This window comes from Gastrolobium bilobum, unplaced genomic scaffold (genome assembly GCF_033153095.1).
Source record: "Gastrolobium bilobum isolate Gb01-03AN ecotype WA unplaced genomic scaffold, APGP_CSIRO_Gbil_v1 utg90846, whole genome shotgun sequence".
Classification (NCBI taxonomy): Eukaryota; Viridiplantae; Streptophyta; class Magnoliopsida; order Fabales; family Fabaceae; genus Gastrolobium; species Gastrolobium bilobum.
In genome coordinates this window covers 80,001-142,604 of record NW_026895146.1, presented here as the reverse complement: position 1 = coordinate 142,604, position 62,604 = coordinate 80,001, and the positions used below count along the sequence as shown (strand labels likewise).

General features: G+C 32.3%; 4 protein-coding genes and 1 pseudogene across 7 annotated transcripts; 4 read left to right on the top strand and 1 right to left on the bottom strand.

The window, feature by feature from the left end:
• The first annotated feature begins 11,279 nt into the window (after nucleotides 1-11,279).
• On the top strand, nucleotides 11,280-16,087 carry LOC133295670 (uncharacterized). 4 transcript variants are annotated; one of them, XM_061494530.1, is made up of 12 exons: nucleotides 11,280-11,516; nucleotides 12,040-12,190; nucleotides 12,285-12,390; nucleotides 12,833-12,975; nucleotides 13,296-13,349; nucleotides 13,440-13,489; nucleotides 13,992-14,078; nucleotides 14,876-14,967; nucleotides 15,300-15,374; nucleotides 15,526-15,618; nucleotides 15,709-15,851; nucleotides 15,950-16,087. In XM_061494530.1, the coding sequence occupies exons 6-11, from the start codon at nucleotides 13,465-13,467 to the stop codon at nucleotides 15,799-15,801; spliced, it is 465 nt and encodes a 154-aa protein (XP_061350514.1). In that variant the 5' UTR covers nucleotides 11,280-11,516; nucleotides 12,040-12,190; nucleotides 12,285-12,390; nucleotides 12,833-12,975; nucleotides 13,296-13,349; nucleotides 13,440-13,464; the 3' UTR covers nucleotides 15,802-15,851; nucleotides 15,950-16,087. The 4 variants fall into 4 exon arrangements, with proteins under 4 accessions (XP_061350514.1, XP_061350500.1, XP_061350506.1 ...); XM_061494516.1 differs by lacking the exon at nucleotides 12,285-12,390; XM_061494522.1 differs by lacking the exon at nucleotides 12,285-12,390 and having other exon boundaries at nucleotides 11,280-11,545.
• Nucleotides 16,088-20,308: 4,221 nt separating this feature from the next.
• LOC133295693 (F-box protein At1g61340-like) lies at nucleotides 20,309-21,588 on the top strand. The gene is made up of 3 exons (XM_061494546.1): nucleotides 20,309-20,807; nucleotides 20,921-20,995; nucleotides 21,089-21,588. The coding sequence occupies exons 1-3, from the start codon at nucleotides 20,613-20,615 to the stop codon at nucleotides 21,314-21,316; spliced, it is 498 nt and encodes a 165-aa protein (XP_061350530.1). The 5' UTR covers nucleotides 20,309-20,612; the 3' UTR covers nucleotides 21,317-21,588.
• A 15,997-nt stretch (nucleotides 21,589-37,585) lies between these two features.
• On the top strand, nucleotides 37,586-44,167 carry LOC133295662 (berberine bridge enzyme-like 4). The gene is made up of 2 exons (XM_061494505.1): nucleotides 37,586-39,174; nucleotides 44,113-44,167. The coding sequence occupies exons 1-2, from the start codon at nucleotides 37,586-37,588 to the stop codon at nucleotides 44,165-44,167; spliced, it is 1,644 nt and encodes a 547-aa protein (XP_061350489.1).
• Nucleotides 44,168-46,318: 2,151 nt separating this feature from the next.
• Nucleotides 46,319-47,911, bottom strand: LOC133295653 (berberine bridge enzyme-like 17). The gene has a single exon (XM_061494498.1). The coding sequence runs from the start codon at nucleotides 47,909-47,911 to the stop codon at nucleotides 46,319-46,321; it is 1,593 nt and encodes a 530-aa protein (XP_061350482.1).
• Nucleotides 47,912-61,969: 14,058 nt separating this feature from the next.
• The window catches only part of LOC133295639 (F-box protein At1g61340-like), a 670-nt pseudogene continuing 35 nt past the window's right edge, over nucleotides 61,970-62,604 (top strand).

The following is a 62,604-nucleotide window of genomic DNA, read 5'->3' as shown; positions in this document are numbered from 1 at the left end:
TGGTTTTGTTTATTTTTGGAATTTCTGTGTATTTTTCAATATTTTGTAAAAGTTCAAGATCGAGAAATAGCGAGGAAGATGCGCAGTCAGCAATGTCGGAGACTTTTCGAGGACTTACCGATCTTAGAATGGGGCGATCTATATATGGTTGGAAAGAGAAGGAAATACGAACGCAACGGTGGGTGGCTCACCGCCATCTGAGTTTACACGCGCCTCCACGCAGAGTGAGAGAGCGTCCGGCCACCTTTTTGGGTGGTTCCGGCGGCGGTGCACTCGTCTCTACGTGGCGGCACTTCCCCTGGAGTTTCAGCCTGATTTGACTTCGGGTGACGGCGCGGCAGACCTGACGGCTAGGGTTCCTCTTTCGCGTCCTAGGGTTTCTCGCCAAAGGATTGGGTCTTTGGGCTTTTGGGCCCATGAAACCCTAAAGGGGCTTGAGACAGATACTATGGGCTAGGCGAAAGTTGAATTCCAAAGTTGTATTATTTAATTTAATTTTATTTTATTTTCTTTAAAATAGGAAGGCCATGGATTAAAGTAATTATGATTTATTATTTAATGCTTTTATTGATTGGTATAAATTATATGATTGATAACATGCTTTATTGCAACAACATGCCATATAGAATAGGTGGTGCCATATTGTTGCATAACTTGTATGATTGCATGAGCATAATAGCTATTATGTCTTCTGCGACTAGTATGATAGTTATTATGGGATTATTTTGATTTTAAATCATCCTAAGAAATTAATTAATAATTATTATGATTTTTATTAAAAATCTAGATTAATAATTGAATTAATTAATTTTGGATAATTAACATCAAGACAAATAATCGTTATGGAAATTATTTTGATTTCAAATTATCCTCATAAATGATAATTATTATGATTGTTGCAATCTAGATTAATAATTAAGTCAGCTATTTGGATGATTTAAATCTAGAAAAATAATTAGAGAAAATTTCCTAAGAGAGTTCTTTTATTTTGCGAGTAATTTGTGGGTTTTTCTGAAATGGTCATGGAATAACACACGCTGCATACAACATTCATGTATCATGATTGTTTGGAGCACACGCTGACGTAAAGTGACCGAATTTCAGGACCTTAATGCTTTCAAAATTATGTTAAGCTTAGTGCACGTTTATCGGTGCTCTTACTTATATAGTTTTTGAAATCGAACAAAGGATACTCTCAATTAAATAATTCTTGGAAATTAGAAAATGTTGCTTATGTTGAATGGAAGGAGATTTAAATTAAGAGATTAATTTAACCTTCAAGCGTATTATAGGACCATTAATAAAATAATCATGTGAAGTCCCATCGAATAAGCATGATTGGATTTTATTAGATTGGACTTAAATATCTATGGGAGGAGATTTAAATTAAGAAATTAATTTAACCTCCAGGCGCATTGTGGGCCTATCAATAAAATAATCATGTGAGGCCCCAACGGATAAGCATGAATGGATTTTATTGGGCCTTAATAATTTCAAAATTTTAATAAAGTATTGTACGACCCATCGTCGATAATACTAAGTTATTAAAGATAATTTTGAAATTAAACAATGAATTCGACTGACCTTATGAAAATTCTCAAACAAAAATGTTGAATGGGTGAAGGTTTTAAAATTTAATTAATTTTAAAACCTGCGGGCTCCATTTGTGGGTTTATTAGTGAAATGATTATCGCTGAAGCCCCATCGGATAAGGATAATCAGATTTCACTAGATTAAATCTTAATAATTTCAAAATTTTAGTAAAGTATTGTACGGCCCATCGTCGGCAATGCTTAGACACTAAGGATAATTTTGAAATTAAACAATGGTTAATTACATTCAACTTTGGTAAAATTGTTAACCCTCCCATCGAGGCTCTGGCAATGGCACTGAAGGCCCAAATAACAATTTTGGTTTTTACAAGTGACTTGCCCATCGTAAGCCTTGTAAAGATAAACTGAAGGATTGTTAACAATAAACAAGAGTAGTTATGAGAATCTACTTGCACTTCGTTTGTTTATTGCATTATTTGTTTGTAATTGTGTGCTTTATATGTTTTTCAGAAAATATCTTAGAAATGATTTTGAGTCGAAAACCTCTAGATGGTACCAACTATGAATAAGTGAAATGCAAATTTTTTGATATTGTTCTAAAACATGGAAGCTAAAATTTGTTCTGACAATGCGAGGGCCATAGCAACCTGCAGAGGATGCGTCTTAGGAAACTAAGATGCATTTCTCAGATTGGGAAATGGCAGATATGGTAGTTCGCTGCTATGTTCTTGTAAGTCTTTTCAAATACTTGCAGAAGCAAGTCTACATGATTAAGAGTGGAGTAGAAATGCTTCAGGCTCTTAATGACATGTTTGCTGCGTCTAGCAGTTCTGCTAGACAGAATGCAGTCGGTGCAGGCTTTGCTAAGAGTCTTGTTAAATCCAAAGGGAAACCCAAGGGTGGTAACAAGAACAAAATAACTTGGTTATCAGTTGTCAAACCAGTTGCTATGAAGAAGCCGCAAGGCAAGTTCTTCAAGTGCAGACTGAAGGGACACTGAAAGAAAAATTGCCCAGAGGTGATGAAAAGAACCAGACATGGGTATATTGAGGCCTGATCAGTGAATGAATCATTGATTCAGGAATCACTGATTATGTTTGTTACTCTTTGTAGTAGTTCAAACATGGCATACATGTCAGCAATGGACATAGATATTTTAAGCTTGAAAATGGGAACTTGTGTCTGCATTTGCAGTAGGACAAGTTATTTATAAGACTATGGTTTTGGGTGACTGTTTATTTGTTCCAGATTTCAAGAGAAATTCAATTTTTGTTAGTTGTTTTGGTTAAAACATGGGTTGACAATGCAATTGATTTCTCAGTTACATTTCGAAGTTCATCTTCGTCTTGTTTTTTCTGGTACATTGTTTGAATAGTCTTTATTACATATGTCCTATACCCTTTATTACATATGTCCTATCACCAAAGAAATAAAAGTTTCAAATGAAACATAACTTTGGCCTTTGTGACTGAGTCACATTATCTCAAGTAGGAAACATGTTTTAGTTAAAAGAGGGACTGAAAGTTCAAGAATCTTTTAACTAACAGCTACATGTTAGTCCTATTTGGAAGGTAAAATGGCCAAGCAATCCTACAAGGGCCAAAAAGGTTTGCGCAACTATTCAACTGGAACTGGTACATACTAATGTATGTGGACCAATTAGTGTTCAGACCAGAAGAGGTGATGAGTACTTCATTATATGAATGTTTACTCTGGATTTGGACAGATGAACCAAGTGCGCCATAAGTCTAAAGCTTTTGGAAATTCCAAGAGGTTTAGTCTGAGGCAGAAAAGCATGTAGGTGTTCAAATCAAAAACACTTTGGTCTGACTAAAGTGTTGGCTACCTGTCTGGTAAGTTCAGGTCTTACCTGATTTAAGAGGGGATAGTTTTTGTAACTGTCAACTCTAAGAATGCGTTAGTTGAATGAAGTTGCAGTATGTGAAAATCAAACATTTCTAGACTTGGTAAAGATCATGTTCAGTTATTCATCTTTGTCAATGTTGTTCAAGGGAGATGCATAAGAGAAGGAAATGTACCTTCTTAACTTGATTCCGTCAAAATTTGTTGTAAAGACACCTAAAGAATTATGGAAAGGGTGTAAGCCCAGATCAAACCATATTCGGATTTAGGGTGCTACGGCACACGTCCTACAACAGCAGTCAAATGAGATGGAATCTTGTATGGAAGAGTGCATATGTTTTGGCTACCCTAAGAGAACTAGAGATGATTTCTTATTTATTCTTAAGGACAAGATAATCTAAGTGAGCACTCACATGATTTTCTTAAAGGAGGACTAGATAAGAAATTATAAGCTCTTAAGTTAGGTTATTCTTGATGAGATTTATCTCAGATCAAGAATTTCCAGAATCTCTAGAAGCTTCATCCACTGTTCCCTTGATTGTTCAAGAGGGGATAGATATATCTCTAAGTGAACAAACAAGAGAACCATGATTAGAAATTCAACATGATAATATATAAGTGAAACTAGTAGAAATATTAGTATCACATGTAAATGAACAATATCAAGGATAAGCGGATCCTCAAGAAATTGAAGATCCATCATTTGACCCACTCTTTGTTTTACCTATAAATACACAAGGTCTAGTGCAATACATTCGTAGTGGGAGAGAACCTTGTTAACTCTCAAATTGTTTCTTGTTGAGTGATATTGATCCTACTAGTTACGATAATGCACTAGAAGATGTTGTTGATCAAGTGTTGCTCAAGCTATGAACAATGAGATGAAATACTTGTATTTCAACTCTGTTTGGTCCTAGTAAAGACACCAAGAGGGGTAAAACCCACAAGGTGCATGTGGACATAAAAGGCAAAGAGAGGATGGACAGAAAGGTGAAAACCTTCAAAGCTAGCTTGGAGGCAATTTTTGCCAGACGCCATGCTTGAGTCTATCCAGATTCTCTTAGTTGCTATAAGTCTCAATTATGAGATTTCATTTTGGGAGTTGGATGTCAGGATATCTACATACAACAACCAAAAGGGTTTATAGCAAATGGGTAGAAACACATGGTATGCAAGTTGTGAAAGTCTATTTCATAGACTTAAACAAGCATCCAGGTCTTGGAACATCAGTTTTGATCAGGTTATCAAAATTTTGATTTTGAGAGAACCTTGATGAATGATGTGTATTTGTATGTAAAGGATCCAACGGAAGACAGTAGTTTTTCTAGTACTTTATGTAGATGATATGCTCCTTATTAGAAACAATGTGGAGGTAATATCAAGCATAAAGAGTTGGCTAAGTTAGTGTTTTGGTATGAAAGCACTGGGGAAGCCAATTATATTCTTGGTATAAAACTCTTATGAGACCGGAAGAATAAGTTGTTGGCATCACCTCAGGCTACTTACATTGACAAAACCCAAAATTCAACATGAGAATTCTAAGAAAAGAATTATAATTCTCAGATGTGGAATTCATCTTCCTAAGGAGTGACCAAAGACTTCTAAGAAGGATGAATGCATGAGCAAGATATCTTATGCTTTGGCAAAGGTAGACTCACGCATATCATGTTGGGCGTTAAACCAGACATCTGTCACGCAGTGGGAGTAGTGAGATAGTACCATTTTGAACCTAGAGGAATACTAGATTATTGTTAAGCATGTACTCAAGTATCTTTGGAGAACGAGAGATTATATGCTGGTATATTCTAGTGGGAGTCTTGAAAAGCTGAGTTTTCAAATATTCAGTTATTTCAAGTCGATATTGACTCAAGAAAATCAACCTCGAGCTATGAGTTTTTCACTAAACTCAGATAGCATTAGAGGTGGATCTTGCAGACCCAGTTACTAAGAGTTTGCCTGAACTTGTGTTCGAGAGGCATGTTACTTCTTTGGGTCTTAAGAGGATCCCAGACTTGCATTAAGCAAGTGGGAGTTATTGGTTTCATTGTTCTCTTGGAGTAAGACCATGAAACAATAAAATAATTTTCTGAATTTCATAAATAAGGTTTTATTTATTTATTTTGCGCACTATTTACAAACATAAAGGTCCGGATCAAATTGTGGAGTATATGATCATATGGATACGTTCATGGAGGACATGATCATAGGTTCTCACAATTGATGAATGGATTCACAGCTGTTAAATAAAGTTGGGCACTTTATTTAGGCTGCAATATTTTATGAAATGGTTTTGTCCGAATCATTGGAAAATATTGGTGTGAATTAACATTCACATTGAAAGGATCAAGGAGAGATTTGATTAAGGTTGTTTTTCTGTCATAAGGTATCAAATCTCCAGTTAACTATAGTTATGTGATTGCTCTTAATCCTGAGTTTATTATAAATAGGTAATCAAATAGTTTTCATTCTTTGATTTACCAACGGGTGAGGTTCGATCTATTGACGGCCAATAACTCGGTATTTTGGGAGTGAGATTATTTGATTATCGGTATTTATGAGATAAACAACATGGAATTTGTAGGATATGTCCCCTTGATATGTTTCGGTACTTGGATATTAAAGACACTGGCCAGTGCATGTAATCCATTAAAGAAACTATCATAGTCAAGGGAATAAATAATTGATTGAGTTACAGAAAACTTGTCAATCAATTATAGACATTCTACAAAGGGGCGATGCATATTCATGTTATAAGTGTTGTTAATCTTGGAGTTCAAGTTCGGGCTTTTAGTGGAGTAGCACCGAATTAGATAATCATTCGTTGATTATCAGGAGCCTTGATTAATAACAGATGGTAGATCCCCAAGCTAGCTTGAGACAAGGGATGGGGTATTTTTCGGATAGATGATGACTTATGGGTTACATGATCTTGGGTTTTACGACTCAAGTTTGTATCCAAAAGAGCAAGTGGGAGATTGTTGGGTTTGCTCTTTTACTAAAGCCCAAATGAGTTATTAGTATGAGAAGAGCCCAAGGAACCTAGAGCCCAATGAGCTAGGGTTTCTTGGAACCCATATAAATAGTACCTCTTAAGTCATCAGCCTCCAAGGTCTTTTTTGTGAGAAAGAGGCAAGCTCTGAATCTAATCAGTGCCCACACACTTCCCCTTCCTCCTCGAGAGATAGTTTGGAAGATCTGCCACAGTCCAACTTCAAGGAGGTTGTTCGTGCTGCGGCGCTGAGGTGAGCTGTTCGAAGAGGAATCCTACAAGGGAAGATTCTACACGAGACCTGCGCACCGAGAGGTAATTGTGAAACAAGGATGATTCGGTAAGCATACCAATGTACTAGGTCCTAAACGCTTCCGCATAAATCTAAGATTTCCTACAATAATTTCACTTCCGCTAAAGCAAATTGACTCAATTGGTTTAAAAACTTGGGATAAATCTTTACACTTCTAAATCCTATTATTCAAATTGATATTTGGAGAAGAATCTTTGCTAGTCATATCTTTTAGGAGGTTGTTATGTTTACTACCAACTAACAACTAAATTTATCATTCTTAGTATCAATTTAACTACTGTTCAATCAGTTTTAATTCAATGACTATCAATTAATTCCAGTTATATATATTCTCTCTTTACTCTCAACTGTCCTATCTCCATTGCCTCACTCTCATCAATATTTTCTCATGGAATCTCAAAAACTATTTTGTTCTGGGCTCAACAATATTCCTCACACGCACATCCTTTGTTCATATTGACAGTTTCGCGATTCGGATCCTATTCATATAAAAAAACACCGCTAATCGAGTTGGACATTTTTCCTCGTCGTAGACACACTTAATAGGTTAGAACAATTAGTTTCTATCTAAGAAAATTCATTTAGTTCTTTTCGTATCATCAAGCTTATCACTAATTAAAAATACTAGAGTAACCTATTTTCAATATATATGTAATCACTCAATTTTGTCCTAACACATTAAAAAATAATAGGGTCTATTCAATAATGTTCCTAACTTTATGAGCTTTCGTAATCTATTTTCTTTTTTTATTTTTAGTTGTAAAAAAAATAATAAAATAAAAAGATACCATCTTTCTACCTATTTTAGCCGCCTATCCCACGTGAGTTTTTCATGAGTGGCCATATCTTTAACCCATACCCCAAACCGCCTTCCCTCGTAACCGCCTTTGTCAATCAAGCTTCCCTCATTAACCGCCTTTGTTAAGTGGTTTAGTTTCAAGCAATCCCACATGAAATATTCAGAAGAAGACAGGGTAAAAGGATAAGAAAGCAGAGGAACCGTGTTTAGGAAGCGAAAGAAAAGATAAGAATAGAAAAGCAGGTGATGGTTATTCTATAAAAAGGGCAGAACAAATATTCACCGGGGGGACAAAAAAAAAAGAAAGCTATGAAAGAGTATTCTGTGAGTTAGAAAACAAAGAAAAAAGAGATGGGGAGAGGACGAAATCCCAAATTTTCCATGGTCATTGATCTAGAGGCATGGAACCAGATACAAATTTGATCTTCAGCTCTAATCTTCAACTCTCACCATAACCTTAATTGCCAACCCAAGAAACTACCTATAGTTTTATCTACTGCAAAGTTTCGGTAGCAAAGGGAGGGTCTCTTTTGCCGCTGCATAGGCTTCATTTAGCTCTGCAAGCTAGAACCAGAAGATCATCCCCTACTGCACCTCATCGCTCAAAACTCACAGACCATTTTGTCATCACCATCGTGAAGGCCTCACGTGCGTGGAGACTGGTATGTTGCTTTGGTTCAAATCATTATTTATTGATTCAAAAAGTCTCAAAAATAATAACGGATTAGTGTTATGCTTACTTTTGATTGTGGACCGTAAGCATATATCTGGTTTGTGTTTTTAACGTTAGAGAAACGAGTTGCACAACTCGATTTCAATTATATGTGATGTGGGTGCATATTTTATTTATTCCATTTGATTTCGTTTGTGGCATGAAGATATCATGTGATCAATAAAGATGCATGAGTTTGTCTGTTTCGTTTCTTACCGTCTTTGTGATATGAAAGAATTAATTAGTATGCAATTCTTTTCATGAAGTTATGGTAGACATCAATTAATGTTCCAGGCATGATTAAAATATTATAGCTAAATAATATCACATGCAAAATTCTCTTTTGATGACTCTTGCGGGTGTACAACTACCTTTTTACAAAGAGTTTAATATTCTAAAATATTAATATTGATGTGTTATTATCCATCTTTTGGATTCAAGGAATATATTAATATCTTGTACATTAGCAAACTTCAGTTTTTTTTGGCTTAGATATACCATACATGTTTCATGTTTCAAATATTTAATACTTTAATAATGCATTGTTGATTGGTATCGTATGATCCTTGTGATAATGATGATAGCATGGTACTTTGTCTTATTATAACATGATTGGAATATTTTAATATATACGTTGGTCTGCACATTCATGAAACAACATTGCAAATTTTTTAATTCATCTCTTCTTTACATTATACTAATAATGACATAAAACCCATTTAGATTTTATCAATATTGCTAACTAAAAATTATCATATTAGATTTACATGAATAATTTAACCGTGACGGTTTGTTAATCCCATAGATTTTGTTTTGGATCATTTTTGTCGAGATGGCTTGGTGATTCAAAATTCATTTAAGGTTATCATAAAATAACATGAAATATATGTTAAAAGGATTAGCTGAGTTGTGACAGCTTGTTAATTCCTTTATTCTTTAGAATCATTTCGACTGTAACAGTCCGATGATTTTAAACCGGTTAGTAATAATAAGCGAACAAACAAACAATCATAGTTTTTTTATTTAATAGTGTTAATTCAGAAAATAAAAAATAAGAAGATCAGTCTAAATGGGAGTCAGCTAAGCCATGACGACTTGTTAACCCCACACATCTTGTTTTGACTCATTTTTGCCGAGACGACTTGATGATTCAAAATTAAATCAAATTTATCATAAAATTTACGATAACAAAAAATAATAATATGAATATTATTATTCTTTTAAAAGAAAGGATTAGCTGAGTTGAGACAGCTTGTTAATCCTGCAATTATCATTTCAGATTATTTTAGCTGCGACAGTTTGATATTCCGAAACCATCAAATCCAAAACTTTCAAATTAAAAATACTTTCAAAACTAAAATCAATCAACACACAAATATTTTCTACAGAACGACGCAGCTTTGAGTTCCCTATTGTACCGAGGGATACGTCGGAGCGGGACTCTTCCCGTCAAGCACAAAAATAAAATTTCAAAATTAGTTTTCTTTTTCAACGACCAATTTTATTTATTAGGGGTGAAATAAATATTTAAAATATTATCAATAATTTGCACAATTAATATAAGGTAACTGTTTTTTAACGGACGGTGTAGGGTGCTAATACCTTCCCTACTCGTAATCGACCACCGAATCCATTTCTTTTGTTTTCAAAAACCAGTTGTCTTTAAAAAAGGTTTTTCCAATGTCTTCCTAAATAAACCTTGGTGGCGACTCCTTTGTTTTAACCATTCAATATTCTTTCGCCGTCACGTCGCGATTCGGTTGCGACAATATTTTTTTTTTTTGAAGACATTTTTTATCTTATTTAATGTCATATTAAACTCTCTTATTGATACAAGAAACTCTGTTATTGTTAACGGTTGTTATTGTACCATTATTAATATATATTTTTGAAGAAATTTTTTATCTTATTTAATGTCATATTAAATTCGGATTTGGATCCTCTCATGTAAAAAAATTATCATGTGATTTGATCGCACTCACTCATTTAAGAATTATATATTCTTCTCTCTCTTACGTCAATGATTATGATCAAATAATATGATTTTTTTCACACGAGAGAATCCAACTCTACTATTGATATAGCAAACTCTGCTATTGTTAATTTTTGTTATTGTACCATTATTCTTTCATCCTTCACATTTCATCCCTTCTTTTATTTTATTTTTTTGGAATGGATTCTCTTTTATTAAAATTTTATGTGTGAAATGTTTGTATCTATATTTCTCTTATAATTTATCAATATTAATAAAAAAATAAACATAAAAATTTTACATAACTAAACATTTAACATGAGAGAATTAATTTATTTTTTTGGTTATGTGTATATTATCAATGAAGCACACACCAACCATTGGGATTTTGGAGTGAGATTAAGAAAACCGAAAGGTAGTGGTAAAAAGACAATAAAAGCCCCAAGTTGGATTTATAGATGGTGTAAAATGTGAAACAGCCAACGCAAAACAGAAACAACCGCCAGCCGCCTACTTAAAAATCTCCATCAAACTACGAACACTCTACTTTAAAATTGTATTTAAAAAAAATTGGGTTCCTCTCATATGTGCATATACCCACTTTACACCATCGGTCAAACACAACCTACACGTCCCTCTACATAGAGGGAGATTCCACAATTTTTTATTTAAAATTAATTTTGACTTTAAAATAAAAAATCGAAAATAATCGTTTTGAAATTATAAATAGCTGACATTTGGAAAGAAATAAAAAATTTAAAAGTAATTAATAATTTGTGTTTTTTAAAAAAAATATATAGAAAAAAAACAAAATACTGACAAATCATTTGTTTTAAGAAGAGAGTGCAATAAAATATTATCTCTTTCGATAATGAAAACTCTATTTTATTACACTGAATAAGATAATTGGGAAAAAATAAATAAATTTTTCTTTAAACTTACACTACCAAAAATATGGCGTTTAACCACACTGGTTTAACCACATTTAATGAGATGATGGTAGAATTACAAAAAGACCCATATTTTGCTACATTGTTTGCAAAAGTTGCAACCCACCTCAATTACTCGGCAAAACAAATTTGCATTCCGCTTTCGTTTACGAACAGGGCTCAATATAACGCACCAAAGTTTCTTTATTACGTGCTCCCAAAATCATCTTCCTTTCCTACAAATCCTTGACTCTCTTCTACTCTCACCATCTTCCCCTTCAGATTTACTATCTATCTAACCTTACTAGAGTTGAGAAAGTTTAGAGCGAGAATGAAGTGGTGGTTTTGTTGGGGTAGCTCTTACAGTTAATCCATTGTTGCTCTCGGTAAGAACTTCCCTCACAATCCTTCTCAGGTTTGTGATTATGCATTAAACCTGATTTAATTTAAAATTTCCCACGCCACAAACCCTAACTTGATTTTGTCACTTCATTTTGTGATTTTGCATTAAACCTTGTCACTGTTCGAAATTCTCTCTGCGTTGATGATGATGAAGGCAGTAAGTTATTCTTTTCACTTCTGATTTTGTGCTTTTCAACCTAAGTAGTGGTTCTTTCCCTAATTCTCAATTCAAATCTGTTTCCTTAAATTCTAATTACTTTGATTTGCATCTGCTTCACACTATGGTTATATTGTAAAACGTTACTGTTCTTTACAAAAGAATATGGTGAGTTTCATTTTAAAAAGTCACTGTTCTTAACGAATTGTTTTTTCATTTACTTTCTGGAAATTATGTGTGGATTTTTTTTAATTACTTTATATTTAACAAACTGATTAGTCCAACTTACCATTGTACAATTTGTATGAATATTACTACACCATTGCTTCACCTCCATGATATCCATACAGGATCCAAGATACTGAATACAAGAAGTCTGCAAAGAGTAGAATGGCTGGCTTAGACTTCCCTAGTCACACATCTTGTTTAATCAGATTCTTTTGATTTTTTGACTTAATCTCTTTCCCAGCAGAAGCAGCCACAAAGAAATACCAATTTGATGTGAGTTATTATATGCATTTGTCAAAATCGGCATGCTTAACTATCTATTTGAATTTTGACAGTTAATTTGATGACACCATATTTTACTTTACAGATTCAAGTTAAGAATGTCCAATATAAAGTAGTGTATGTGTGGGAGATAAGTTTGCAATTTGGGGAAAAAATTCATTGTCAAGTTCTTACCAATTTTGTTGATCTGGGTATGCTCCTAAACAAAGATACGTAGATAGATGTTCATGTAGGTTTGTAGATGTTTGATTAAACCTGTGCCTTTAGCTTTTATATTTCATCCAATTAAAATATGTAAATGTCAAAAACCTTTGCTGTTAACTTTGAAAAGGAAATAGGAGCCACAGAGCTATAAGTTAAGTGACGCTAAGTCTCTATGGGAACTACTTGATCATGGGGATCACATCCCAGCTAGGCCACTTTGCCTGCATTTTAGCCTTTCATTCCCTCCTCCACATGCCTCAGACCTCCTTTGTGATCGATATTTCTTATAAAAAGTAAAAGAGAATAAAGAAGTAAAGAACTATATTATACTAGTATGCATAACTCGTTCAGTTCTCCATGAAATTTCTGTTGTTTTATAAAGATTTCCATAAATGTAATGTTCACCATTTGAATCTCTGCTTCCTTCAGCCTGCTATTTATGTCACGAGTCTTGCTGCTGTAGAGCTACTTTGGGTGCGCGAGGAAGGTCAGCAGATTATTGACTCTGTTGATGTTACATGTGGTTTAAGCCTGGGAGAATATACTGCTCTGGCTTTTGCTGGGGCTTTCAGGTGAGTTTCCGTAAGTAATTATTTTTTATTACAATGGCTTCCCCTTTCATTTCCTTCACTTTTTCATATGTTTTCTCATGTATCCATAAATCTTCACAAAAAGTAAAGGAATAATAATTAATTATTGCATATGTGCCTCTTATTTTTGGCCATGACACTTCTGTACCATATAGTTGAGTTAGACTTTTACTTTATTCTTCTGAAATGAGGTTTTGGATAATAGGTTGCCAAAATAAATATTGCGTCTGGGTTTTGGATATTAGGTTTTGGTTCGTGTTGACTAACTGAGTTTTTTAAGCTCTGCTTAAATTTTTGTGAAGATTGGAGCCTTTCTGCACTTGTACCACGTGGATGGGGTTCAATGCCAATCTCATGTATGTTTTAATAACTTTGTGTATTTTTCACATGAATTTCCTAATGCTGTGATTCAATTTAATGAAAATTTTTACTGTCTTGCTGTACAGATGAATCGAATTGTTAGTGAGGCAAATGGTGATCTCCATCCTTTTTGGAAGTCAGTATTTTGACTTCTTTGTGTGTTTTGTGACAAGAGTTAAGATACAACAATAAAAAAAATTGCAATTTGTAATTGCTCGTGTCTTTGTGTGATTGAATGCGAGTTTTTGCCTGCTTACTTTTGCTGTCTGTTAAGGCCTAGCTTGTAAATTAATTTACAATAACAAATGTTGAAAGTGCTGTATATGCAGAATTCGTTGAGTCTTTAAAATATTATAGCCACAGACTTGTAGTTATAACTACTGTTTGTAATTCTAATTTCATCTGTTTGAGAACCATCTCACCCTCCGGTTTTTGTTGTCTATGTATCACTTTTTTTTATGGATTATATTTCTTGCATGCCTCTGTCCATGTCGATTCCCCCACGTTGCTTTTATGTTAGCATCTTTATTTTCATTTTGAGAAGTATAGTAATTTCATTAAGCTGTTGATTATTTTTTGTTTTATTTTTTTCCAAAGCTTTAGTATTTCAAATATTCTATTTTTGAACTGTATTCTAGGAATATACTTGGTTTCTGTGACAAAATCGGGTTGCTTAACGGTTCATGACTTTGAAGCTCTCTATTGCCAGACACAGGAATTAACTTGTAAGTTTGGCTTTGGTATTTGTGTGTTGCTTATTTTCAAAATGTTGTTGTGCTTATCAAACTTGTTAGACTAGTACTAGAATGGTTTATGGCTTTATGCTCTTCAAAACAATCCGTATCTTTTGACCAAACTATTGACTCTTTTCATTTTGAGGGCATTAGACTAGAATTCAAGTGTTTCATAATCAGTATTCCTGCATCTGTTAATCTTGGTAAATACTTTCCACTTGACAAGTTTTTTCCTTTATATCTGCTCTATTGCTTTCTATTTGTAGCTTAATACAACAATCACCATAAAAGCATAGACATATATGTCGCATTCGGTATTTAATTAATATTTAACTAATCAATTGTAGAATGATAAAAATTATTAGGAGCAGATGTGCTATTGACTTTCTTGCCAGCCGATCTGTTTTTAAGTTAGGCTTCTTATGTGAGGTTTCTCCTCTTCTAAATTATGTTTCAAAAACTAGACCATAATGCCATTAGCTTGACTATTGGGCTTCAATAATTGGATATTTATTTTTCATCTGAATATGTCCGTCCAACATGTTTCTTCTCTTGCAATTATTCTATTCTTTTTTATAAGTGGAACTAAATTAGTAATTTGGATTTTTTATGCTTTTTTTCTACTCTTTGGTAGAGTAAGGAAAAAGTGTTTATTTCTACTCTTGGTGTTGTATTTGCTACTTTACTTTGAAGTAGCTTCATATTTATTTCTTCCTTTGATAGGGAGGAATTTCAAATGAAGTGGTAATGTTCTTTAATAAATGGTTTTGTATTAATTGAGATGGCAGGCTTGAAAGATTGTGAAAGCAAGCATTTGCTGCACCTCTCACAGAATCGACAACTTGATACCGTCAGATGGAATCTGCTTAACCAGGATGAGGTTTGAACTTAATTAAATTACCTTCTTACTCAGTATCGTACTATGAAATTTATAAATTGATGAAGGCTTCTAATAATATCTACGCCACATACTATGTAAAATGCTTCGGTTTTATCTGGCTAGTTTCCTTTGTGGTATCTCGTTTGTTATATGTCAAGGATAGTATTCTGATAATTTGACACTATTTTTCGAATGAAATTATCACGTTCACTAGTGCTTGTGCTTTTTTTGTGAGACCAGTGATTTGTCAAATTCGTTAATAATAGCTTTGTTGTTGCAGACGATTCAATATTATATTTTCCCAACTATTTATGTTACTTCTTTCATTTCAGGTTGTCTGTGCATCTGTAAAAAGTAATGAACTACTTATATTTGATGTGGGATATGTCTCATCAGAACCAGTTGAAGTTAGTTTCCATTCTTATTTATTGCCATACTTTCCCGTCAAATTTTGTTTACATTCACATTATGTTGCCAGCTCTTTCAAAAATTATAATATGTTTCTACTGTCAATACTTGATGCACCCCTAAATTCACTTGATATCAATTCCTTATGAGGGTGCAAGAACTGCCTCAGCTATCGAATCATTTGCGTTAGAGCAGATGGAAGTAAATGTTGTTCCTCCAGAAGTGACCGAGCTACATGGTCCAGTAAGTGTTTGCTCCCCTGCCAACTTTACCTTGTCATACATTAGTTTGAGAGAGAGGATATAAGATGATTAACATTAGCCTTCTTTATAGGATGTTATTGAAGAGAAATGTGGTTCTGCCGCAATCTGTCTTGCATTCCTTCTTGACATTTTGGATTCCAAGGCTGAGGGGAGAAACAGATAACTTCAGCAGTTATTATCAGATGCAGAGAAGTTTAAAAGGAGCCCTTACAGGCAAGTAAAAAGAACTTTTTGCTTAGATTCCATATTTTAATATCACTTAGTGAGTTTATCTCTTCAAATTATTGACCCATATTTTAATATTTGTGCAGATTTAATCTTAATTTTCTACCTCATTCCTCTGCTATGTTGGTGTTGTATCCGCCAAGGAGCCCATCTTTTGAACTAAGCTAATCCTTATTTTGTTTTCTTATGTAATTGCCGAATATGTATGGAGTTTCATCCATTTTTTAATGATAAGACATTATTAAATGTATTTGTCTTGTTAGCAAGCAATATTGTATGTGTCTTGTATGTTGCAATAAATGTTGTTTTTGTTAAATTTCAGAAAATATAAAAGTAGCCACAATATAGTGTGGCTATTTTTTTTTAAATTTTTTAATTATTTTAGCCACGTTTTAACCGTTCTAAATTTAACTTTAATTGTAGCTAAATATATGCTACCACACTCAATCAAAATGTGGCTAAGTGAAACAAATAATGTGGTTAAAATATTGCTACGCCATGATTAGCCACATTTACAAAAAGTGTGGTAGCTTCTGTTTGCCACATTTTTTATGTGATTTAGCCACGTTTTCAAACGTGGCTAAACAGCGTTTTTTTTGTAGTGTTATTTTCACTATATAAATTTTGGTCTTTAATTGGAGCGTATATGTGTCGGTTTGAGCTTTTATTATTTTCTTATTTCACTTTGATGTCTAATCCTTATTGGAAGTGTACTTTATCCAATAATACTTTATAGATATAATTTCACTCCCGCTAAAGCAAATTGGCTCAATTGGTTTAAAAACTTGGGATAAATCTTTACACTTTTAAATCCTATTACTCAGTGGTGCAGTCAAAATTTAATTTTAGCCGAGATCAAAAAATTTAACATATCAAATTATCAAAATATTTTTAAAATTTTTAAAGTAATAGGATTGATATTATTTTAACAAATAATAATTATTTATTTAAAATTTAAAATATAATATAAAATATAAAATTAAATTAGTATAGAAAGTGCACATTATATGTATATATACATATATGAAATTTTCATATGACTTTTATGAACATTTTCATGTGATTTTTATGAACATTGTTTCATGTGATGTTAATGAAAATTTATTTCATGTGATGTTAATATAAATTTATGAGTAAACACCATTTTTGGTCCCTAACAAAAAACACGGTCCCCACTTTAGTCCCTTGCAAAAATAAATTAGTCAGTTAGTCCCTAACAAATTCAAAGTGAACCCATTTTAGTCCTTTTGAGGGATTAATATGGGTCTTTTTTGAATTTGTGAGGGACCACGATTTCAACTAAATGGGTCCACTTTGAATTTGTTAGGGACTAACTCACTAATTTATTTTTGTAAGGGACTAAAGTGGGGACCGTGTTTTTTGTTAGGGACCAAAAATGGTATTTACTCTAAATTTATTTTATGTGATCTCTGTGAATAAATTTTTTTATCTTTTATATTTTAATTTAGTTTGGGTCTATAAATTTTAGTTTGCAACTTGATAGACCTTATAGGTCGTATTAGGTTTTTTAGTTTTTTATAATAGGTCAGACCAGACCGATAAAACAAACTTTTAATGGGCTAATAGGCCAATATAGGCTCTAAATATTTTACATAGATTTAGGCTATCAAAACTAAAGTCTGGCCTAACTTGACCCATTTATACCCCTAGTCGTGATCTGTTAAGAACATCAACATAGAGGGACAACAAACTTCACAATTAAAAAGAAACATGGAACAATCAGCAACAAATGTTTAAAATCATTTAAATGATATTGAATTCACGTAAATCATTTAATCAGTGTTTAGATATTTTAAAAATTTTAAAAATGCAAAAAAAAAAGAAAAAGAATATGTACAAGAAATTTTCATACTCCATATATATACATATATCTTCATTTATTTTTCTCTTTAACAGTTTTCACTGATTAATAGTCAAAATTTTCATTCCTGTTGTGAAATCAAATACAAATAACACCAAGAAACATTTCAATTCCATTACAATAGCAATTGTAGCTGTACATTAAAATAATTTTTTTTAAAAAATGTAAACGTAAAACAACACTCCATTTTTTAAAAGAAATAAAATCAATAACTACATCCACACAAAAAAAAAAGTTGTAAATAAAAAAAAAGGGCATGAATTTCACTAATATTAGAAACACCCAATAAATAATTATGGTCAGCAAAGACAAAGAATTTCTCTTTTACAAAGTTCAAAAATGTAAATCATTTTTCCCCCAGCGGACAATATAATTACCAATGCATATTCCAAGAACATGTATCAATAAAATATTGAGAAAGGAACGAAACATCGTGCCTTGTCGCGTAATGGCTGGGTTCCGGGTGGTGAGTGCAAATAAGAAAAAAAAAGGTTTGAAGAAAACCTCAATTGAAAAAAGATGAAAGAAGAAGAAAAAATTAAGAAGAAAGCAATCTGTTATTTGGTCATACACGCAAAGCAGCTCCAAATCTTTGTCTGATACCACTGTTACAATTTTAACTAGGGCCAACTTACAATTTTAGTTAAGGGTCTATTATAATTATTTATATAATTATATATAATAAATAAAATTTATTAAAATGTAGCTGGCCCAGATACTAAGATGACTACGCCACTTCTATGATTCAAATTGCTATTTGGAAAAGAATCTTGTTTGCTAGTCATATCTTTTGAGGTTGTTATGTTTACTACCAACTAACAACTAAATTTATCGTTCTTCGTATCAATTTAACTGATGTTAAATCAGTTTTAATTCAATGACTATCAATTAATTCAAGTTATATATATATATATATTCTTTCTTTACTCTCAACTCTCCTATCTCCATCGCCTCACTCTCATCAATATTAAATAAGTCAAATCCATATTTGTATTGCTAGGCACTTTCAGAGCCATAGCAGCCATATTTATTATGGAATCTCAAAAACTATTTTGTTCCGGGCTCAGCAATATTCCTCACACACGCATTTTTTGTTCATATTGACAGTTTCGCGATTCGATCCCATTCATAGAACAAAACATCGCTAATCGAGTTGGACATTTTCCCTCGTCGTAGACACACTTAACAGGTTAGAACAAGTAGTTTCTATCTAAGAAAATTCGTTGAGTTCTTTTCGTATTACCAGGCTTATCACTAATTTAAAATACTAGAGTAACCTATTTTCAATATATTTTTTTGAAGAAATTTTTTTATCTTATTTAATATCATATTAAACTCTGCTATTGATACAAGAAACTCTGCTATTGTTAACTGTTGTTATTGTACTATTATTAATATATATTTTTGAAAACAAAATTTATCTTATTTAATGTCATATTAAATTCAGATTTGGATCCTCTCATGTGAAGAAGTTATTATGTTATTTGATCACACCTACTCATTCAAGAATTATACATTCTTCTCTCTTACGTCAGTTATTGTGATCAAATAATATAATTATTTTTTTACATGAGAGGATCCAAATCCTATTAAACTCTCCTATTGATATAGGAAACTCTGTTATTGTTAATTGTTGTTATTGTACCATTATTCTTTGATCCTTCACATTTCATCCCTTCTTTTATTTTTATTTTTTTGGAAGTGATTCTCTTTTATTAAAATTTTATGTGTGAAATGTTTGTATCTATATTTTTCTTATAATTTATCAATATTAATAAAAAAAAATAAACATAAAAATTTTACATAATTAAATATTTAACATGAGAGAATTATTTTTATTTTATTTTTGTTATTTGTATCATTATCAATGAAGCACAGACCAAACCATTGGGATTTTGGAGTGAGATTAAGAAAACCAAAACGTCGTGGTGAAAAGACAATAAAAGCCTCACGTTGGATTTATAGATGGTGTAAAATGTGAAACAGCCAACGCAAAAACAGAAACAGCCGCCAGCCGCCTACTTAAAAATCTCCGTCAAACTACGAACACTCTACCTTAAAAAGTGGGTTTAAAAAAAAAATTAAAAAATAAGGTTTTACCCCCATGTGCATATACCCACGTTACACCGTCGATCAAACACAACTCACACGTCTCTCTACATAGAGATTCCATAGCCGTAATCCCCTGCGTTGACGGTCCATGGTATCCAAACGTCCACGTACATAGAACGTGTGTTCCAGAACCTACCGACAAAACCGACCAAGCACCACGTCACACACCACTTGCATCTCTCATCCTCTACCATGTCGCCACGTGTCCCTTCAAACGGCTAGTTTTTGTTTTTTTTTTTCCTCCTCAATCCTAAACAGTGATTATGCATAGAAGAGAGGGGGAAAAAATTGTAACAGTTTTTCCTGGAATGTTCGCGTAATGTCTTACGCGTTAAGTTCTGTTCAAAAAAAAAAAATAGTAACAATACAAAATTTAAAAACCTTTGACGTGGTGGTTTCATATAAAAAGAACCCGCAGTTTGTTTTCCCAAACATTAAAACGCAACTACTGAGTGGTTAAGTTTGGTCACCAAGTCCATATTCATCCTCTGATTTCTTACCTTTAGCATCAACAAACGCATACGGAAACCTTCGGTTTTTTCATCTTATTTATCCCTTTTTTTTTGTTCAATTTTCCACACATTTTCTTTTAAAAAAATAAAAAGTCTGACTCAGTTCTGTTTCATATTCCGCTTGTTGCGGTTTAGTGTAATTTCATTCTCCGGAAGTTCTTGTTCTGATAAAACAGTTTTTGGTTTTTGAAATTAGAGGGAAAAGGGTGTTATCTTTTTAAGTTTTTGAGTGTGCTGGTATTTATGTCAATTGGAGATATGGAAATAGGGTTTGAGGGTTATTGTTATACTCGAGCACTGGGGAGGAAGAGGGTTCTTGTTTCCAACAATGTGGAAGATTCTCCGCTCAATCCCAATCCATTGAAGAGAACTTGCAGCGGGAGAATGACTCTGAACTCTGAAATTTCTAGACTTGAGACTCTTCCTCACGATATTCTGGTGAGTAAGGCAATTTCAAGCTTCTATTTTGATTACCCAATGAGTTTTCTTTTCTGATTGTGTAATGTGTATTCTTGAAATTTATGTTTTTTTTTCTTTAATATGAATTGCAGATAAGGCTGTTGTGTGGTGTGGACCATGAAGATTTGAAGCAGCTTTTCCATGTCTCGAGAACGATTAGAGAAGCAGTAAGTCTCAAGAGTTGAATTTTTCAGTGTGATTCACTTGTGTTTCAATTGATTTTTTTCTGATTTAGTAACTGTTGGGTTCTGCTATTGCAGACTCAGATTGCTAAAGAGATGCATTTTGAGTATAGTACGCCAAAGAAGAAAACTTTTGCTTGTTTACAACCCATTGATTTGGAGGATGCAAGTGGGTTGCAGGAAATTGAAGCTCCAAATGCACCATTGAGAAAATCAAAGTCAAGACTGAGTGGTAGGAATCTGGCTAGCATCTCTGTGGCCTTGTTTGCTTCTACTGAGGAAAACAGTGAGCGAAGGAAAAAATAGTAACTGATGATGTCACCAGAGAACGTCTTGTTTTGATTAGTTATTTGTAAATAGATTGCTAATTATTTTACACGTCTAAAAGTCTTTTACAAGCCATATCTTCAAATTCTTCATTGAAGACTCTGCTTTGGCTCCTTTGTTATCTTTCTGTACATCTATAGGCAAATAGAAAGTGAGAAAGATTCTAGTCATTTTGTTTGGAGGGAAAATCTTCGGCCCTTCTAATCTTGATAAATTTTAGTATGTAAAGTATAAACTTTATACGCTTTGTTCTTCCTTCTTAAGATAATGAAGTTTGCACTTTTATGATTAAATTTTGTTCCTTAAATATTTCTGTTTTGCTTTCTTTCCTTTAATATCTTTTGTAATATATTCATTTTGCTTTGACGGAGGTCCTTGAATATTTATAAGGAGATAGGATTCTTTGACATCGGTGTCAAATTTGAAGTTTGACACTTTATCTGAGAGTCGTCAGATCAAAAAAGATCAACGACTCTGATTTGTAAGCATGTGATATCATTGATCTTTTTTTATCTAACTCAGATAAAGTGTTAAACTTCAAATTTGACATCGGTGTCAAAAGATCTTACCTTATTTATAATTCTGGGGTATATTTCTCTTTTTGATCGAGAAATCGTTTTCAAGTAGCTAACAGTACCCAATAGTTACCATAAAGTGGAGGGAAGCAATTTGACAAAATCATCATCATCATCATGGTCCACCAAAATTTGACGGAAATTTAGATTGAGAAGACATCAGTGCTATATATCCTTTTCTTTCTTTTGGTTTGAGTATTGGAGGGCAAAGCTATGCCATTCTTTAATCTCCACCTGGAACCGAAGTATTCACATCTGTGTGGGCCAATGGAAAACTGTTAAATTTATGAATGGCTAATTGATATATTTTCATACAAGTTCCTAATTTAATCAAATACTACAATTGACCTTATAATTTCAATTTGGCTTCCAATTGGATTTGTGTTGAACCGAAATAAACTCGTGCAAAAATTCAACAATCTGTGACTGGGTCAAAGTGGTTTTCTTTCCTTTAACTCTGTTAAGAGAAGCAGTTTTTTTTTTTTTTTTTGCCAAAATCCCACGTACAAGTTTAGTTGACAAGTAGTTGATTAATTAGTTCTTATTAGAACAGTAAATCATAGCTTATCATACATGTTATGACCCAATAAATTATAACCGTTATATTGACGGAAATTAACGATTATGATTTAGTAGTAACAAAAAAAAAAGTAGCAACTATAACCTCTCCCTTATTTAAATACTAAAATTGAGCTTATAATTTCAATTTGACTTCCATTTGGATCTATGTTAAACCCAACTTTAATCTTGTTTAAAATTTATGACTTGGTCAAAGTGGTTCTCCTTCATTTAACTGTGAAAAGAGAAACAAATATTGTTTTCCCCCAAAAAGTCTCAGACATGCGAATTTAATGAACAAGTAGTTGATCAATTACTTCTTATTATCCAATTTAATTGGTTGGCAAGTTTGAAACGAAAAAAAATTGTGTTTTCTTGAACTTAGATTTTTGGTATGAATGCAAGTCACGTAATACTTTCAAATATGAAAGATTTTTCAATTAATCGTATTTTTCAAATACAAAGTTTTTTGAAATATTTATACATTTTCAAACTTTATTGTATAATTTGGATACGAATTAAAGATAAAAGACACAAACAATCAACCTTTAATTTAAATAAAAAATAATTATAGGAATATTCATATTTCAGTCCGTTGAAGGAGGGATTTCTCACCAAATAAAGACTCTTTTATATGTACCCAAAAAAAAAAAAAGACTATTTTATAAACTATTTAGCAGAATTGTGTATACTATAAATTATTTATCATTTTGGGTATCTTTTGTTGTCTAACAAACCACCTTTGTTTGTGTTTTTCTACCACATCACTAAAGAGGCCTTGTGGCCTCATATGAGTCATTATTAAAAAATTAAAACAAAAAAGTCACCTTAAGTTTTATGCCTTTTATAAATAGGTTTCTTTTTTTCTTCTTTTTTGGTGAAATTATAAATAGGTATCTTAACTTTGCCTCAATGATTCAAAAAATTTAATTATTATTATTATTATTATTATTATTACAAGAAGTAGAAGAAGTTTTTCTCTTCATTTGGGTTAATTCATTAATATTGAATAAATATTGCTTAGTTGAAATTAAATCATTGATTTATATTATTTATTCTAAAACTCAAATTATCATTTTTTTTAATATTTAAGTGGAAAAGGACAGAAAAACACACAAAGCATGAGACATTGTTTTATTCTTTTTCTATTGGACCAACAAAAATAAGAAATACTAAAAGTATTAAATAAAAATATGAATCAACGGGTAGATTTAATAAGGATAATGGTGATGATCAATAATTTATTAATAGAGAGACTCCGCCCCTTCCAACCAATATCCCACAGACTTGCAAGTTTAGTAGACAAGTAGTTGATCAATTACTTCCTATTAGAACATCAAATCATAACTTATCATATATGTTCTTAGTTTAATTAACTGCAAAAGTATTTCTGTAACTGTGGCAAAAATACTTTGTTTAAAAAAGAAAGAAGGAGCCTTGTTAGGAATGATATTTTTTTGTTATTTAGATTCTCTTTTACACACAAAATGAATTGATGTCTTTTTTTATTGGATTTGTATCCAACGGAATTCACAGGGCTCGAACCCTCAGCTTCCGTTTTCACAGAGCATTGCTCTGACCAATTGAACTACAATCTCTGGAAAAGGTATACAGTATACACATGTTCTTACGATTTCATCCAACCCCCCTCCTTTTCTATCTTAATTTAAATTTTGTTGTGCAATAACTGACAGAGGCAGACATATTTATATATTAATATATTATTTATATTAATATATAAGAAAATTAAAAAAAAAACATACGAATATGCACGATATCAAGATCGACACAGATTGCGAGTAATCCGTTCATTATTGCCAAATCGACTCAAATCATGACATAAAATTAATACGATGTTGAATCCTAATAAAAAAAATTAGTGGGTTTATTTTATTGTCTTTGAGACAGACATTACTTTTTTGCCGCTGCTGCAGAAAAATAATGCCCTTTATTTAAATATTAAAATTGAGCTTTTAATTTCAATTTGACTTCCACTTGGGTTTGTGATAAACCCAACTTTTAGGTCTTGATCTTTAGATAAATAGAAACCAATGATAAACACCTTGAAAGAGTTATTCTACAATTAGCTTATCTCCTCTTTGCCTCTATGTGGTAAAATGGTTAGAGTAAGAAGATAGTTGTTGGACCTGTCCATAAGTACTTATATTACATTCCTAGTCCTTAATCACTCTTTCAAATTCACAAGGATCTCAAATTCAACTACTTATGAGAATCATGTGATTTACTATCTAGTGAATACTTTTACAATAATAATCAATCACGCAAAAGCATTAAGAACAACATTAAAATAAACGATCAAATCCATAAATTAAAAGGGAATGAAATAGATCTAAAGTTTACATGACTAGGGTATATTAAAATCCCATAATAAGAGATTTAGTACCCGATGGAAGATAAACAACAAAACCAATTAGGGATGCAAGCTATACAAACAAAATTATAGAGAAAGAAAGAATAATCTCTTATGGGCTATGATTTTTTTTTTGAAAATATTCCAATCGATTCATTGCTTCGCAACTAATCCGATTCGAGGCGGGTCCAGGATTAAGGCTTTAAACCCCTCCCAAAGGTGGTACTGGAGAGATTCGATTATGGGCTATGATTTTGAATGACCGTATGTATGTTGGGCTATCCATAAGCATGGTAGTGTGTTGGGCTATCCATAAGCATGGTAGTGGATGTATATGAACTTAGATGCCAATCAGAGGCGGATCCAGGTTGTTGAGAAGGGGGGCAAGTGCCCACCCTTAAATCTGATCCAAAATTAGGAAAATGCCATTTTCTTAAAATTTAAGTTTTTCAATTTAATTTTTCTCCTTCTATTTTATTTTTCAGTGAGTTTATTTTTCTCACAAGTCGCGTTCCAGACTAGACCCAAATATATATATATATTGAGCTTATTAAGTGCCCACCCTTCATTAATTTTCTGGATCCGCCACTGATGCCAATAGTTGAAGGAAACCAAATTCTTATGTTAAGGATTGAACCTCCATATACATGTTCCATTTAAGATACTTGAATTATCCTTTAAAATGGGCTCAAACCCTCGGATGACCCAGGGAATTATGTAAATCGTTTCATACATAGCCTTAAACAGCCCCATGGGCAAGAGGCATATGTCCTAGGCCATTAGATTTAACCCATTGAGCCGTTTGGTACGCGTCATTTTGTAAGATTTTTGGAAAACTGAATTTTTTTAAATTTTAAATTTTTGAATATTATCATAAACTGAATATAAAAATCATATTTTTAAAAACTCATAGGGCCGTTTTGTACGCGTTATAGTGTAACGAAATTGTTGGATTTTGTATGAATGTGTTGTAAGTTATTCATCAATAATTCATGATTCGTGTTCAACAATGCCTATTCAAGAACATGATACATGATCTTTAGAATTCATGATTTTCACATAAGAGCGTACTGCTTTCCTTGTATCGTCTATGACAGGGATCTGATACAACTTTTATGGGCAGACCATGAAGGAGAGAATTCTGAGAGATAATCATAATCAGAGACTCACCATTTTTTTCTTTATATAACTGAACCATGTCACCAGTTACGGAGTTTCAAATAACTCCCTGTAACTTCCCATTAATACGAAACGTCAAAACGTCAATTACCATTAATGCGAAACGTCAATTACCATTAATGCAAAACGTTACCATAATGAAAAACGTCAAAACGTCAATTACCATTAATGCGAAACGTCAATTACCATAAAGCCTCTTTTATTATTAATTAAACCAATTGACACACGTTACACATGAGACACAAATAGTTTTACATTCTCCCACTTGGCTCATGTCATAAGGTGTGCCTTCATGATTTAATTAACATTCACTATAATGCGCATTTACTAGGCTAAAGGTTCTATACACTGACGTCATCATAATTCATTATTAGAAATAAAATCAACATGAGTCATGGCGGTTGTATGTTATCAAGTCGGGATAGTCCCTTCCATGTACTACTATATTGACTCTTCTTCCTAACATGATACTTTAATAGGAAGTGTACATTATGTCCAACAATAATGTCTTCATAACGGACCATAAATATTTTCAATATCATCACATATACTTGAATGCATACATAAATTGAAAATAAGACAATAACAGAAACATATATTCATCAATGAGCTCAGAGTGTCAACGCTTAATGCATAACTATAATTTTCATCATTCACTAGCTCACATAATGCCCATTCTACATACATGACCAGTAAATGTCTTGGGCGGTAATCCATTCGTCAAGGGATCAGCTATCATAAGATCGGTGCTAATATGCTCTATAGACACTCTATGTTTCTGAACCTCTTCTTTAACGGCAAAGTACTTTAATTCCATATGTTTAGCACCTTTGGAATACTTGTCATTTTTAAAAAAAAAAGACTGCTGCGGAATTATCACAATAAATTTTCAGCGGCTTTTCAATATTGTCAACCAATCCAAGCCCTGAAATAAAGTTCCGTAGCCAATTAGCCTGAATCGTGGCTTCAAAGCATGCCACAAATTCAGCTTCTATAGTGGATGCAACTATCACAGTCTGCTTCGCACTTTTCTATGATATAGCTCCTTCAGTTAAAAGATACAGGTAACCACATGTAGACTTTCTTGTGTCTACGCATCCTGCAAAATCTGAATCTGTGTATCCAATCACTTCAAGGTTGTTAAACCTTCTATAAGTAAGCATGTGACCTTTAGTTCCTTGCATATATCTCAGAACTTTCTTTGCAGCTTTCCAATGATTCATACCGGGATTACTTTGGTATCTACCCAACATCCCAACTACAAAGCTAATATCTGGTCTCGTACAAGTCTGAGCATACATTAAACTCCCAACTAATGATGCATACGAAATTGCTTCCATTTTTTTCGTTCCAATTCACTTTTAGGACATTGCATGAGACTAAACTTATCTCCTTTCTGAATTGGAACTGGAGATGATGAGCAGTTTTCCATTCTGAATCTCTCTAGAACTCTATTAATGTATGCTTTCTGAGACAAACCTAACAGTCCTTGTGATCTATCACGGAATATTTCTATTCCTATCATATAAGCTGCCTCACCCATATCTTTCATTTCAAAATTACTAGAGAGAAACTTCTTAGTCTCATTTAAAAGACCAAGATCGTTAGTTGCAAGCAAAATATCATCAACATACAGAATCAATAAGATAAACTTGCTCCCACTGATCTTCAGATATATACATCGATCAACGATGTTTTCTTTAAATCCAAAAGAGACAACAATATCATTAAACTTAAGATACCATTGCCGTGAAGCTTGTTTAAGTCCGTATATTGACTTCTTAAGTTTGCACACCATGTGCTCTTTACCCTTTTCTATGAACCCCATTGGTTGGTCCATGTACACATCTTCATCTAAATTCCCATTTAGAAAGTCAGTTTTCACATCCATTTGGTGTAACTCTAGATCATAATGAGCCACCAATGCCATAATGATTCTTAAAGAATCCTTCTTTGAAACTGGTGAAAAAAGTTTCTTTATAGTCAATGACATCTTTCTGAATGAATACCTTTGCAACTAGTCTGGCCTTGTAACGTTCTAAGTTACCATGATAGTCACGTTTGGTCTTAAAGACCCATTTACAACTAACTCTCTTCCACCCTTCTGGTAACTCAACAAGATCCCAAACCTCGTTCTGTTCCATAGATTTCAACTCATCTTTCGTAGCATCTAACCACTTATCACCATTTTCACCATTTATGGCTTGTGAAAATATTACTGGATCATCCTGAATACCCATGTCATAATCAGACTCTTATAGATATACCACACAATCATTAGAAATAGCAAGTCTCCTTTCTCTTTGAGATTTTCTTAATGTTATTTGTTGTGGTTCTTCTACTATGGGTTCATTCGGTTCATCAACAATGAATTCTTCATGAGTAGTGGGATCATTAACTCGTCCTTCATTATTATTGATTGGTTCAATAGCATGAGGAACAATAACTTTATTAGAGCTACAAGGTAATGGAACTTGTACTCTCACTTCATGAATATCCACTTTACGTGGTGTTTCACTCCCACTAACTTCACCATTCTCAATGAACCTTGCATTTCCAGATTCAATAATCCTTGTAGTATGATAAGGACAGTAAAATCTATACCCTTTCGATTTTTCTGGATAACCAATGAAATAACCACTGATTGTCCTTGCATCCAGTTCTCTTTTCTTGCGGATTGTAGTATCTAATCTCTGCCTGACATCCCCAAACATGCAGGTGTCTTATACTAGGTTTCCTTCCAATCCAAAGTTCAAAAGGAGTCTTTGGAACTAACTTACTAGGAACCCTATTCAATACATACATGGCAGTTTTTAGAGCATAAGTTCACAATGAAACAAGTAAAGAAGAATTACTTAACATACTCCTAACCATATCCAGTAAGGTTCTATTACGCCTTTCTGATACACCATTATGTTGCGGTGTACCGGGCATTGTGTATTGAGCACAAATACCACGCTTTTCCAGAAATTTAGCAAATGGGCCCGGATGTTGTCCACTTTCATCATACCTTCCATAATATTCACCACCCCTATCAGACCTGACAATCTTCACCTTTCTGTCTAATTGCCTTTCAACTTCATTAATATAAATCTCCAAAGCATTTGCAGCTTGAGACTTATCATGCAGCAGATAGACATAACCATAACGTGAATAATCATCAATGAAAGTGATAAAATATTTTTCTTCATTGAAGGCCTTAACATCAAACGGACCACATACATTAGTGTGTATAATTTCAAGAAGCTGAGTGCTTCTTGTGGCTCATTTCTTTATGTGTTTTGTTTGTTTTCCTTTAATACAATCCACACAAACATTCAAATCATTAAAATCTAAATCCGGAAGGATTTCATGCTTCATCAATCTTTGCATCCTTTCTTTGGAAATATGTCCCAAACGTTTGTGCCACAAGTAAGCGGAACATTCATTAATTAAGGTATGTTTAGTACCAACATTATGATGCAGAGTCATAAGTGTTTCAGCATAAAGATTATCAAAACACATAAAGTATCATTACCAATCAAATGATTGTGCTTGTACAAACTGAAACTACCACTACCAAATTTAAAAGAGTATCCAGCAACATCAAGTTTGGAAATTGAAACTAAATTCCTAGATATACTAGGGACATACAAAGTTTCACATAAGTCCAAATGATATCCACTGTCGAGAATTAAACGATACGTCCAACAGCTTCCACCGGAACTTTCACTCTATTGCCCATAAAGACAAACTTTTCATTTGGCCTTGTGGATTTTAGAAGAAGAGACCTCATTCACTTTAAGGGGTCCTCCTCCTCCTCCTTTCTTCTCATGCTTCTTACCTTTATACTTTTTAGCTTCTTGATGCTTTACATAATTGACAGAATGAGCTCCCTGATTCTTAATTCTGGTTTCTTCCTGAACTATCATACTGTGCAATTCATGCACATTCCATTTGTCTTTCATGGTATTATAGTTCATTTGGAAAAGACCATACTCAGACGGTAATGAGTTCAATACGAACTGCACCAGGAAGTTCTCATCCACAGCCATTTCCAATGATTTTAATTTTGCCGCAATGCTTGTCATTTCAATATCATGCTCATGCATAGTACGCGAACCATCAAACTTCATGGTGGTCGGTGTACTCATAAGTATCCCAGCAAGAGACTTATCTGCGGATTGGGAGCGCTCTTCCACAAGTTTCATCATTTCGATAACACTTTCAGTTTGTGGAAGAGCTGACTTATTGTTGCTTGCTATGCTCATTTTCATGTACATCAAACTTAATCTGTTGGATCTTTCCAAGTTTTTAAAATGGTTCATTTCATCCTCAGTGCTTTCAGGAGTAATAGCACTTGTTCCTCTTCTCTTAGAGCTAAATTCATATCAATTACCCTAAGGTAAAAATTGATTTGCTCTTTCCATTCAGAGAAGTTCAGCCCATTAAAAACTGCAACAGTTAAGAACATGGAATGTGTGGCAACAGGTACTACAAGGAATAATATTTAAACGTTAATGCTTTGAGTCATACATGTCACATACTGACATACTTCACATATTCAACTATACTAACTTCAATGTATATCAATGTTCGCCTTTGGGGATCCATTAACATACAACATTAACTATGATGATGCTATATAAATTTCACATAATTTGGCAATGATGCATACCCCTATCATAAATATTTGTCATCTTTGGATGTCCAAATGCAAGGAAAAATGCCAACAATACCAACATCCATGTTCAGTTTATAAAACAAATAATCAACCTTTGGGTTGGTCCCTAACTGTTCTATAATAATAAACTTCAATATACCACAACATGAATAATTATATCATACTATTCACAGCATCACAGTCATGATAATTGAAATAAAATTCATGATATTTGAAATTAAAATAACTCTTCAAAGATTTGGCCACTTTGGTGACTAACAAATCTACCATAATTAATTTCAAAATTAAAATATTTCATAAACAATAATAGGATTACATTTTCACATTTAATTTTAATGCAACCACATCACATAATCATTTAAATCAATATGAAAACCGTGAAGTAAAGTAATCATGATGCACGGTTAATTGATTCAAGAATATTATGAAATCAACAATAACGCACGATTACCGAAAAGTCACATCCAAATCAACATGAAATAGCGATCTGTGTATAAAACTTGAATGTTGATCGTGAATTGTCAAAGGCTATTCCATGATTGTAAATTTCAAAGGCTTTGTCCATTAACACAAAAACCGAGACATTTATCCAGTATCCATTCATACAAGTAGCCATTCACCATTCAATTCGTTTTGTCCTTTTGTGTATTACAAAATCAAATCAAAATTTTGCTTCAGAACACAGAATCGAAAATGGAACGGCGCTCACAATTCTATTCAAAAGCTATTCCTTTTCTTTAATAATTTTCATATTTACGTTTTCCAAAAATCACACAGTACCTTTAAAAAACCGATTAATAGATATGAAAACCTTTGTATCTTTTTGGTTTCGTTACTGTATGCGTTAAATAAATTTTAGAAACCCTAATTTGTCAAAATCAAGAATCCATCATAATCATACATGGAAAACCATAAATTCTTAAACACACGTTTTGATACCCACATGTAAGTTATTCATCAATAATTCATTATTCATGTTCAACAATGCCTATTCAAAAACATGATACAGAATCTTTAGAATTCATGATTTTCACATAAGAGCGTACCTTTCTCTATTAGTGCGAAAGAACTTTGATGATGGAAGATTGTTTCTCAGAGTCTTTACCCTCTGCTTTCCTTGTATAGTATATGACAGGGATCTGATACAACTTTCATGGGCAGACCGTACAGGAGAGAATTCTGAGAGATAATCATAATCAGAGACTCACCATTTTTCTCTTTATATAACTGAACAGGTCACCAGTTACGGAGTTTTAAATAACTCCATGTAACTTCTCATTAATGCGAAACGTCAAAACGTCAATTACCATTAATGCAAAACGTCAAAACGTCAATTACCATTAATGCGAAACGTCAATTACCATAAAGCCTCTTTTATTATTAATTAAACTAATTGACACACCACAAATAGTTTTACATGTGTAGTTGCGTTCGAATACAAATGTGATATTCTGGGTCGACGATGGGTGTCACATTGTGTTACCACCTATCACCTCGCACACCATGACATTTTTTATTTTTAAATTTTGATGGGTTCAAAGTTCAAACAAAGAAACAGTGCTATATACATGCATTTCTGTATGCCACTCAATTTGGTGTTACGACGTGCTAAAAAATTAGTTAATAGTTCATATAACCCGAAAAAAAAAATGACTATGTAAATGGCAAAGTAAATGCTAGAGGTGTGTACAGGCCGAGTTGAGTTGTCTTGAAAATAATATTTCCCAATTCCCAAAACCCGTTTATCAAATTGAGATTTATTTATTTATTTATTTATTTCTTGACTCAAACTGGAATTAGGTTGAATATGTAGGTTTGACAAACATAAAATTCATCTATTCAAGAACTCAATATATATAATTCTAATTTTTTTTGGTAAAATATATAATTCTAATTAAAATTAACGTAAGTTTGAAAATAAATGAAAAGTAATATATTAAATAAGTAACACCTTTACTAATATAATTTCAAATAAATAAAAATAACATGACAACCAATAATTATAAACAGTACTTTTTAGAAGAAAAAAAACTTTTTTTAAAAAATAAAGTTATTTTTCTTTTGAATATAATATCTGAAAACACTTTTAAGTAAAATGAGATTATTTGGATGTAAAAAAAAAATTATACATAAAATTACAAAAAAATGAACGTAAAAACAAAATCATGTTAATCACTTTACTTTAAAAAATAAGTTTTTCATCAATTATTGTCAAGACATTAATCTACTAACATGGAATTAAAAAAATTGAAATAAATTTTAGAGAAATATAAAATATAAATCATTAATATATCCTCACATAATATTCTAAATTCTTGAGTTAAATTGATTATTTTACATGAGATGTACTTTTCAAATCCACTCTTATATGTAATTAATGGATGTATTAAAGATGTATAATATAAAAATTATTACTATAATTTCATTTAATAATTTAAACTTTTAAATAGAATTGAATTTTGTAAGAATTGAAAAACGTCACTTCAACCCAAAATCCAAAATCTCAAGGTCAGTGAAACTTAATTAATTATTTTGTATATCTATAACACGGGTGTTTGACCGTACTGCCCCTTTTTCATAATAATATACTTAAATGTCATGAAATGGAAAAAAATTCTAAACTGACACGGTACTATAGTCGCTGAGCTACTTAGTTATTATGGACGGGACATGTGTCACTTCCCCGTGGCTGGAAAAGTCTTGCAGGCTTGGTTGGTTTGGTTGCCCACGTGTCAATGGAATGGCCAAATTTGCTTCCTTTTCCAGCGACTTTGATTCAATAGACCCAATTCAGAAAAAGTATAGTCGCAAATCAGTGGCACGCGTCCCTTTTAACCCAAAGTAGTTAAGTAGCTCAGCAATTATGGAGACCCATTTTTGTATATTATTATAAAAAAAGGGGCAGTATGGTCAAACACCCTTGTAACGCTCCTCTTCATACAAAAGTTCTTTGGACTAAAAGTGTGAGACCCATTTTTTTTTTGCTTAACTTGTGCTCTTTTTAATTTAACCTAGTGGGGGCGGGAGGAACCTCCTAGTCAGCTCTGATACATGATAATTACAACTTCAATCTAAAACCTAGAGGAATTAAGTGGTCACATATTAATTATTTTTTATCTTTTGTATCTATTTACTGAGAACAAGAATCAAATTGGAATTTCAAGAAACGGGTTTAGTTTGTATGTTTCCACATGCCATGAATTAATGTCGAGAAATAGAAGAGGCAGCTCGTCTGATTCGCCATCTTGTTCCTCTTGAGCTTGAATTCGTGACAGTATGTGGAACTCGGAGAAGCAAAGATGACCAAAAAGACTAATGGATCGCCGGTAAAAGGTAAAGTAGTGTGTTACGGTTTTTTATTTTATTATTTTGTTACTGTGAGTTATTGTATTTTGTTGATATAGTTGTTAGTTGTTGACTAAGTGTATGCAGTCGATAAAACCAGTTATTCTCCACTTTTTTTTTTTTTGGTATAAACATCCTCATTCAACCTCCTCCGGTCACCTTGTCATCGGAATATGGCCCGAAGGCTATTCCTCATTGGAACAGCGGATGTATTGAGCTTCGCTATCGAAGGAAGGATGAGACTAATCTCTCCTTCGAGGACAAAAACACATCCTCTAGCTCCCAAAGATTTTCCAAGATACTTTTCCATTTTAAGTTTTGTATTATGTATTCAAGTTGCTACTATGAATAAAAGAGGAGATTAGAAAATTTATCCATGCACTTATGCAAGAGGTCAGACTTTCTTAATAAAATTATAATTATATTTGAGGTCAGACTTTTTTAATAAAGCTAAATTTTCAATTTTTTTTGTTTATTTTGTCCGTAAGATAATGATAGTGATAAGTGATGTCATAATGGTGGTAATTAGCTATGGTGTAAATGGATCAAACTAGATTAGGTTTTGGCCTTAGTAGTTTAAGTTTATATAAAACATGTAGAGTATATTAGCTTATTAGCATATTAAATACTTGGGTTTATAGGTATAATCAGACTTATTATAAAAAAACGAAAAGCCTAATATGGCTTACAAGGTCTTCTAGGTTTACAAAATTGCAAACCAAACTAAAATAAAAAAGATGAAATTTTTCATTCATTAAACAGTATTTCATCAAGTGTCCAAATTATAAAAATTCTCAAACAGATTTTTTAATAGATTATAAATATCCTTAAATAATCTTATAATAACACATAAAAAAGTTTTTTCTAGAAGTTTTTTCTTTACTCCTGGCAGCCTTCAGCCCTTCATAAACGTATTATTGCCTAGGTTTTAAATGAGTTTTTCTAAAACTCTAAACTTGCTATATTTTTTACATAGACTAGGTCCAGTCCAACCTAAAATAGATCAGGTTGTGGGCCCTGATAAGTCGTTTAACTTTTTTTTTTGGGTATACTGACTCTAATTATCTCTTTGAGACAAGTTGGTCCCTTGAGTATTTCTACAAACTTCAACTCTTTGAATTGACTATGAGTCTAATATTGAATTGAGGCTTAGTCACAATTAAATCACATATTCCCTCCTCAAACTTGTATTTGATGAAAATTATTATCTCCTCACCTACTTAATCTATGTTACCAATTGAGGACACTCGTTGGGTAAAATAAACAATTTTTAACTAGTGTTTTTTTTTTTTTTTTTTTCAAGAAGCCAGAAATATTGATTTCAGAAAAAAAATATTTATTATTTTTAAAAAATTTAGTTTTTTATGTTAATATGCAAGCATAAATTTTTTTTAAAAGTCCATGCGCTGAATCATATATATAAGTCCGTCCATTCAAACCTGGATATTATTGGCAAAATTTGTCAGTTATAGTTTACATTCTGTATGTAACTTATGACCGTTATTTGGTAAAATTTGTCTGTTATAGTTTGCTTTCTTTATCTATTTCATTATCATTCCTTTTATAAATAAATTAATAATATTTAATTTACATCTTTGACTATCATCTAATTATATTAGCACATTATTAAATACTTTTTTCAGCAAATATATAAATAATTTTTATGGTATAATATCATTTAAATAGTTTGACCATTGAAAGTTAAATTCTTATAATAAAAATATAATAAATGACACGTTGACAAATCTACGACTATCCTCACCTACTTAATCTCTGTTACCAGTTGAGTATACATTCGTTGGGTAAAATAAATAATTTTTAACTAGTGTTTTTTTTCAAGAAGCCAGAAATATTGATTTCAGGAAAAAAATATATTTTTATTTTTAAAAAATTTAGTTTTTTATGTTAATATGCAAACATAATTTTTTTGAAAAAGTCCATGCACTGAATCATATATATAAGTCCATTCAAATCTTGACATTTAATTTAGATCTTTGACTATCATCTAATTATATTAGCACGTTATTAAATACTTTTTTCAGCAAATATATAAATAATTTTTATGATATAATATCATTTAAAATAGTTTGACCATTGAAAGTTAAATTCTTATAATAAAAATATAATAAATGACACATTGACAAATCTACGACTATCTTACCTACTTAATCTATGTTACCAACTGAGTATATTCGTTGGGTAAAATAAAAAAAATTTAACTAGTGCTTTTTTCAAGAAGCCAGAAATATTGATTTCAGAAAAAAAAATATTTTTATTTTTAATAATTTTAGTTTTTTATGTTAATATGCAAACATAATTTTTTTGAAAAAGTCCATGCATGCACTGAATCATATATATAATTCCATTCAAACCTTGACATTTAATTTAGATCTTTGACTATTATCTAATTATATTAGCACATTATTAAATACTTTTTTCAGCAAATATATAATTAATTTTTATGGTATAATATCATTTAAATAGTTTGACCATTGAAAGTTAAATTCTAATATTAAAAATATAATAAATGACATATTCACAAATCTCCTACTATTCTAGCTAGCCTCACCTACTTAATCTATGTTACCAGCTGAGTACATTCGTTGGGTAAAATAAATAATTTTTAACTAGTGCTTTTTTTCAAGAAGCTAGAAATATTGATTTCAGAAAAAAATATTTTTCTTTTTAAAATTTTAAGTTTTTTTTTTTTTTTGGTAAACAAATTTTTAGTTTTTTATGTTAATATGCAAACATAAATTTTTTGAAAAAGTCCATGCACTGAATCATATATATAAGTCCATTCAAACCTTGACATTTAATTTAGATCTTAATTTGACTATCATCTAATTATATTAGCACATTATTAAATACTTTTTTCAGCAAATATATAAATAATTTTTATGGAATAATATCATTTAAATAGTTTGACCATTGAAAGTTAAAACCATTGAAAGTTAAATTCTTATAATAAAAATATAATAAATGACACATTGAATGGTAATGAAACTTTTGATACGAACAATAAATTAAAATTAAGATCTTTAAAATATATATTTGACTAAAACGTTAATGAGATAAACCTTCCCATTAAAACAATGTGACGAAATTTAGACACCTTTTATTTACACCGAACAATATATAATTTGAATTTGCTTTATCATCATCTAACTTCCTTGATTTTCTTACAAACAATAAATCAAAATTCAGATCTTTAAAATATTATATATGACAAAAAAGTTAATTATACATATTTTTTCTATTAAAAGAAAACCATCCTTAATGAGGTATCTCAGGTTTCGTAACATTGCTCTTTTAATTTATTACTTTAGCTAACTTCAAAAGTAGAAATTTCAACATCAGATTCCCATATATATTTGATATGCTAAAAATTAATGACTAGTCAAATGTAATTATTAAGAAAATCTGGCTGCAAATGTAACATTCCAAATCTCATGTTTTTTTTCTAAATTCCAAATCCAATTTTTCAGCCTTGATCATCTATAAATCCACCTTTGTATTTTGGATGAAACGCACTCACATTCATAGCCAACACTGTGATGGATATTATGAAGCCATTTTTCTTGTTCCTCTCAATTCTAACCTTTGTGCAGTCTGTTCATAAGGCAGCTTCAAATTCATCGCCCCTTGAAAACTTTCTCCAGTGTCTTTCAAACCATTCCCTTCCTTCAAATCCTACATCTAATGCCATTTACACTCCAAACAACTCCTCCTTCTTATCTATCTTGCATATGCATACATATAATCACAGATTTTCTGCACCATCAGCACCAAAACCTCTGGCTATTGTAACTGCTCTGCATGAGTCTCATGTTCAGGGCACTGTTACATGTGCCAAGTATAATGGCTTGCAGATTAGAATCCGAAGTGGTGGCCATGATACTGAAGGGCTTTCATATGTATCAGACGTGCCTTTTATTATACTTGACATGTTTAATCTCAATTCAGTTGATGTGGACATAGCAAATGGGACAACATGGGTTCAAGCTGGAGCAACACTTGGTAAGGTTTACTATAACATTGCAGAGAAAAGCAAAGTCCATGGTTTCCCAGCTGGGGTATGCTCCACTTTGGGATCTGGTGGTCACTTTTCTGGTGGTGGCTATGGAAATCTGATGAGAAAATATGGTCTTTCTGTGGATAATATCATTGATGCACAATTAGTTGATGTCAATGGTAAAATCCTTGATAGAAAGTCAATGGGAGAAGATCTATTTTGGGCTATAAGAGGAGGTGGGGGGGCCAGTTTTGGTGTCATTCTTTCATGGAAGATCAAATTGGTTCAAGTAACTCCAATGGTGACCGTATTCAAAGTGAAAAAAACTGTGGAAGAAGGTGCTACGGATGTTGTTTACAAATGGCAACTAATTGCAACAGAACTACCTGAAGATCTTTACATAAGAGCTATGCCTGAAGTAGTCAATGGTACTCAAAGTGGTAAAAAGACCGTACAAGTCACTTTTATTGGCTTATTTTTGGGACAAAGTGATAAACTTTTGCCTTTGTTAAATGAGAGTTTCCCTGAACTGGGTTTGCTTCAAAGTGATTGCATTGAAATGCCATGGGTCAATTCCACTCTTTATTGGTACAGTTTCCCAATTGGAACCCCCATTGAAGCTTTGCTTGATGTCCCCAAAGAGCCAACTTCGAACAACTTCAAAACCATGTCAGACTATGTGAAAAAGCTCATTCCAAAGACTGCTTTAGCATCCATATGGGACTTTATGATTAGAAGTGAGAGTGTACGAATGGAATGGAATCCTTATGGAGGAAAGATGCATGAGATTTCACCATCAGAAACTCCATTCCCTCACAGAGCTGGGAACTTGTTCTTGATTGAGTACTTGACTTCTTGGGGGGAAGATGGGGTTGAGGCAAAGAGTCATTACTTGAACATTTCAAGTGCATTCTATCAATTTATGACCCCATATGTTTCAAACTCTCCAAGGGAGGCATTCCTCAATTATAGGGATCTTAATATAGGTGCCAATCTTCCAAGTAATGCAACGAGCATGGACATCGCTCGAATTTATGGGAGCAAGTATTTCCGAGGTAATTTCGAAAGATTAATGAGTGTGAAATTCAAGGTTGATCCTGAGAACTTCTTCAGAAATGAACAGAGTATACCACCTCATTCCCCTTAATTAGTTGGAAAATGAATGTTTATGTAAAGCTTAAGAGGGAAATTATTTTATCATACAATAGGAGACAGTTTACTCATGTTACCAAATATTGAAATTTGTACTATTCTTATTGTTTTTTCTTCCTTTTTTTTGTTTTTTTTTTTATAAATGGTGAGTTCCATCACTTGTTAAGTTATTATGTCTATGGCATGAAAGATAATACCTCATAAAAAATGAGAAAAGATAAGCCTGTTAATATAAATATAAAATAGGTTGAAAGTTGCGTTTATAGAAGAATATATGATTGTGAATCATGGTACTTATTATTTACAATGAGAAGAGAGGTATCTTTGAAATTTTGTAATCTAACGATTTTAATTTGTAAGTACATTATACATTTATAAAAATGATCTATTTCGATCTAACGGACATTAGGTGACGTGTCAAATTTTTATTTGACACCAGTAACCCACATACACACATATATATTTCTCAAGTCATTTGAAATAACTTTATCTTTGGCCATACAAAAATTATGTGAATTTGTTTATTTATTTCCTAATATTAATTGATTTACCTTTGAATGATTGTGATTTTCTTTTTCTCTCTCTTTCTTTAATATCATTAATCCATCTTTGTACGGTTATGATTTAGTTACCGAAGATAAAGTTATCTCAAGTGACTTGAGAAACGATAAGTCATATATATATATAGGGGTAGGATCCTTTGACACCAATGTCAAATTTCAAGGTTGACACCTCATCTGAAAGTCGTTAGATTAAAAAAATATAAATGATGTCATATACTTACAAATCAAGGTCATTGATCTATTTTGATCTAACGGCTCTCAGATATAGTGTCAAACGTGAAATTTGACACTGGTGACAAAGGATCCTACCTCACACACACAAACACATATATATATATGGGATAGATTATTCTACCTACTCTTATTTTGTCTACCTCTCCAAACACCGTTAGATTATAATCTCATCCAATGATGGAGATTTGCAGAATAAAATAAATCTTTTTTCCCTTCCTTTCTCCTCACTGCCTACCACACTCTTTATCTCTCGTCTCCTTTTTCTCTATCGATTTGCGTAATTTATATTTGAATCTAAATCCATACAATAATTAATAGTATGATAGTTCTGTTGGATGAGTATAATTTTCAAAATTTCTTGAATCTGATATAATTGAACACGGCAGAAACCACAAAAAAAAAAAATGAAAACCACGAATAATCCCTTCATTTGAATTAATCAACGATTACTGTAATATTTATACTTTGCGGTTGAAATTTGAAATCGAATCAACTTATCTCCTCCTTCTTATCTTGTTTTTCACCTTGAAGTGGAAAAGGATCTCTACTCTCTCTATTGTTACGCCCAACAACAGGCCTACCTGGTTCCATAACATAAGGAATTTGAGATTGTTTCTTCTTAACACCCCATTTAAATTTTATGTAAATGCTCATAACAATGGCTGGGTTGGATGAATTGAGAAAAAAACTTGCACTTCTTTTTATGCTAAAGCGCCGTTAAAAAGAGAGAAAGAGTGAGCGGCAGTGGGAAAGAGAAAAGGATAAAATAGTTTATTTTATATCATAAATCCCCACTGTTGAATTAGATTGTAATCTAACGATATTGAAAGGGGTAGGCAAACTAAAGGTAGACAGAATAACCTATATATATATTTATATATATATACGAAAGGGATCTTTTGACTCCGTTTTAAGACTTAGAAGTCTTACTCCCTATCCTAATTGTTAATTTTCGTTCATTCAACAGTTATAATTAATTGAGAGTAAGACTTCTAACCGGAGTTAAAAGATATCTCCTTATATATGTGTGTGTGTGTGTGTGTGTGTGTGTGTGTGTGCATGTATAAAGAACCAATTTAACCCAAAAGGGTCAGTTATGAACCAATTTAACCCAAAAGGGTTAGTTAGTCGGTGAGGTTACATTACTGGTTTTATATACATCTAATATGCCCCCTCACACGAGAGCCCACTGGGCTTGAAGGGTATACAATTCACAAGTTGAAGGGTATACAATGCACAGGCCCACCTACCTGCGCACAGAAATTTCACAAAAGAAAGTGGGGGTGGTGAGGATCGAACTCATGACATGAGGCTTTAATATCATTTAAAGAACCAATTCAACCCAAAAATTTAAAGAACCAATTCAACCCAAAAGTTTAAGCTATTGGGTGAGGCTACATTAATAATTATATATATATAGGGCTTATCATTTCTCAAGCTGCTGCAGATAACTTTATCTCCGGCTACTAAATCATAATCGTACAAAGATGGATCAATGGTGATAACGGAAGAGAGAGAAAAATAGAATCATAACCATTCAAAAGTGAATCAATTAATCTAAGGAAATAAATAAACAAAACGACGTAGTTTTAGGGTGGCCGGAAATAAACTTATCTCAAGTTGCCGGAGAAATATTTTTTCCGTATATATGTGTGTGTGTGTGTGTGTGTGTGTCGGGAGGGTTCTTTTGACTCCAGAGTAAGACTTTTACTCCTCATCTTAGTCGTTAATGGACATAAATCAATGGTTGTTATTTGTAATGTAATTAATAATTAATTAATTAATATTACTTCCTAAACTTTAATTGTTGGATGGACGGAAATCAAAGGTTGAGATGAGGAGTAAGACTTATAAGTCTTACTCTGAAGTCAAATGATCTCTCTCCTATATATATATATAGGGAAAAACATTTCTCCGGTAACTTGAGATAAGTTTATCTTCGGCCACCCTGAAACTACGTCATTTTGTTTATTTATTTCCTTATATTAATTGATTCACCTTTGAATGGTTATGATTCCCTTTTCTCTTTCTTCCTTCATTACCATTGATCCATCTTTGTACGGTTATGATTTATTAGCCGGAGATAAAATTATCTCCGGCAGCTTGAGAAATGATAAGCCTATATATATATATATATATATATATATATATATATATATATATATATATATATATATTATATATATATATATATATATATAGGAAGATTATATTTACAAACTTTTTGTTTATAAACTATACTATGTACTCCCGAAAGTACACTAGGTTATACTAAGGGTGTGCATGACAATCTTCTCGGAATCAATTCTTTTTTAATTTCTGTTCCCTGGAACAGAAACGGATAGGAAACTCGTTTGGTAAAATCGGTTTATTTTTTTGTTCCCGGGATGAACTGGTTTAATTTTTGTGCTGGGGAACAGAAAAAAGAATTAAAAAATTTCTGTTTTTTTGTTCCCGAGCACAGAATGAGAAACATTTATCTCTTTCAATCACTCTCCACCTCTACCATCAACACCACCACCACCATCATCCCGACATAACTGCCGTCACCATCATCGCTGCCGCCATCGTACCACTTGTAACAGCCCCAAACCCTGTAGCAGGATATTGTCCGCTTTGCCCCGCGCACAAGCACCGTCGAGCTCACGGTTTTACATTTCGGGTTACTCCCAAAAGGCCTCCTACAAGGAAAGGTATCTACACCCTTATATAAAGCATGCTTCGTTCCCCTCTCCAACCGATGTGGGACATTACACCACTAGTGTCGTCATCACCACCCCTCACCACCACGATGCCACCGCCATTATTACCACCACCTCCACCCATCAATACCACCATGCCACCGTCACCACCGCCACCATCACCGTCACCACTACCGCCACCAACCACCACCTCCATCATCGCAATCACTGCCATCACCGCCACCATTGCCATCACATGCCACTGCCACCACCCTCATCGCCATTACTACCACCACCACGACGCCACCACTACCATCACCTCCATTGTCACTAACCACCACTACCATTGCTGCAACCACTACCGTCACCACCACTGTCGCCGCCGCCGCCGCCGCTACCAACCACCACCACCATCCTCACAGTCATTACTGTCACCACCACCACCATCGCCACCATTACACCACCTCCGCCACTACCATCACCACGACATCGCCACCACTACCACCACCACCGCCACCATCACCACCCCCACTGTCACCTACCACCATCGCCGCAACCACTGCCACCACCACCACCATGATGCCCTCACAACCACCACCACCATGCCACTGCTACCATTGTTGCCGCCACCAACCACCACACCCACCACCATTGTCGCAGCCACTGCCGTCACCTCCACCACCACCATCCCCACCACTACCATCGCCGCTGCCACCATTACCACCACCATCGTCGCAGCCACTACAGTCACAACCACCACCACTACCGTACTGTCCCCGCCGCGGCCGCCGCACAACCACACCATATGGAAAGGAAAATGATGATCCGAAATTTTTTTATATTTAATAGGAATTATTTTTTATTATATTATTTGTTGTGTTATCAAACACAATTCTCATTCTTAGAATAAAAATAGAACATGTTATCAAACACATTTTTTTTTCTCAGAAACTGTTTCAAGGCACAGAAATAGAAAAGAATTGTTTCTTTTCAGAAACAGTGCTAAGGAATAGAATGGTTGTCATGCACACTCTAAGTACTTCCGGGAGTACATAGTGTAATTTGCAAAAATTTATTAAAAAAAATTGTAAAAATTTTATATATATTTCTCAAGTTGCTTGAGATATATTTATCTCCGTCTACCCAAAAACTATGTCGTTTTATTTATTTATTTTCTTATATTAATTGATTCACCTTTGAATGGTTATGACTCCTTTTTTTCTCTCTCTTCCTTTATCACCATTGATTCATCTTTATATGATTATGATTTAATAACAGGAAATAAAGTTATCTCAAACTACTATATATATAATGGGTTTTATAAGAGTTATGTTGTAGAAAAAGTGATTGTGTAATGTTATAGAGATTCGTTTTGCGTGCTGTAATTTCTTTTTTTCTTTTTTCTTCAAAAAATGTGGGCCCCACAAAATGTTGTATGTGTGTAAAAAAATTTGTTGTGTCATATTAAATGACAAATGCAAATCCCATATATAATTTTGATGGTCACTTATGCAAGTATATCTTAAGTACTCCCATCTTTTAGTAAATTTAATAAAAGGTAATAAAACCAACTTTCATTTTATCCATCATTTTATAGTTTTTAACACCTACATCCCACCTTTAGGGAAGAATATACTCTCGTAGTACAAAAAATATGCTCCTGGCTCGGACAATGAGTTAGAGGGAAAATAAACATGAAAGTCGATTTGGATGAATTAATTTTTTTTTCTTACAAAATTAGAAATAAAATAAGGGAAAAAGAATTCTTATGTTGTAGGAGAGCTCTCTTCTCATGTTAGTGAGAGTTCGTTTTGTGTGTAATAATTTTTTTTGTTTTATTTATTTTTTATGTGTGGGTCCCACCATGAATTTGAGTGTGTGGGAGATTTTCTCCTCTCCAATAACATGAGAAAAGCATTGCCCATAAAATAATATAGACATTTTTTTTTGTCTTTCATGGAAAGTGATTATGCTGAAAGTGTATATGGTCGGTCACAAATTTGGGTCATTGGATTAAAAGTTTGACTACAATTCAAGCAATCGAAATGAATAAAATAATTCTTAAAAATATTTTTATGAAAATAACTTCATATCAAAAATATTTATAAAATATTAAATAAATACATAGTATAAAAAAATACGTCAAATGAAAAAACCACTCTTTGATGTAATCAAATCAGTAGTAAAGATAGTTTATCGATTGGATAATGCAATGAAGTATAAAAAATAAAAAATATAGTTCAAGAGAGCACATGGTTTACTGATAGAGAATGCACTTTACCAAAGCAGTTGTATATCCAATATTCAAATTCAATAACACTAACTAATTAAAGGGAAACAATTTCATGTGAATTGATTCACATTTTTGGTGGTTTATTTTCTAAATAAAAATTATGAGAAATGAATCTTCTTATATAGATTTTACGTAAACGCATAAAATTAGATCTCCAGTTTTGACAAAACTCTTGTTTATTGGAGTTATAATATTTAACTAATGTTTCTTGGTACAATAATATTTTATTTTATAATTTCATTAAACAATTGAACAAAAAAAAATTAAATCGGCACTATAGAATTTTGGGGTAGTCACTTTTCAAATTTTACTTAACAACTACCCTAAAGCTCACAATTTATCTTACAATAATACATCTATTGACATTCTAACCAAAGACAAAACAAAACTGGCACAAAAAAATCACTTATTCATAAAAGATGTCAACATTTAGCTTGATTAAATTTTGCAATTCTAATATAATTTTAAGGTTAAAAATAACCAATTATAAAAACTTGTATGCAATTATATTATTTCAAATGTTATAAAATGAAACATTGTAAAAAAATATTTTAAAAAATGTATATTCTAAATGTAAACACATTTAAAATCAAGTAAAATTGAAATTAAAAAATAAATTAATTTAATTAGAGCAATAAATGATAATACTAATTGTGTAGTGATAATTTTGTCAGTGAAATTTTTGAATATAACGTACTAGGTAAACAGAGACAAACAGACTCATAATATTTTTTGAATTGAGGATTAAGGTTGTAGTTCATTAAAAAGAATATTGTTATTATCAAATGTTACACCATATCTTATGTTTTCCGCCAATCAACGGTTATCATTTATTATGAATTAATAATTAATTAATGAGTTTGATTTGTAAAAATAATAACGCAGAAATCAAAGGTTAAAATATGATAGTAACATTATTTGGTAATAACAATATCCTATCCCATATTTTATTTTATAAAAAATGTTGCTAATTGTAATTTATAAGTGAAGTCTTTTGAAGAGTTTATAAAAAAAAAAAAAAAAAAAGTCTTTTGAAGAATATAAAGTCAAAACTTATCCAAAAAATTCAAAACAAACGTTACTTTCAGGTTTATTAACTATATATTTAATATTATTTGCAGTTATTTCTGGCTAATTTTATTAATATAACAAATGATAATTATATAGACATGGAAAAATGCAAAGGACAACTAATGCCGCGTTTATCATTACGTTATTTTCTGGGAAACTGAAAGACTATGGAAGAATGACTAGAAACATAAAATAATAAAGAAGTATACTTATAAATTGTCAAACAAATTGATATTATTTATTTTTTAAAAAAATTAACACTGCATGTTTCAGTTTTCCAACTAATAGGTGGATCTAACAGGTATACTCTGTTCATATCTGAAGAAATTGTCAGGATCAACCCTGGATTTCACAGACACTAATCTATCAAAATTATCTTTAAAAAACTTGCTTCCATAAATTCGAGCTATGTCCATTCTTGTTGAATTACTTGGATGATTGCCACCGATATCAATATCCCTATAATTGAGGAATGCTTCCCTAGGTGAGTCCGAGACATATGGGGTCATAAATTCATAAAATGACCTCAAAAACTCCATTTTATGATCAGCATCCGCATCTTCAGTCCAAAATACCATATACTGAATCAAGAACAAGTTCCCTGCTCTATGAGGAAATGGAGTTGCTGATGGTGAAATCTCAGCCATCTTTCCTCCATAAGGATTCCATTGCATTAACATATTATCATCTTTAATCATCAATTTCCAAATGGATTCCAAAGCATCCTTTGGAATGGGCTTCTTCACATAATCTGACTTGCTTTTAGAATTGGAAGAACCAGGGTCCTTGGGCTTAGTTATCAAAGTTTCAATTGGTGTACCATTTGGAAGACCAACCCAATAAAGAGTGGAATTGACCCAAGGCATTTGAATGCAGTCACTTTGCTTCAAACCCAATTCAGGGAAACTCTCATTCACCAAAGGCAATAGCCTATCAATTTGTCCCAAGAATTGCCCAATGAAAGAAACTTCCACTGTCTTTTTATCACCTTTAGTGACCACTTGTGGCTGCACTCTTACGAAAAGATCTTCATGTAGTTTTGTTCCAATTTGTTGCCATTTGTAAACAACATCAGTTGCACCTTCTTCCACAGTTTTCTTCACAGTGAACACAGTCACTTGTGGAGGCACAGAAACCAATTTGATCTTCCATGAAAGAATGACACCAAAACTAGCCCCACCACCTCCTCTTATAGCCCAAAATAGATATTCTCCCATTGACTTTCTGTCAAGAATTTTACCGTTGGCATCAACCAATGTTGCATCAATGATATTATCCACAGAAAGACCATATTTTCTCATCAGATTCCCATAGCCACCACCAGAAAAGTGACCACCAGCACCCAGAGTAATGCATACCCCAGCTGGGAAAGCATGGACTTGGCTTTTCTGTGCAATTTGATAGTAAACTTGACCAAGTGTTGCTCCAGCTTGAACCAATGTTGTTCCATTTTCTATGTTCACATCAACTGAATTGAGATTAAACATGTCAAGCACAACAAATGGAACATCTGATATAAATGAAAAGCCTTCATAGTCATGGCCACCACTTCGGATTCTGATCTGAATGCCATGAGGCTTGGCACATATAACTGTTGCCTGGACATGACTTTCATCCATAGCAGTTATAATAGCCAGAGGTTTTGGTCTTGTTGCTGTTTTGAACCTCTTGTTCTGTATATGCATATTCAAGATAGATGAGAAAGAAGGGTTGTCTGGAGTGTAAATGGCTTTAGAGATTGGGTTTGAAGATTGAGAATGGTTTGGAAGACAAGAGAGAAAATTTTCAAGGGGTGATTGTGAATATGCCTGTAAAACAGACAGGACTATGGTTAGAGTTGTGAGGAGTAAAGACATTGCTCTGAACGTTTCCATGGTAGTGTGGTATACCTATGTGACTTTGCTGTGTTGATGTTAGTGCATTGCATTCTATATATACTGTACCTCTTGTCTTGTTATGGAAATATCTAACATACAGAACGCGCATATTGTAGAAGGCTCAAGGACAATAGAAAAAAGAAATTAAGGTTAAAAAAAAAAAAACATCAATCAAGGATATTAATTGTATGGACATTCTTTCTCTTATATTTTCTGTGCACACACATCACAACTTTTTTGGCAAATGTCTTTATTATTAATGTACAATAATCTGCTACTCTCAAAATTATCTAATCCGTAAATACTGTTATATTTACTATCCACATATATCACTATTTTTTTTTTTTTTTTTTGCAAATATCGTTATTATTAGTGTACATACATCACTACTTTTTTGGTAAATGTCGTTATTATTAGTGTACAATAATCTGCTGTCCTTAAAATCATCTAATCTATAAATACTTGAGAGAGAGATTAGATCTAATATAAACTTAGTAATCTCTAACTAGATGCCTCTGTCCCTCCTATTTTTTCTTATACGAGGATCTTCACATTTTAATTTTCCAAAAAAAAAAACTTAATATTCTTTATGACAAAGTAAAACTCTTATAAAATATTTAATAAAGAAAGAAAAATGTTAAAGTCAATTATTTCAATGAAGAGAGAGATAGCATTAAATGAAAAAATATATATAAAATAAACATATTGATTAACTTTTTTTTTTCTTTTTTAGATTTGAAATTAAAGTCAACGCTAGTTAGGTTTTTAAAAATTTGAAATACCAATATAATAATATTATTTGATTATTAACATTTCATTGAAGATCATCTCGTATTTATTCATGATCCAGTCAACCTCAATTAACAAGGGAAGTAGATTATAAATTACCTCATATCTTTATTGAGAAAGAATGTCGTATAGCTAATTGAGAAATAATTTGATATATTTTATTACCAGAGATATATGTTACCTTGTTAAAAAAAGGAAAAAAATAAGAAGCAACGTTTCTTTTGAATTTTTTGAAATGAATTTTGACTTTATATTTTTCAAAAGACTTTAATAGTATATTTCAGTCGTTTCTTCTTAATGACTGCAACCGTAATTCCTCAGTTTCAATTTGATATTAAGACTCAGTCTCCGTCTAGCTAATGGGATATAATAAAAAAAATTTAATGACAAATTTATTACTGCATAATGGTTACTATCATTTATTGCTCAAATCAATTAATTATGAATATATAACTTTATTGTAACAGTAAAATGAATATAATTGACTTTTTATGAATATATTAATTTCAATAACAGTATTTAAATCTTATCAAAGATCGTCATGTACTCATTCATGATCTAACCTCATATATTAAAAAATAAATTAATTCCGAGAATTTACTTATGTGATAATATTAGACCAAGACAAATGAATATGAAAAAGAACATAGATTCAAATTATGCCGAGACCAGATTCACCAGGTTAGAATTAATTAAAAAAACAAAATAATAAATTATGAATTACTTCACATTTTTAAAAAACTCATATTTTTAATAATTAAAAGTACTTAAGTGTTAGATATTAAATATGTAATTTAATATAATATATAATATTATTGCATAATATAAGTTTTTTATGTACGAATATCATGCGATATATTATTTCTAGGATTACTTTTTTCTTAAAAAAAATACATATTTCAGAATTTTTTTCTTTTATAAGTATCAACTTTTCTCCTCTTTTAAATTGAATAGTCATAAATTTTAAGATTTTATCTAAAATTTTCATGTAGTCCTATAAAGTCACGGGATGCATAGTAGCAATTTAAATGAGTCGTCATTGACATTTAGAGTTGTAAAGCAAAAGAAAAAAAATTACATATATAAACAATGGCGGACGTATATACGTGCAAGTGTATGCAATTGCACACATAAATTTTTTAGAAAATAAAAAGAATAAAATATATTTTGAGTCATCAACAAAAATTATGGGACCAATTTAATCTCTTAAAAAAAAAGTCATCTCGTGATTTCTCTAAATTTCAAAATTGACCCATATTAGTCCTTTTGAAGGACTAATGTGGGTCTTTTTGAATTTCAGAAGGATCACGAGACGACTTTGTTTTTCTAAGGGATTAAATTAGGGTTCATAATTTTTGTTGAGGACCCAAAATGTTCTATTGTAATAGTTTAGTTGACTCTTGATTACTTTTTTTTATGTTAAGTTAAAATTTTCTTTTTTTTTCTGTTTATATTCTTTTGTATTTTAATAATTTAAAAAAAATTTCCTTTATTCTTTTATTTTAAGTGTGCAGACATAAATAAAAAATTTTAGGTCCGCTATTGTATATAAATATTATTCATATAAAAATAAACTAAATGTAACATACATTAATCTCATACAAAAAGGATAATATAACTTTCCAGCATGAAAAAAATGACAACATAGTTTGAATATCTTTCATAAGAGTATAACGCAAATACCTTTATACTAATATGAAACAATTATTGCATGTTTTTTACCAGAGTATTTCATAATAAAGTCTCATTAATTGAGGAAGAATACAAGGCCGTATGGATGGATTTTTATTCTCTAAAAAATTGTCTTTTTTAAAATGAATATGCTTTTCATTTTATGTATGTGTTTGGACGTAATTTTGAAAAAAGCTAAAGTTAGATAAAAAGCCAAAATCATGTTTTTTTTTTAAGCCAAGATTTCTTATTTTTTTAAAATAAAATCAAAACTCTGATTTTTATTTAAAGTACTTTTTTAATATAAATCTTAATGCAAAATAGCTCTGGATTACAAAAAGATTTTTTAACAAATATGGTGAATAAAAGGTGTTTTGTTCATCCAAAAATGCCCATAATATATATTATTACTAGAGAAACTCATTTATTTGTTAGGAAAGAAACAACAAAGTAACGTTTCTTTTGAATTTTCCAGAACACATTTTGACTTTGTAGTTTACCAAAGACTTTGATATAAATTTCAGTTAATACGTTGAAAAAGGAAAAAACAAATTTAATTGATAATATAAAATAGGGTTCGCTTTTTCTGCAGTTACTGCAGATAAGTTATCTGCAGTAAGCTCAATACGACGTCATTTTGGGACAGAAATCATGGTGTTTTTATAATTTGAATTTATTTTAGGGTTATAAAAGCCTTTATACTTATAATTTTTTAAGATTTCAATACCAAAATGACGTCGTTTTGGGAATAAATGCAGATAACTTATCTGCATTAACTGCAGAAATATTTTCCCCTATAAAATAGTTTATACTAGTTCAAACCTCGCTAATCGATGTGAGGACTTTGTTGGTGGGTGTTATGTAATCTCTCCTGAAAATTCTTAAAGAAGTTGGGGGACTTTTCTGACCCTGACCTGGTGTGGGATATCGGTATCTAATCTCACTTAATTTTTTCTAAAAAAAAATTACTATATATTAAGATCGGATTTAAATTCAATATAAATTCCAATATATACTGCTCAAAAAATTGTTGAATAATTAATATCTATACTACTTGATCTTAAATATGTTATTTAGCATGTAAATGTTGTTTAATAATGTTTTAAAACATTTTATTTTATAATATTTGAGATAATATAATTTCATACGATTTTTTTATAAATGGCCAATTATTTAACCTAAAAACCTATATCAAATTGTTAAAATTAAGTCAAATTATATGTTGATATTTATTATAGACAGATGGACTGGGCCTCGTGAAAGACTCATTTCTCACTTTCACTATAGAACAAAATATTCACATCAACTAATATTTTTGTTTCTCTCCTAATATCAACTCCCCATGATTTGCAACATGATTTTCCCACGTATGACTCACGCACTTACCTACAGAATTATTAATACCATCTACGAGCTCATTTTGGGTGCACTGAAAGTACCAACTCTTTTACCCAAAAAGAAAAAATATGATATAGGGGTAGAAATAATCATAAAAATATAGGTAATATAAAAAGAGTTGAGTTATATTGACAAATTTTTTTTTTTAACAAATTTACAAACTACATTATATCTGACCGGTAATACTTTACTCAAGAGTGTATTACTGATCAGACATAATATAATTTGTAAGAGTTTGTAAATAAAAAATTTGTAAATATAACATTTATCGTATAAAAATATTTCTTTTTGTTATATTTATAAGTAGATGATCTACTAAGTATTTGATACAATGGGAGTGTCAAAAATATTTTCCACATGCACAAATATTCTGGGAATATTACACTTCCTCCTATGTATTATGTATACCATGTCATGACTCGCTAGAAAAGATGTTTGACCACTCTACGTACTATTAATTGCACTCGGGCATATTCCCACACTTAGCACTTGGCAAGTGAGATACATCATGCTTTCTCCATTGTACATGCGGTAAAATCCATCACACTCTCCCTAAACCGATCATTGAAGAGTCATGGTTTATTTTGTGCCAGTCACTCATGCTCGGTTAACACACAGACCGATCAATCTCTCATCCTGGAGCATCCCCACGTACACCTATACTCCCATACAATGTTCAATATCATAAACGTCGATATCTTTTTTTTCTTTTGGAGATGAAAAAAAAATTAAACTTTTTGTGGTCCATCCATTATTTTTTTTCTCTCCTTGTATTTTTCCTCTCTCCCAAAATGTAGTCTATGCAATTGCAAATTTTTTTCCTGTAACAGCACCAATGCATTCCCCTTTTTTGAAATAGAAAACGACAGGGTAATTTGAACATCTCCACAAAAAACATAAGGAGAAGTTATATTTATTATCTTTTTTTCTTATAATCTCTTACTACCAAATCTTAATTGTTTATTTTTGTCAATCTAATGGTTATAATTTATTTATAATTAATAATTAATTAATAAGTATGACCCAATAAATTACAACCGTTAGATTGACGGAAATCAACAGTTAAGATTTAGTAGTAAGAGGTAGTAATTATAACCTCTCCAAAAACATAATGTAATTATTTTTATCTTTCTTAGCAAAGATTGCTTTGTGAAATAATTATTGTGTTTTTATTTTTCAAATTATAAACAAATAAAAATATCAAAATACCCTTTCATTAATTTTTCTAACTCCTAAAACAACGTAGTTTCGGGACATGACATAATTTTATGTCATATGACATAACAAATAATATATCGTATATATATAGGGTGCGCTTTCTGCAGTTACTGCAGATAAGTTATCTGCAGTAAGCCCAATAAAACGTCATTTTAGGGCAGAAATCATGGTATTTTTGTAATTTTAATTTATTTCAGGATTATTATAGTCTTTATAATTATAATTCTTTAATCTTTTTTTTTTTTATAACAATTCTTTAATCTTTCAATTCCAAAATGATGTTGTTCTGAAAGTAAATGCAGATAACTTATCTGCATTAACTGCAGAAATATTTCTCTGATATATATATATATATATATATGGAGAGAGAGAGACGTGTGAGTGCCCGTGTGTGGGGGCAGTATCCTTTGACACCGGTGTCAAACTAAAAAATTTGATACCAAATTTTCACCATTGATTTTCGTGAATCTAACGATTATAATTTATTAAGTCGCGCTTATTAATTAAATATTAATTACTAATAAATTTTAATAGTTAGATTGACGAAATTCGACGATTAAGATTTTGTGTCAAACTTTTTTTGCTTGACAACAAATCTTAACCTTTCATTTTTGGGAATCTAACTGTTGTAATTTATTGGGTCACACTTATTAATTAATTAGTAATTTTCAACAAATTATAATCGTCGAATTGAAAAAAACTAATATTTAGAATTTGCTGTGAAATTAAAAAGTTTGATACCGGTGTCAAATGATCTTGTCCCTTAATAAGCATGTGATACCGTTGATCTGCCTTGATCTAACGATTCTGAGATGAGGTGTCAAGTTTTTCATTTGACACTGATATCAAAGGATCTTTATATATATATATATATATATATATATATATATATATATAGGGTGAGGATCATTTTACACCAGTGTAAGTTACACTCTTAATCTTATCTATTGATTCCACTTATATCTAAGAGCTCAAATTTTTTAATAACTTGAACCATTGGATACAAGTGGATCAATGGTCAAGATTGAGTGTAAGACTTCTAACTCTTACACCGGTGTAAGAATATCCTGCCCCATATATATATATATATATATCGTTTCTCAAGTCACTTGCGATAACCTTATCTTCGGTCACCCCAAAACTAACGTCGTTGTGGGTGTTAGGAGAACTAATGAAGGGAGTTTTGGTAAAATTCATATAATAAATAAATAAATCGAAATACCAATACACCCTTCATTAATTCTTCTAACACCACAAAACACCCTTCATTAATTCTCCTAACACCCAAAACGACGAAGTTTTGGGATGGCTGGAGACATAGTTATCTCAAGTAACTTGAGAAATATTTCTCTTTTTCTCTCTCTCTATATATATTTATATATATATATATATAGGGTCAGGATCATTTTACACCAGTGTAAGTTACACTCTTAATCTTGTCCGTTAATTCCACTTATATCTAAGGGCTGAATTTTTTTAGTAATGTGAGCCATTGGATACAAGTGGATCAATGGTCAAGATTGAGTGTAAGACTTCTAACTCTTACACCGGTGTAAGAATATCCTGCCCCATATATATATATATATAGGGACAAAATATTTTAACACCGGTGTAAAAATAATAAGTTTTACATCAAATCTCGATCATTGATTTGATTGCATCTAACAGTTCAAATATCTAATAAATCAGGACCGTTAGATATAAATAAGATCACCGATCAAGATGGAGAATGTAACTTATACCAGTGTAGAATGATCACTATATATATATATATGGGATTTTCTGCTCTCATTTTGTTGGAGAGAGTATATCCTAATACACAAAGTTGTAGTGTCCAACACTAAAAAAAAAAAAAAAAAATGGCAGCACAATTATCGAAGTGTCAATGACATAAGATAGTAGTCTCCTATAACACAAGACTACTATTTTCCTATATATATATATATATATATAGGGTTAGGATTATTTTACACTAGTTTAATTACACTTTCAATCTTGTCCGCTGATCCCACTTATATCTAAGGGTTCAAATTTTTTAGTAATGTGAGCTATTGGATACAAGTATATCAATAGTCAAGATTGAGTGTGAGACTTATAACTCTTACACCGGTGTAAGAATATCATACCGCATATATATATATATATATATATATATATATATATATATATATATCCAGAAAAATAAACATCTCCAGAAAAAAAAATTATTTCAACCCCCCTCTTTTTCTCTACTCGGACTAGTCTTCATTTCAAGCGAATCGGCCTACCTTCTATAGAGGACCTATTTCTTTATTTTAAATTCTATCCCACAGGGAGTCAATTTAAGACTTTAGACTTCTGTTCAATGATTTCAGTGTCAGATTCTCACAATCTAACATGACAAGAACGGAATCACGCTCTATAGGATTTGAACCTACGACATCGAGTTTGGGAGACCCATGTTCTACCGAACTAAATCATCAATAAAAGAACCATTATGATGAGACTCTATCCATTTATGACGTGTCAAAATCTGTGGCTACGTGTCTCTTAGTTAGTTAGAGGTATTAGTAAGTCAGTTACGTGTTGATCAATTCTGTTAAGGAGTTAGTTTCTGAGTCTTTACATTAGTTGTTGTATATATATATATAGACACAATACCTATTCGAGAGGTATGGCTTTTCATTCAAAATTCTCTCTTTTATGTTCTTAACATCCACTGCAATTGTACAACATGGACGAACACACTTGCAAGTAGGAGTTGGTTGCAATGCTTCTAATTCATCCCACAGAATCTTGAGACGAGTAAAGTAGTCAGATACTGAGCTATCTGTTTGATGCAGACGATGAATATCATTCTGCAAGTCTGATATTCTAAAGATATCAGATTGGGAGAACCTCTCCTTGAGATCCTTCCATACATCATATGCCTTATCCATCCATAGAATGGATTGGGATATCGAACTTGTAATCGAACGATGCAGCCAAGAGAGCACCATTGTATTGCATCTCTCCCAGACTCCAAAACGCGGATCTGTTGTATCTGGAGCCAAAATCGTACCATTCACAAACGATACTTTGTTCTTCGAAATTAGAGCCATTGTCATTGCCCTGACCCATCCATGGTAATTCTTTCCGTTCATCAAGTTTGACACAAGAACAAGTGATGGATTTTCACTTGGATGAAGATAATAGGGACTTCCTGGATCTAACAGATCAATTAGATTTGTGTTCATAGCATTACCTTCTCTATGTGGATGAATGCTTTCTGTTTCCTTCTCCATATTAAGTACGGAACTCTGATTCGCCGTCTTGCTTACAGAGAAAAGTGGATCGATCTATCAGTAATCAACCGATTCAACATGCATGCAAATAAAGAAAAACCTCATAGATCTATCAGCAGCGGAACAATTCAATACGCATGCAAAGGAAAAAGGAATCAAACAGATCTAATAACAACAAATTGAATCAATATACAAGTAAAGAAAGAAGAAATTGACAGCGTATATCAGAGCTCCGCTAAGAGCTCTGATACCATAATACGATGGAGAAAATGGAAAGCAGAGCTGAAAGAAGAATTCATACTCAGAAGAATCAAAAAATGTATTGAGAGAATTTTGAATGAAAAGCCATACCTCTCGAATAGGTATTGTGTCTATATATATATATACAGCAACTAATGTAAAGACTCAGAAACTAACTCCTTAACAGAATTGATCAACACGTAACTGACTTACTAATACCTCTAACTAACTAAGAGACACGTAGCCACAGATTTTGACACGTCATAAATGGATAGAGTCTCATCATAATACGATGGAGAAAATGGAAAGCAGAGCTGAAAGAAGAATTCATACTCAGAAGAATCAAAAAATGTATTGAGAGAATTTTGAATGAAAAGCCATACCTCTCGAATAGGTATTGTGTCTATATATATATATACAGCAACTAATGTAAAGACTCAGAAACTAACTCCTTAACAGAATTGATCAACACGTAACTGACTTACTAATACCTCTAACTAACTAAGAGACACGTAGCCACAGATTTTGACACGTCATAAATGGATAGAGTCTCATCACCCTCCCTCAAGTTGGAAGATGAATATCATGAAATCCCAACTTGACCAGAAAATCACAGAAAGGTGCAGGGTGTAGTGCCTTCGTAAAGATATCTGCTAGCTGTTGGGTGGTCGAAACTGGGAGGAGATGGATCAAACCAGATTGAATCTTCTCTCTTGTGACATGACAGTCCAACTCGATATGCTTGCTGCGCTCATGAAAGGTGGGATTGTGTGCTAGGTGAATGGCTGCTTGATTGTCACAATAAACCATGGAAGGTTGTGTTATTGGGACTTGCAAGTCATGAAGCAAATACATGATCCATTGAATTTCACACGTAGCAGCAGCAAGAGCACGGTACTCCGATTCAGCAGAGGAACGACTCACAGTTGTTTGCTTCTTAGATTTCCAAGACACAAGGGAAGATCCAAGAAAAATGCAAAAAGCTGTGGTAGATCTTCTGGTGTCTGGGCATGTTGCCCAATCTGCATCAGCAAATGCAGAAAGGACCAATGGATTATCAGAAGGAAAAAATAATCCTTTAGCTGGTGATCCTTTGAGGTATTTAAGAACTCTACAGGCTGCATCAAAGTGAATTTGCATGGGATTGGCCACAAACTGGCTCAATTGCTGTACAGCAAATGCAATATCTGGCCTTGTGTTGGTGAGATAAAGAAGTCTCCCAACCAATCGCCTATACTGTGCTGGCTCAGGAAAGGCTGGTCCCTGATTCTGGCTAAGTCGAAGACCAGGTTGCATGGGGGTGGAAACTGGTTTTGTACCAAGTAGCCCACTTTCATTGAGGAGCTCCAATACATACTTTCGTTGATTTAAAACCAGACCTTTAATGGAACGAGCTATTTCAAGACCAAGGAAAAATTTCATAGGACCAAGGTCTTTGATTTGAAACAGATTATCCAAATGACTTTTGACCACTTTTATCTCATTGAAATCATTCCCTGTTAAAACCATATCGTCTACATAGACAAGAAGGGCAGTAAAAGACTTGCCATCAGCTTTTATGAAAAGGGAATGATCAGAGGAAGATTGTAGATATCCAAGGGAACATAATTCCATAGTCAAACGAGCATTCCATTGCCTACTAGCTTGTTTAAGGCCATATAAGGACTTGTTCAGCTTGCAGACCTTCTGTTTTCCAGCTGCAGCAACACCTTGTGGGATGGACATGTACACTTCCTCAGATAAATCACCATGCAAGAATGCATTGTTGATGTCTAGCTGTTCTAAGTGCCACTGACGAGCCACAGCTATTGTAAGCAATAAACGAATTGTAGTAAGTTTTGCAACCGGGGAAAAGGTCTCAAAGTAGTCAACCCCTTCCATTTGATTGTACCCCTTAGCAACCAGACGCGCCTTGTACCTTGCAATGGTTCCATCGGGGTTATGTTTTATTTTATAAACCCATTTGGAACCAATAGGACGTTTGCCTTTCGGTAAGTCTACTATCTCCCAAGTTCTGTTGCGGTTGAGAGCTTCTAATTCTTCTGTCATGGCTGTTATCCATTCAGGAAACTGAGCTGCCTGTTTGTAAGTTGTTGGCTCAATAAATGAGCTAATATTATGGCAAAAAGAAGCATACTCCCTCGAGCATTTTGCATAAGAGACAACAGATGACAGAGGGTGAGAAGTGGAAGAATTAGACAACATATTAATAGAAATACTGTAATGAAAGGAACATAGGAGTTTGTCGTTAGGTATTTGACCAAATAGGATCCTCCAATTCCTATAGAACCTATCACTAAAATACCCCTAGGGGGTATGGCTAAGGAGAGCTAAAAGAGTTTCCCATGAGATGAGAAATGAAGACAATTAACCCGACATCGGGTTTGTGAATAAGTGATTGTCTAATAATGAGCAATAAATATATGTAGATATGTACAGGAGAATCCTTTGACACCAGTGTCAAACTTTGAAATTTGACACCAAATCCTAACCGTTGATTTTTGTCAATCAATGGTTATCATTTATTGTGAATTAATAATTACTTAATAAGTTTGATTTCCAATAAAAGATAACCATTGATTGGCAAAAATCAACGGTTAGGATTTGGTGTCAAATTTCAAAGTTTGACACCAGTGTCAAAAGATCATATCCCACACACACGCACATATATAGAGAAAGGTTATGCTTATATCCTATTTTCGTTTACAACCTCTTACAATCATATTTTAACCATTGATTTTTGCCAATCAATGGTTATCTTTTATTGCGAATTAATAATTAATGAGTTTGATTGCGAAAATAATAACCGTTGATTGGCAGAAATCAATGGTTAAGATATGATTGTAAGAGGTTATAAACAAAAATAGGTTGTAAGTATAACCTTCTTTATATATTGGAGTGCACGTGCATAATTGATTTCAACTTTAGTTACTTCTTAAAAGTATGATTTTACCATCATGTTCAGTTTTATTTGTATTTTATGTCTTGATTTAGTCTGCTATAGACAAACGTTGTTAATGTATCATTATTCTTGGATATTTCACATTTGACCCCCTCTTCAACTTTTGTTTTGCTCATGATTATTGAGCAGAATTACTTCAACCCAAAACCTTAAGGTGTTGGATAATTCTTTATATTATTCTCTAACATATTCCCTCGTGCAAGAGCCTTTTAAGCTTGAACTGTGTATATTGCACATGGCCAATTTTTTTAATTTTTACTTGTGCGTATTTAATTTCACTTGGAAGTGGGAGGCAGTGAGGATTGAACTTATGATCTTACGGTCAAGCTCTGATATCATGTGAAGAACCATTTCAACTTTAAATCTTAAGGTGTTGGGTAAAAACCTTTTTAATGGTTTATATTATTTTCTAACAATTACCAATGAAGAACAAACATACATGTTTCTTCACATGAATCATAACCATTGAGACTGAGATTGTAACATATCGAGCGCTGACGAGGACGTGGAGTGATGGCCGGTGCGAAAGGGCACGATGCGAAAGGTCACAAACATGGAGCGATTCCTAGCAGGCTTCCATCGGGGTACATGAATAACTCGAATTGACACTCGAAAGAGAGAGATTCCAAAAACTGTGAAGGTATGAGACTACAGTTGGAGATAGCTTATAAGAATTAATTTGTACTACCTATACTAAAAAGATGCATTTACTTTTTGATAGCCCATAACAAAAGAACTTCATATTTAAGCGTGCTTGACTTAGAGCAATTCTGAGATAGGTGACCCTCTAGGAAGTTTTCAATGAGGTGCGTGAGCAAGGACAAAACACATCAGTCATTAATCTTCAAAGCGGTCAAGCATTACAGAAATTAAGAAAACAAAAGAAAGTGAAAAGACATAAAAAAATTCGTCAAACTAGGAATGGGCCTCACTTTCATTTGCGTTTAGAACGTTAGTTTTTTATATGATTTGATCCTCTTATTTGATATGTATGATCGTGTAACAGTAATTTTTTTCATCTATCCATTAATTTTAAGCGCCATTTTGAAAAAGAAACGTAAGGATATTTTGTTGGAATTTTAGCATAATTTTTTCACTTATCAATTATTATTTAAATAAAAAATTAATAACAATAAATAATTTAAAAATGTTCTTATCTGACAGTTTCGTTATAAGATTTTCCATTTCATTTTTCTATTTGTTAAGTTTCATCACTAAATTCAATTTCATTTTAGCGGCAACAATTCATCCCGAATCTTCTTCCTTTTTTTAAGTCGTGAATCTGGGTTTGTTTCTCGACTCAATTATTTTGATTTTTACGTCCATTTATTTTCTACTATTTGTTGATTTTCCAGCGAGTTTTCTTTTCTTTTCTTTTTTAAAAAAAATTTTGAGGTTATTTTTTACATTAGTTGATAAATGGAGTTTGATTTTTGGGTATTTAAAATTGGAGAGAAAAGAGTGTTAACATCAGAGTTGATTTTCCCGCAAATTTTCATTTAAAAAAATAAAAACTCGACTCAGAGTATTTAAAAAAAATAAACTCATCTCAGTCTCATTGCATTTTCCCAATTTTGTGATTATGTGTGATCAATATTCAATAAGCGCAAACCTTGGTTTTTGATTTCTAAAATTGGAGGGAAAAATGTTTTATCTATGAACTTTTTAGCGCACATGCATGCACACACATATACACACAATTGAATCGTTTTTTTTTTTTTAAAAAAAGAACACATAAAAAAAATCCCTTTTTATTTTGTTTACTAATTAAGTTTTTAACATCTTTAATTAAATTGAATTGATTTATCAACACTTCTAATATCAAAACCATGATTGAAGACGCGACAATTCTTAACCATGTCATGACACAATATTTAATTTTTTTCATCTCTCCATCAATTGTAAGCGCCATCTTGAAAAAGTAACGTAAGGATATTTTGTTTGAATTTTAGCATAATTTTCTCACTTATCAATTATTATTTAAACAAAAAATTAATAACAAAGTAATTTAAAAACGTTTTTGTCTGACATTTTCGTGATAACACTTCCCAGATTATTCATCCATTTGTTCAGTTTCATTATTAAATTCAATTTCATTTTAGCGGCAACAATCCCTCCCGAATCTTTTTTTTAAGTCATGAATCTGAGTTTATTTCTTGACTCATTTATTCTGAGTTTTAAGTCCATTTTCTTTTTACTATTTGTTGATTTTCCTGCGAATATCTCATTTAATTTTTTAAATTTTGGGATTATTTTTTACATTAGTTGTTAACAGAGCTTGATCTTTGGGTATTTAAAATTGGAGGGAAAAGAGTGTTAACTCCAAAGTTGATTTTCCCACCAATTTTCTTTGCAAAAAATTTAAAAATTCGACTCAGTCTCATTGAATTTTCCCAATTTTGTGATTCTGTGTGACCAATAAGCCCAGAGCCTGGTTTTTTGGTTCTGAAATTGGAGGGAAAATGTCATATCTACGAAATTTTTAGCGCGCTTGTATTTAGGTCAATTGAAGATATGGAATTAGGGTTTGAGGGTAATAGTTACATTCGAGCACTGGGAAGGAAGAGGATTCAGGTTTACAACAATGTCGAAGATTCTCCTTTCGCTCAAGAGCTTTTGAAGCGTGAGAATGTCTTTGAACTATAAAATGTCTAGACTTGAGACCCTTCCTATGGACATTCTGGTGAGTATGGCAATTTTAAACTTTGATTTTGATGCTCAATGAGTTTTCGTTTCTGATCGTGTAATATATGTGTATTCTGAAATTTATGTTTTTCCTTTTAATATGAATTGCAGATAAGGGTGTTGTGTGGTGTGGAACATGAAGATTTGGAGCAGCTTTTTCGTGTCTCGAGAACGATTAGGGAAGCAGTAAGTCTCAAAGAGTAGCATTGTTCATTGTGATTCACTTTTGTTTCAATTGATTGTTCTTATTTGGTTAACTGTTTGTTGGGTTTTGCTATTTCAGTCTAAGATGGCTAAAGAGATGCATTTTGAGTATAGTACGCCAAAGAAGAAAATTTTTGCTTTTTTACAACCCATTGATTTCGATGATGCAAGTGGGTTTCAGGAGATTGAAGCCCCGAATGCACCGTTGATAAAATCTAAGACAAGACTGAGGAGTGGTAGGAATCAGGCTAGCATCACTG

Bases quoted from the DNA above. Each gene is read 5' to 3' on its own strand.
- LOC133295670 (XM_061494516.1), top strand. From the start codon at position 13,465: ATGGTGATCTCCATCCTTTTTGGAA. The intron at 13,490-13,991 runs GTCAGTATTTTG...ACTGTATTCTAG, and splicing joins GATCTCCATCCTTTTTGGAA to GAATATACTTGGTTTCTGTG. The intron at 15,619-15,708 runs GTAAGTGTTTGC...CCTTCTTTATAG, and splicing joins TGACCGAGCTACATGGTCCA to GATGTTATTGAAGAGAAATG.
- LOC133295693 (XM_061494546.1), top strand. From the start codon at position 20,613: ATGTCAATTGGAGATATGGAAATAGGGTTTGAGGGTTATTGTTATACT. The intron at 20,808-20,920 runs GTGAGTAAGGCA...TATGAATTGCAG, and splicing joins CTCTTCCTCACGATATTCTG to ATAAGGCTGTTGTGTGGTGT. The intron at 20,996-21,088 runs GTAAGTCTCAAG...CTGCTATTGCAG, and splicing joins CGAGAACGATTAGAGAAGCA to ACTCAGATTGCTAAAGAGAT.
- LOC133295662 (XM_061494505.1), top strand. From the start codon at position 37,586: ATGGATATTATGAAGCCATTTTTCTTGTTCCTCTCAATTCTAACCTTT. The intron at 39,175-44,112 runs ACCTCATTCCCC...AATGTTGTATGT, and splicing joins AGAAATGAACAGAGTATACC to GTGTAAAAAAATTTGTTGTG.
- LOC133295653 (XM_061494498.1), bottom strand. From the start codon at position 47,911: ATGGAAACGTTCAGAGCAATGTCTTTACTCCTCACAACTCTAACCATA.